We start from the raw sequence: 58,728 nt of genomic DNA on the forward strand, positions 1-58,728 counted from the left end.
TTGTTAGGGGAGCCCCGCCCAAAAAGTTTAAGAACACCTGCACAGAAAGCTGTCGGTGGCGGTATTAAACGTTGAAAGCAATTGTACAAACGTTGTGTATATTTTTGTATAAGCCAAATTTAACCAAAACCATTTAGCCAATCTATGCAACTGAATCAAGAAATAAAGGATTTATAAATATTTGTGTAAAATGACTGCTTGCAACCAAGTTCGTTGTTAAGCTTTATAAACCACGAAATTGGCTAGAACCCTGTCGACCCGATGTGAATATATTGAACTTAAAAGACTTGTGGAGTTTATGAGGCCAACAGCCGTCACAACCAAATCGAACACTGTTACATAGTGTATACCGCCTTCCAAAACACTTTGGAAGGAGCAAGGCAACAAAACCATATAAACGGTTTGATGTTCACAGAAGCGGAAATCACAAGTCTTATAAAGTTAAGCGTCACCTTTGCAAGCAAGGTGCCTCGGTAACACCTGTTTCATGGTCGTATAGCTCGTTTGTAGCGAGAAGGTGGATATCACGTTTTGGAGCGCCAACAATTCCAAACAGCTCGATTACGCAAATCGCAGTGAATGGGGCGAAACGTTATCCGCCGTGTTGCCAAAACACGCCCGTATTCGATACAGTCGTCGTGGTCGCTGTTTTCGATAATAGTGTCGCGCTTGCTTCCGACTTAGTACAGAATTGTGTAAAGCAGGGAACAAATCGATGCCTTCTATTTTGAACGATGTTAAAAGTTTTGCTAAACGAAGACAAGGCACGCGTGTAGAGAGTAATAATTTAGGTTTTATTTTTTATTAATCTTCTTGTTTAAATGTGCCTTTACCTCGCATATTCTGAAAACTAAAGGAGCAACCTATAGTCATTTTAACTACAGCTTATTTCAGACATTTCCACAGTTAAACTAAAAGATAGCTATAGGCCTACTGGAAATAGCTAGGGCTCGGCACCGAAAAGCTACGCCTGTCGCCAGTCTTAAGAATCCGTACCGAATTGGGTTATTTCAGCTCCACCCAGCTTGTATTGTTAAGCGGCCCGGAATAGCCAGCGCACCCCGAATCCGCTATTGGGTTTCGCGCCGATCTTTGGCGCGTTTTGGGCGAGCAACTCTGGTTACTCGGCCTCAAACACAAAAGAGGCGGTGTGTCGGATTTTGGAAACAAAAAAGTCCAATGGAATCATCAGCCGCTGCTGCTGGCATCTAGTAAAAAACTGAGTAATAAAAGCGAAAATGAGCGAAGCGAGAAGAACCGAGAGCCCTTCCTCTCTGCAGAGGACAAGCAGGGTCGACAAAGCCAATCACATGAACCGAATGCAGTCTCGCTCCTACATGAATCAGATTGAAGTGCTCGAGAACAACATCAAAAAGAAGCTGAAGGTAGGGTTGTCGAGCTATACGCGAGTTCGTCTACTTTTAGATCGGCGTACAATACAAAAAAGAGTGTGACTCTTTAATTTTCTCACTAATGATGAAACAATTGATGACCAGAAGGATATTTTAACTTTCTATGTATAAAAGGTTTAATTTCGCATGCCCGAATCTGTCTTTAAACGTTGGCTATAATGTACGTTATATTCAGGCGATTATTTAAAACAAATGTCTCAGTAAGTATAGGCACACTATATTGTTTTTGAGCATAGGAATATGATTAAAACTATGATGAATGGTGTCAGAAATTCTTGCCACAAACCATAGGTATATGTTGACGGAATATAAAACAAGTACGAGTAGATGTCTTCTTATTGGTAACTGCTAAATATACGCTGATTTTAATTTCACTAACAGATATAGGCTACACCTATCACTGATTTTTTTAGTGGTGCCATTGGATAATCCACTTAAAACGATAGATTCTAAAAAAACAAACACTTACCTTGCTTCCCAACAAACAATCACCTCTCGATAAACCACTGTCTCTTCACAGGTGATTGAAAAAGAAAAGCTACAGGTAACGCGCTACCTGCGCTTTCTCAGGAGCAGTTCCGGCGTCAGCCCGCTGTCCATGGCGCCGGAGGGGCGCCGCGATCGGCCCAAGGTGCGCCCGGCCACCGCGGGCGGCGGCGGCCAGCGGTTCCGCTTCGGGAACAGCGATGGCAACGCTAATCACAGCTACATGTCGGCCGAGCCCAGGCTCTGCTGGCCAGGCTTTGGCAGCAGCAGCCAAGAGGCGGCCGTGAGTGACGTGCGCGCTAAAACCGCCTGCATGAGCCGCTCGAGAATGATCGAGTACCATTCGACAATGTCCAGGTGACCGGCCGTGGGCCGTTTGATCATTTTGATCGTTTTCACACTAGAATTGTGATGAGGGTCTAGAAATGAAATTTAGAAAATATTAGGCTACCATCTTTTAAACTTATATTACCGATTTGAGAACACGATAAAAAAATTAACTTCGAACTCAAGTTGAATTTTATAAGTTGAATTTTCAATAGAAAGATGACAAAGATTCGTTGGCCGAGATTGAAGTGGAAAAATATTCTCAATGTTTTTTCCGTTGAAATTAAAAAAAAAAATTGGCAACCGATATTTTAAACCAAAGGTGGCCTATACATTTTCAATCGGGCATTCAATTAAAAGTCAACCATCTATGTTTAGACTTGGTTGAGTTATTAGTGGTATTTGAATAGCTTTAGATCTATATCCCATAATACGTTTTGTAAACAGCCTGATTTTTAAGATACTTACGTTTTGTAAACATCCTGATTTCTAAGATATTGAATTCGCGGGACCTAAATAACACTAATTCATTAGGTTAGTTGGTGCAACAAAATAACTGGTCTTCTCTTCAGAATACGCAAGATCGAGGAACCGCTCCGGAAGCGAGTGTCGTGGATAGACGGCGGCAACGGAGGAGACGACGGGATCAAGGGATACTCATCGGGCATCCGAGCCTTCTCACAGAACATCATGAAGGAGCGAGAAAGGAGTGGCAGCATCACATCACAGAGGAGGTCCTCCGGAACACAGTACGAGGATCAGAACGGCTCCGAGGTGGACGCGCATTCGGAGGTTTCCAGCGTCAAGTCCTCTGAAACTATGCTATCCTCTTCCGCACAAAGAGTACCCTCGTCCTCTTCCGCAAGAGGACGACAGGTGAAGACCCTCAAGCCGATCAACGTCATGTTCCCGTTTCCATTGGCGCCGGACGCCACGAAGCGCGGGAGTAGAAGTGCAAACGAGGGAGCAAGAGACAGGAGGAAGAGACTTTCTGCGTCCGTGATCCCAATCACAACCGGAAGAAAGTTCAGCTAGCGAAAGAACTCGTGTTAGTGACGTCCCATCTGGCTGTCGGGTTTCAGTATCATGTGCAGATTCCGTATAGCACGGGTCGGGTCTCTAACGAGCAGAAATATTTTACCAAAACTGTCAAGGTGATCCAACAAATAATGTCCTAATTTGACCTCGGAACCTAAGCAAAAGCTGGAATGTATTATCAATTGTTTGCCATATAACGCTCAAACGCTGCGACCCTCTGGTGGTTTTATATTCTGAACACTCAATTTACTGATAGTGATAAATATAATGCCAGGCGATAGCCATTCCAAATTAAAAAACCTTGATAAGCTCGATCGTTCTTTCACAACCGACCTCAGACAGATATTTCTCTGATCTTTAGAGCTAAATCTGCCAGGAAAGCGCGGCAAAATTTGACGAACAAAAACGTAAATTTTATCTTTGTCACACTTTGCAATCCTGGTCACACGAATACCCCAAATGCCAACCACATACAGTATGTTTTTCTCTTTTCTCTGCGAACCTTTTATTTATTTAAACAGTTTCTGCTTCGTACGTCGTACTATTACTGTAAGAACTGCTCGTAAGATGAAAATCACTGGCAAAGTTAATCACTTCTGTTTGGATAAGTTTTAGGTATTCAATCTCATCTATGTTTTGGATAAGTTTATGTGTTCCATTTAGATCTTCAACTTCCATATTTTTGTTTCAGAAGTGCGTTCCATTTTCAGTTAGCAGTGCCACATTGTGCACTTTTAGCAACTAATTGCAGTTTCTATTTTAGGGAATAAAGCGTAAGGTTGATATTACCGAAAGTTTTGGCACGCTACACCGTATAACGCATACACTACTAGTCAAAGTTAACAGCATTTAGCTACAAGCAACGCATTGCCGGCAAAAAAATCAAATCCAGAGGAGAGATTGAAACTTAAGATCTAATTATTGTTGAGTCCGATACTTCATTAACTTAGCCACGTTGAAAAAGAGGTATAACATGTGACAACAATACCGTCTATTGGCAGTGATTTTCAAATTGTGTCCACGGCACAACAGAGATTCTAAAAGTGCGTCTTACCTTTTTTATTGTAGTTTTGGTAAATAACCTATTCGTATTCAAATTAGGCTTGTAGCCCAGCATCCAGCATATAAGACTATAATGGACACAATCCATTATAACTGAAATATTATGGCATTTAACTACTATACCTCACCGTTTAGTTGGGTTAATCGTTAAATTTAAATTTTATGGTTTTGTAAAAAGTTCTCTGCGATTATTTTTCTCTTTTTTGGTGTACAGCCACTTGTTGATCCCGATGAAAACGCGATAACTCATAGGAATTTGCAGTAAACATAATAAAGTTTAAGTTGATTGACTTCGGTTATTTCTGTCTATTCCCCATCTCAGTACTTGTTCACAACTCACAATCACCCACTTACAATTAGGCAAAGCGCGCAACAACCAAGTTGAGTAGTATAACTGTTTAATTGCATTCCACGAACAAGAAGTAGATGATGAAGATTGGACAAAAAAAATACGACGGGAAATAGTGTTTCCAAAGAGGTGCCCAATTTTGGTCGAAAACAAGGGTAGTGGGTAAAATAAATTTACGCCGAAAAGAAAACGTAACGAGGGGGTCGGTAAAATGACGTCATATAGGGTTATAATAAAACAGGGCACACGATAAAAAAGTTTCACGTCAGAACGAATATCGAAAAAAGGCAGACGCGCGTAAATGAAAAAGAAAACAAACAAAACAGGAGAACAACACTTGATTGGTCGACGGCTCGTATATGAAAGGTCACGTGCGCGCGACGTTGGCTCGCGTTGGTCACGTGACGCGAAAACAGAATAAGGCTGCGAGACCAATATAATGACTGCCTGCTAATTTGACAACGTCGAAAAGAGAGCGAAAGGAATGAATAATACTGATTTAGGCGCGTGCCTTGCTTCTACACGTAAAAAAGAAAAGGCATATAATGAATTTGGTTTACACGATCGTTGGATTTTGTCGCAATGTCGTAAAATTTTGCAAAATTTGGTCGAAATTTGAGGTTGTGGTTAGTAATACCGACTTTTGACTTTTGTTCCACGAACAAGTTCAGGAAAACATTGGTTGCGCTACGATTGGCTGCCGCAAAAAGGGCGCGGTCCGAAAGGGGCGACGTCCAATTAAAAATAGAGTGACAATGCGTTTACATGTAAGCGTAAAACTAGGGTTTCTCTGTTCAAAGAAAGCTACTGCCACGAGTGTTCTTGCCGGTTAAGCAGCACAAGGCGGATAATACACACTAACATTTAAACTTTATTTTTTGATTTGGTAAAGAGATCAGTTATGCTGCGCGTTTGGGCGGGTCGCGAAATCGAAAAAGAAACAAAACGAAAATGTCGGCGATGGATAAAGCACGCTGACCGGCCACTGAAAATCAAAATGAGAATCGTAGTCGCAACACGCACGTGACGCGGTGTAACAAGCGGAACTTGGCGGAGAGAAAGGAGCGCGGACACCGCGGAAAAGTGGAACGGAGTGCGGAAAACAACAACAAGAACAACGGGGAGAAAGAACAGCATCTTGTAGAACACCGGGCGTTTCATTTTGGTCGCAAAACAACTCTCCACGTCATCAGCGATTGTGACGACAGAGAGGATTGTTACGTCATCAGGATTTCTGCTGCTTGCGCTTTGGTCGCTTGTGCGCGTGTCGCGCGTCGTTGGGTGTCGCGTGTCGCTGCAGCAGGGTGTTGTCGCGTCGCAAGAGGTGCACCTCCCTCTCCAGCTCAAGCTTGGACTCTTGCTCCTGGCAAAATGTGGTAAATTTAGTAAATAGGTTTGCAAATTATGGGTGGACAAAATGATAGCTGTAGTAAAAAGTATCCACACATTCTGCGGTTCATCGTTCTACTAAAAATTTTACTTCGTGTTTCGTTTATTTTTTGCCAGGCTCACCGCGCTTGTTAAGGCCCTTAATTATTTCCTGTTGGGTATGACAGGTAACAGCTGCAATATGCTATCACTGTGATTTGGCGAGTTTTTTTTATTCCATTTCTAAAATCAGTTTTAAAAACATGCTCCTTCGGTTTGTACAGTGAACGCTTTTAAATAAAAGTTCTAAAACCCGGTGATGGACAAAATATTTAGGTAAAATTTTAAACACCATGCTCTTAATGTACCTTAAACATCCAAGACAAAGGTTAGCACAAAACACTAAATCCCACCTTTTTCAGTTTGTCCTGTAGTAACCTCAGCTCCATTTCGATCCGCTCCAGGCGCTGCTCTGATTGGCTGGGCTGCCCGCCGGGAACGTCCATGCCGGATTGTGACATCATAACCGACTGGGCATAGTCGAGGGGCGGTTCCCCGAGGTCAAAAAGTGGGCGTGCCGTGGGCGTTGTCGGTTCGCGCTTGCGCAGTAGGTTGGTCGGGTCGCCTTGGTTACCGCGGAACTCGTGGTCGTACAGGTTTTCCTGTTGAAATTAAGTAATGTAGATGTGATAACAATTGCGATCGTAAAACATGCTATAGTCTTTGTTCAGACGAATTTAGTGAATGCAAAAGTAACACCAACGTTATAAAGCCTTATGAAACACTGGTCAATAAAAAATCATTTTTTTTTATTTCTTTTTTATAAGCTGATTCCAAATCTGTTGTCAGATTTCACACTACATAAAAAAGTTTTGGCTCTATCAGTATGTGCCATTTTTGCAAAATAGTACCCAATTTGACCTCCCTAGACTTCCAATAGTGTAATTTGTTTGGACATACATCGGCCAATAAGCTATATTATTCCCACTACAATATAAGCCTTTACTCTGGCAGGACGTTATAAATTGAATAATTAGAGCTTTCGATTAATTTTTAAAGAGAGGCGTTTGTTTAGTTTAAAAGCTCTACAAAAACTGTTAATTGGGTACAATATGCACGGATCTGTAATGTAACTTGACAAAAAATTTCAAAGCCGAAAAGGTCAAGTAGATCGACATCATCTTGATTACGACGTTTCGATACGAACTTGTATTATCTTCAACTAATGAGACTGAGAAGTAAATCAAAACATCACCTATAAAAGGTGGGACACAATTCTTATTATTCTGAATTGGTATATTATCAAAAAACTAGCACAAAACTTAGCTAAAGTCATGTGTTTATATGTCCTCCTGTAAGAGCTTCATAAATTAAAAGAAATCCATAACTGGGATTGACACAAATAAAACGAAAAACTTGTACAAAAAATGACTTACAACCGACATGGTCCGCTGGGCAGGATAGCCCACCCCGTTCCGGTTGATCGAGGAAGAATGTCGGAGATGTTCGTCGGCGCCAATATCGTTAAGGGTTCCCATGGAAACCGATCGCACGCTGGAGGCCTCGAACACTGAAAGCGAAAAAGAAGAAAATGTCACTCAGTTCCACCCGAAGTAAATAGGTGAAGGTATGGCGTTAAGTCATAAGCGATTAGTCGAAAATCAAATTTTTTCTTCTAAAATGAGTGTAAAAATGGATCTGTTTAAAACAGTTGGACTGGCTGTTCAAACGACGCCTTTATTGGTATTATAAAAAATAAGGTTTCTCAGTAGTGCTTGGCCCGGTGTCATTCACCCTGGTTAAAGGAGATAGGTATGGGAGGTCGAAACTTTAGGAGCAAACATATATTTACCAGAAGAGCTACTTTTATTAATATTATGCCTGGTAACACTAGTGTACATAAATAAGATTTTAGTTTGCAGTGGTTTAGATCTAATGGTTTCGTGCATCGGCGATTTTTTTGTTACGAGTGACGACGCAAAAGATCACACACGTTCATTTACACTTGATCGATAGTCGTGTACAATGTGAACGCAAAGGGGCAAAATGGTTGCATAGCGACCACAACAGTTTACGACTTGACGCAGCAGTTTCGCTCGCCGGGTGCAAAGAAGCAAGATGTTAGCAAAACCATGTGGTGTAAATAAGTCATTTTTAAATGACTCAAGTCCCGGTCAAGTCATTCGTAAAATAACTTAACTCCAAGTCAAACTTGTCCGTATATGAGTAATTACTCAGCTAAAAAATAACAAAAAACAGAAATATAGCAAGGTAATTGCTTTGGGCGCAAAAATTTAGATTAATAAATTTATTTTATAAAAAATGTTAAATGAAAATACTTAATTTCAACCAAATAAATTTGTCCAAAAAACTTAAGTCAAGTCATTTGAAATCAGTGTCTTAAGAAATCAGTGTCTCACTTGAGTCACGTCAATGCAACACTGGCAAAATCACAGCAGAGCACAACCGCGTGGTTGGTTAGGGTGAAGTTAGTGTGGAGCGTTAGTCGAACATGCACAAACAAATGCAATGGGCACGTTTTCTAGTTGAAAAATAGCTCAGCGCACGAAGCAAGTCACATGCGCAGTGGCGTCCGCAATTTATTTAACATCACTTAAATCGCCGGAAACTATACTTCAGGGGATTTCTTCAGCAAATATTTCTTTTGTAAAACAGGGTTTGTAATCTTACAGAGTGCTAAATCAAACGTGGGTCACACGCTAACTTCAATGCCTTGGCAACACAAAGATATTAGCTCATACCTTCATTTTAAGTTATATAAAGTGCAACATTTTGCGGAAAAATTCAGGAGGTATATAGGAGAGTAGTGTAAGCAAGACACGCTAGAAAAAAATGACATTTTAATAGAATAGCGCTAAAAAGAATCTAGTCTGCGGTGACATTTTTATACAATAGCGGTCTCATAATTGTTGCTCTCGCAGTTAGGGTCTGTTAAGCGCATGTTATAAAGTCTCGACGGCCGCAATTTTGCAAATATTTAAAACTTGCCGCCCCGTGTTGGCCCTGATCATTGTAACATGCTCGTATACCCTTCGATTCAATCGACCAGAAAATCCAGCCATTTTCTGTTCTAAAGCGTAACATGGCGAAATTGAATTGAAGCAAACAGTGCAAACGCAACCAACACGCCCACAACACCGACACGCTATGATGCCGCAAGCATCATCATAACGCGTATTCGCGACGTCACAAACCGTCATCGTCATCTTCCACGTCATCGTAATGGTCCACGTAGTCGCTGGTAAGGGCCGCTGCGAATATACCGGCCACAAAAGGTTGGTTTGCAAATCAGTAAATAACGGGGGAAGAAAATAGCTTAGTGTTACTAACAGGATAGTATACAGTTGAGGTTAATATGTAAATTCAAAAACTCAAAACACGATCGTTAGAACTCCCACAAATGTAGCATTCCATGTTATATACTTGTTGTACAAAAGTTCTGTTAAAATCATTTCTAGGCAATTCACTCTATGCAGACACTGTGTATTTCCGCTTTTTAGGTTTACACCAGGTGTGGCCAACCAGTTAAAGACTAACAGCCTTATTTCTTAAACTTACTGTGGTAACCGCAAAGAGCCACACCACACACGGGCGCATAAACCAATATCATCCTATTTATTTTTTACTTGCACACATATTTGCTGAATAATGGTACGTATAACACACCAACAATCATAAGTATCAAGTATACTACTAAACGCGAATTGATATTCACAATGAGGAACTCTTTAGATAAAATGGCTGGATTCTACAGAAGGTTAAATTGTTAAAGGATCTGGGTCGAGAGCGTCAACATTTTTGCCGTGGCAAAATTGGCGACTTATCCTAAATCGACGTAAATTCAGTGTTGTAAACAATTCGTTTTAAAATGACTTAAATCCCAGTCAAGCCATTTACAGAAGTCCAAGACAACATATTTTTATAATTATTAACAGGCAAAGTTCAAGTCGTTGACATAGCAAGTTACTTTCAAGTCAAGTCATTGGCAATTTAACAATAAATGTTAAACTTTTAAAAAAATTAGTAAATTTATTCCATTTCGCATATCAAACACCAAAAACAAAACGAATAGCAAGCAAATTGTTTAAAGTCTATAAATTGAGGAAAATAACCAATTTTTTGAGAAAAAATGATTTCAATTAAAACACTTCAGAATGAATCAAGAAATATGCTTTAATGACCGTCAAGGTCAAGTCATTAGTCCACACCCCCGCCCAAATCCAATGTAAACATATATGAGCCACATAAAAACCGGGTGAAAGAACTGGGATTGGCCAAACTTGGTTTAAACCGTCGCTCACGTAACGGATTACGTCACACAACATTCACCACCAAATCAACGGCCACACATTTTTGTTTTCGCACAAATTTGTTTTTGTTTGCGTACAATTTTTTTGTTCGCGCACAAAAATGTCAGTCTTACCCTCGGCTGCTTTGGCTGCGTCCAAAAGTCGGTCCCACGACGTAGCGTCAGGCAGGGGCAACATTGGGGAATTCCCGTTGGTGGGTTGGGTCTTTGCTGGGTGGGGTCGACGCCTGCCCCGGTCGAGCGGGGGAGGGGGCGCGAGGGAATCCACCGAACCTGAAACTAAAAAAACTTTTATAAGTATGTGAGTTTTATTCAATATCGAAAGTTCGCGAAGTATCAAAATATGTGTTATTAAAAAAAAAAACATTTAACAAATCGATATTTTTTTATCAATGTATCTTAACGATTTGAGAAAAAATAATCAAAAAACAATTAAAAGTGATTTCGAAAAAAAAAATCCCAGTAAATTTTAGTCCACATTTAACAGTAAATTTAATTATAGTGTAGAAAACATTTGGAAAAAAACTTGTTAGATTTTAAATGTTAAAGTCTAAAAACTCCTAATATAACATACCGTGGTGAGAGTAGAGAGTTCGTGGAGCATCTTTCATTTGTCGACTTTCCTGCCTAAACGCCCCAAATAGTATAATTAGCGTATGATGTTAGCTGTAAAAACACGACATCCTGCCAAATGTTACGAAGAGGCAGTTAACGTAGAAGAAAGGTTACCGGTATAGTAAAGATTATCCTTGCTAACAATTCGCTTTGGTTTAATTTGACAGCGAACAACATGACTCAACTAAATATACATTTCCCCTAACAATGTATTATTCGCTATGATTCAGATCAGGGGTTCATAAACTTTTTTTACCGCAGGCCCCTAATGTTATTTTTTGGCATTGGACCACGGTAAGCAAGAACTTTTTATGTCATATGTCATAAATTTACGTCAGAATACAAATAAACTTCATAAATCTGTTGATTTCGGTCGAAAAGTCTGTGCAAAACCGTTTTATTTTTAATTAAACAGTTTGCTTAGAAAAATTGATACTTTTCAAATAAACACTAAGATTTTAATTGGGCCTTCATTCATGGACCCCAGTTGAAATTGTCGGAGATTATTAACCTAACCAAAACTGGTGAATCAGCACAAACAAGACTCCCACCTTTTAAGCAGCAAGTTGTCCGGTCGTGCCCCGCACAAGCTCTCATCCGACACAGTTCGCTGGATGACGCGAAGCCTAAAAGCACGAAAGAAAATGCCAAATGTCATAGAGTACTTAAGCTTGAACGTGTCCAGTAAAGGAACTGTTTTTATATAGGCAATTGAACATCCGTGAAGTTTGACCGGGGTTCTTTAAACCAATTTTATCTAATTGTAAGGAATATTCAGCAGTTAAAGCCTATTGTTTATTATCAAAATGCAAAAAACACTTCTTATTAAACAAAAAAAATATTATGTCGAAACAAAACAAGTATCCTTCTTAATTCGTCCAACGAATTTAAACCGGTTCGGTAATTTATATTTATTAAACACGATTTTTAACAAAGACACCTAAATTTTTAGTTCCCGTGGTCCAGGATTTTTCCGATATGACTTTATAAAACTGAGGAAACCTGCTGTTTTCGATCCGACAAATGTAAAACTGAAATGACGCATAAATACATTCAAAGAGAAGGCGACATTAATGAAACTAAAGTTAAGTTTTTTTCTTAGTTACAAACTAATATCGACCCCCCAAAACTAGTCCACGAAGTCCATGGATCCAAGATTAAACACCATTGTATTAAACTATCTAAACGAGCATTTGAAAACAGACGAAACCAGTTAACATAGTGGTACTAAAACTTGAAGAATGGGTTATGCCCCTCCCAAGGGCTCCTAAAATTTGGTGCGCCCTCTATTCACGTTTCAAAAACAGTACGCCACGTAAAAAAATTAAGTTTAACTGTCAAATAAATAAATATTACTTCCGAAGACCCCTAAATTCACAGCCACAAAGGGTGCTGATCTCTCTTTGCATAGCTTCCATACGTTTACAGAAATACGGTACATAAAAATTAAAACGCAAAACTAAGAAAAACTGTTCAATTATTCTTTAGACTTTCCTGTCTTAGTCAAAGTAAGCCATTTATAAATTCTAGTCAGTTAAAAGAGAAATATATTTTGCCACAAAATAAGGCAGTCTTTTCAATCCAACAGATATTTCTCTTTTGAATGACTAGAACTTATAATTAACTGACCTTTGACCAAGACAAGAAAGTTTAATGAATATTTGCTCCCATTTGAAGTCATTGTCGTCATATAAGTGCAAGAACGTGGAGATATCTTCATAAAGTATTAAGGATCACGCGGTTACCTGGTAGGGGAGGCCCGGTGCGAATTGGTCAGGTGGTCTGACGAGAAATCAGACGACGACGTTCGCCGCTTGGGGGAAGTCCGCTGGCTGCCCAGGCGCGCCGGGGATTTACGGTGGGCCGAAGGGCGTTTGGCAGGCGACTGCTGAAATTAAGGCACTAAGTTAAAGACGACTTACGCCTATAGTTCGGCGTTTTTTTGTGGAATCTAGAATGAATTGTATTCAGCAGCCAAACCGAGTTTTTTTTTATAAATGCTGGTTCTATAAAATGGTTGATTGTAATTTAGCTTTCTTTGGCTTTATAAGGTCAGAGGTAAATGTAAACTTGGTAGACAAACCAGCTTGTTGAACGTCATTTCAACAGAAAAATTCTCAGTTGGAAAAGACTCTTTTTAATCCGCGAAAAAGTTTTTTTTTTCCATTTAAATACATTTTCCAAACCGTATAAATAAGACAAAGGCCATATTACGGATTTCAGTATTGGTAAAATTAGCTTAAGATATCTGATGCTTTTTTGCAACAAATCAATACGCATTTAACCAAGTAATCCTAAAATTTAGAGGTATGTGTCTCGAAAAAGGAATTTTCTTACGTGTTTTGACGGGCTCTCGGCTAGCAATCGTATCAGCGTGTTTTGGATATCGGTGGCGTGCGCTGTGCCGCCTCCAGTTGAAGTTTTGTGTGGATTGGAGACGGATTTCGAAGTTGACGACTTAACACGTGATGCGTGGTGAGGCGTTACCGATTTTCTGTAAAAGTAAACAGTTTTAAGAATATTCTTCGTTACTACTGAAATGGCCTATTTATGTTCAGTTTTTCTTAGTCAGGTATCTAAACAGTTAAGCTTCCGGGTCAGAGGTCACTGTAAATAAAGTTAAATTAAAAAAATATTTTTACAACCTTCTTATTCGAAATAGTTGTTTTTATGAACTCTAGGGCAGTGGTTCTCAAAGAGGGGGCTATCAAAAAATTTTGTAGGACATTGCTGATTTTTATTTGCGGAGCAAAACAAATTCTTGTGACATGTAATAGTTCTGGAGGGGCTGACATTTCTTTTGAAAACAAAAGTGAGACCTGCGTTTGAAAAAGTGTGTGAATAACTGTTCTTGAGTAATTACTAATTATATAACAAAAAAATCTTAGTTCTAATGTCTGCAAATTCACTTCAATAAGATGACTTCTTAAAAATCAGTTTAACCAGATTAAAAATACTAATGCTAGAAAATATTGGAAACAACAAACGAAGCCATATAGACTCTATTTTTATTTTTCGTAAGCTGTCGAAATAGCAAAGCAACCCTTGTAATAGTTATTAAGCCCGTTGGCATCGCTTTAATCGTGTTAAGTTTTAAATCAATCGAACCTTTTCGTCCTTGGACTGGCAGTGTTTGGGGTCACGTGGTTGTGGATGCTGGATTGCCCCAACTGGGGAACCACCGTTCTGCGGCTCGGCTGGTGGGGGTTTCGCCACTTGGTGGGGGTGTTGTGCAGGGTGGGGCCCACAGATTGCGAGTGGTGGATTGGAGGGTGGTGCATCTGTAACCTAATCGACACGCAATACAAAACAGAAGTGTAAAATGTTGCACTGAATATGTCATAATGCAATCACCTTGACCCTTGCAAGATAAATGTCGACCTTCAATCCTGATCAGTAACAGCAGAATACTCGTAATTAATCATTCGAATTAAGATATACTAACGATGCCTTTGCTGGCGAAATATTATATATATATATAATATATATCTTTTAAGATATTTTATTAGTGTCGGACTTGAACTGCTAGCTTTGAGTATCCAGTAGTATTAAATGGAAATATTTTATCTGCTCACCAAATGATTTTTATAGTTTTATTCGAAAGGCGTTACTGACTGTTGAGGTTAGTTTATATTTTAGTAGAGAAATGGAGCAAAACGAGTCCTGACAAGCTTGTGAAAAAAGGCGGGTGTATTTAAAAAAGCGACCAGTGGCAAGAGAAAAAGTACATTAATGTGGAGAGCAATTGTATGAAAGTTAATCATATCGTCAGTGGTCAATAACAATAAACTATAGATATATTATCTCTAGTACATCACTTTTTCTTTCCTTTTACTTTTGCAAATAAACAGGATGAGACGAAATCATTCAAAATGTATTTATCTTGGGTGAAAAAATGTTTTACAAAATCAAGTAAACGTTTACAAACCAAAGTCAAAATTATATATATATGCATTATATACATATATTGGTTGTAACTTTTTCGTGGTTTAGAGGAAATACAATGCGGCAACACTACCGTAGCATGTGAAGAAGCAGAGACCTTAGGGCACCAGGTTGCTAAAAAGCGATTTACCTTTCGTGTGTAGAAGGCGTTGTTGGCGCTGAGACCTGACCTTGGCCGAGACGGGCGTTCTTGTGCGCCTCTGTAAAAAAAACGGGTTGGGCTTGTTTCAATTTCCGCTCGATAAAAATAAGGCGTCAAACAGCTCAATAAGGCAAAAATTTATTTTAAAAAACGGGGACATAAATGTGCTGTTGCTGCCGGGCACAGCATACTAAATAGATTCTCTTTCCGGAATTTATTATTTGGTTTCGTGCATTTTGACAAGCTATACAGAAGACTCCATTAATTATATCTAAATTGAGGATGAGGTGTAAAACGCTATTTACCGTTGGTGTTAATTCTATAATATTATAGATAATTCCGCTTTAGATATTGCTGCTTTATAAATCTTATATAAGTTTTCCTATACAGGGGATATAACATTCCACCACGGAAATTCCGTGAGTAGAAAAGGGGAAATGCTGAGGAAAACTATTTTAACAACAATATAACCACAAAAATAAAGTTATATGTTGTTACCTGTACCGGCGATATAGACCCGCAACGACCTGTTAACCTCTGATGACGGCGTACAATCGACTGCGAAGGGTGAGTGGGGTTTTCCTTTTTCTTGTGGAAGGGAAGAACCTACGGATTTGAAAAGCGTAAATGCAGATGTGTTTCTGACGAAGTGTTACTTTTGCAACAACGTAAAAATGACAATAATTTACAAAGTCAGTGAGTAGCGATCTTAGACGGTTTCAGCAAATTGATTTCAGACAAACCAAACAATATGTAATATAACAAGGGCATCCTGTTTCACAAGATATATTTTAATTTACTCAGTTAAACTATTTCTGAAATTATTCGTTGAACGGCTTCCAGGATCACGTCCACAAGAAACATTAAAGTTCTACTCATAATTTATCTTTAGAAAAGTAAAGAAGGTAAAGGTTGTGTTTGGGTTGTTCCAGTTGGCCAAGAAGGAGGCTGGGAATTTCTGAACAAGTCAGTAGTGTTTGAGCCCAGGGCTCTGCCGCCACGGAGGTAGGGACCGAGTTAGAACTGCGCGAGGTAGGTTAACATTTTAACCTTTTTGTTCGTGGTATTGGTTATGGGCATTGAGTAAGTTTAATATATTGCTAAAGGTTTGCTGAGTAGGCTATATACCCCCCCCAAAAAAAATGTTTCTTCAAGAAAAATAAGCGGGGTCCGGTTCCTTACCTTACTCCAAATAGAATCGACACATAAACCAAAATATTTTAGTGAAGTTATGTATACCTTTTTAGACTATACCCAAAACACAAACTCACCCAGGGATAAGTTAGTTGGTTTCGGGTTCCAGTTGACCCGAATAATCGGTGTTTCCCCAGCAGGGACCGGCGTCCCGACGGTTGCGGGTGACGAGTTCTTCCTGGGCATGCTTCCGTAGCTAATCGAGTTGTTCGAGTTCTGGTTGAACGAGTAAGAGTGCTGGTGAAGGGACTCTTCCCAAGGCTCGTCGTACGACAGCGTCTGGTTGCTGATAGAAAATAATAAGTTTTAGACCAGGGGTCGGAAACCTTTTTAGCTAAGTGAGCCATAAAAGTCATATATTCATGGTTGTATTTCCACGAGAGCCATATAATACTTTTTTACATATAGTTATGGTTGAAAAAAAATGGTAAATTAAGCAGGACCGTTTATTTTGTTCTCATTTAAAAGACAGAACATAATATGCATCAAAATTCATTTCAATTTGTTAGTTAAAATCATGGATCAAGCATTGAATATGACTACTGAAATAGGCTTTTTTTATTAATCTTTTTTTTAATTTTTATACTTTTTTATATTTATAATATATAGACAATGCTTAGTATTGTGATATAATTTTTTTTTTCTTAAAATGTTTGTCATATATATGTTTATTTTGCCTTTGCGTTTTTTGTGCTAGTTTTTTGCTGTGTAGCTTCTCGTGCTAAAAACGCTTTAAACCGTATGTGTCAGCCACCGAGAATCGTTCTCCAATCGTTTATTTTATTCGCTCTGATTCGGCTGGTCACCGGGGCGTCAACCTTATAGAGTTTTAACAATTAGACAAGAGTTAAAGTCTCACCTCATGGTGGGAGTGTCGGTGGACACTCGGCTTAGGGTGCTTGACGAATTGTTATTGCTGTTTAAGCCGCTGTCTGTCGACAGGCTGCTCGAACACTGAAGCGCGGCACCGTTGCTTGACGGTCGCTTGTCTGTAATGAAGCAGGTAAATGCTGTTGGTTATACTGCGTATATCGCCAGGATGTAAAGTTTTAGATACGTCGCGAATTTGCAACGTTTTTTAACTTTTAATCTTCTCACTTTTAACATAAATTCCTATAGGCCAGTAAATGCAGTTAAATTATTTATTTATCAGTATTAATTTCATGCAACGAGGTAAGATATATAAACTGCTGTTACCAGGCATCGTAATGTTAATCAAAAAACAACTCTTCTGGTAATTGGAATAATATTACAAAGTACCAGAAGAGGTAAGATATGCGTCAAATGTTCGAAGAAATTCGACTCGCCAAGACGAGTAAAGCGCAATTACTCGTCGGGTACTCGGCTACTGGCTATCACATCATTTTTTGTCCCATTCAATGTAAAATATTCCAAAATATAAAAGTCTATTTGCGCTACAAGCGACAGAGGTCTTACTTCCCGACATATTGAGCGTACTTGGTTGACAAAAAAATAAAAAAACATGCAATATGTTTAATATTTGGGATCTGTTCACACAACTTCTAAGTATACTTTTGATCATTTCCTAATGCATGGAGATGTAGTAAAATTTCTTGTTTGCGAGAACATTTTTTATCGAATTCGGATCAAACTATTATATTTTATTATTGTGTACAAACAAAATAACAAGAATTGGAAGTGCATCGTACCTTCGACGTCGGCAAAATCGATGTCGGCCCCGCTCTGGCTGCTGAGGTTACTAAAGGTCGACTTGGTGCTCGACAGAGTATTGGACGCGCTTGAGTGACCGTTGCTATCGGCAACCGTCTGTAAAAGTAAAAAAACGCAGAGCGTAAGATAAGAACGAGACTTGATGAGCATAGAGGGTGAAATAAAACAATTTCATTTCTGTAACTTTCATCGTTAACTTAGAGTAACATCGCTAGCATGCCATTATTATGAACTACCAAACCAGAAAAAGACATCACTCAAATCTAGAAGATTACACCCGGAAAATAAAGCAACAACAACGTTTACCGAGAAAACATTGCTTACCACCTTTCGAGCCAATAAATTCTATATTTAATAGAAAGTGACAACCTCATCCACAATAAAGAAAGGTCACGAAATAAATAATTCAAGCAAGGTTATGCAAACACAAGTTCATAATATTTGCTTTGTAATATCTAGGTTCACGTATATTTGTTTGAACTACATAATCTTAATCAGGGTTTTTAACGGTATACTTTCACCACTACAGGTACACACACAGCTTCCAGGTGCTACAAAATGGAAGATTAAAATAGCGTGTAATTGTTTTTTTCTCTTTCCACGTAAATCGATCTAAAATTAAAAATCTGCGAAACAACAGAGAAATTATAACGAAAACCAATAGAGTTATGTAAATGTTCTCGAATTTGCACTATTTTTACCGAGGATAAAAAATTTACTTAATCTCAAAAAACGGTAATTCCTCAAATTACCAAAACACCTCGAATCAAACTACGCAATTCCTTTTAAATAAAATTGAACAAGTGAAAACGGGAAAAATCATTCCCAGCATTGTTGCTGTTTTACGACTTGCTGATAGAAACGTCGAAAAGCCAGAATGTCTCAAGGACCAAACTACAAACCAAAGGTAAACAAGCCTTACAAATGCAACCGAAACAGTGAAATTTTCGGCCGGTAAAACGAACAAAAGAACACCCTTTCAGAGCGTCGAAGAGCTTGAAAGGCAGGGGACCGGACAGCACCCGACAATCACTCCGTGCAGCAAAGAAATCGGCACGCAACAAACAGCAAAAAACAGCGACCTTAATTGTGGGACCCGATCTCGATTTCCTTCGGATAGGGTAAGTTTGCGTGAGACCCACCGCTGCGAGGCGCGTAGCGGCGGTAAAGAGCACCACCCGGCTTCCGTGCTCCTCGAGTTCCTTGTTTTGCCGGCTTCCGTGCTTGGACGACTTCTTTCCGCTTTTCCGCGTTTTGCCGCCGCCCGAGCTGTCGCGAAGTAGCAAGTCTGCGGAGAAGAGAGTTTGCGACGGGTTAGATCAGTGGTTCTCAATCGGGATGCCGCGGTTCCCTGGGGTGCCATTTCTAATGCCCAAGGGTGCCGGGAAATATTGGAGGATTTTTAAGAATGAGGAGGATTTTTAAGAACTGAGTTTTGCTCAACTCTTATAACTTTTTGTGTAGAGTGGAATGAATCCAATTAAAACGCACTACGTTGCGCAGAGATGATGTGTGTTGTTCCAGTTCCGTTTATTGTGACATTTTAGTGATTTACCTACGAAAAATCTTGTAGGGGCGCCGCAATCTATTTGTTATTTCTAAGGGGTGCCGCAAGCCGTGAAAGGTTGAGAACCAATGGGTTAGATGTTTATAACTGGCGCGGGGTTCAACGCAAATAAGCCCCAGTAACACAAAAAGGTGGAAATTGAAGCGTATTTCACAGGGTGAAGGCGATTTTAAAACTCATCGACTCGAATTTTAGCCAAAAGTAAATATAGAAGTAGATAGGTATAGGTTAGATAGCTGTTTTGGAATTATGCTAGATAGCTATAGTATACAATAATAAAACATACAACACAACGAAAGCCTTTAATTTTTTACAATCATGAAACAGAGGTTGAAAAAGTGCCCGTCACAGAATGAAAAAAGTAAAAGTTAGGGTGACAAAATAGATAATAATACACCAGACCTGATAACCTCGCAAACGCGATTAACGAAATGAGTTGGCTCAACTTGGTATGTTGTACAAGCAAGCCAGAAAAGAAAAAGTCGCTCTAACACTAAGCAACTTTGAATCAGGTTAATAATGACCACGACTGTATATTTTCGCTATTGATTACATGTGTTTTTTGTTCAGGTTTCGTAACTGCTCAACGTTACTTACCACCGGCTGTATGTGAAACGTCGTGGTGGACTTGGTGCTTTGGCGTGTTGCTAGTGTTGTAACTTTCGCTGCGCTGGTGTCTGAAATATACGACAAAACGACATTTGCTAAGGCCAGCTTCACAAAATACAAAGACAGTGACCTATTGACTGATTGCTTGCTAACTAAGTCTGATATTTGCAAGCATTATCAGCAAATGTTAGAACATATTACTCACATATATTCGCAGTCCAGAATTTACCAAATCTTTTCTCCCTTATTTAAGTTACTTATGTATTCGGAAAAAGGCTAATCAAAATTGGCCAGCTACTTTATTATTTGTTTTACATAGAAAAACATATTAAAAAGTCAAATCTGTTTGTATTGGAACGCAAAAAAAAAAAATTAAATTGCTCAGAACATAAGATGCGCCGCCCAGTGTCCGTTCCTTCCACTCACCCGACTCCGAGGCCGTCCACGGCGTCGGCGTAGATCGGATGAGAGGGCGAGCGGTGGACGGGTTCGCTCCTGGTCCGGTCGTGGAAGGATTGGAAGGTCATGCCCTCGGGGACCGGCTTAACGTCCAGGATCGGGGCAAGGTGGTACAACTCCATGCTGCATCTAGCGGGTGAAAGTCAAACGAATAAGATTTTTGTGTAAAAAGTGTTTTGAGAGACCGCGTAACGATTTCTTGTCTCTACTTAAGATTGATTTGCGATTGCAGCAAAGGTGCGGTTGGGAGGGAAACGTTCAGGGACAGAGACAAATATAGGGCCACTTTAATTCTCTGGAAAACATTTTGTGCGACTGGCATAGAGAGAAGTAACAAATTAAATTTAATAAATCATACCTTTCATGCTGCCACTATAAAAGTAGAAAGAAACGTTAAGGGTTAAGGACAGAAGATTCTAGAAACGCTTATGACTCTTTTTTTTCTATGGTGTATTTTGACAAAGATTCTGCGACTGAGGCAAGTAAGTTCATATTTGTTTTTTTGCAGTCATATGTGTATTTAGAGGACTTAGTAGTTGGTGTGGCTTGGTTTCACGATTTCTATCGCGCAACAGTTCACCTTGATTTTCAATTGTTGTTGCGAAAATTTATCTGAATCTATCATGATTTGTCATATTTTGTTTTAGTCTTCGATAAGTGCAAATTGATCCAATTTAATAACTACAGTTAATTGCGTAGCAAAGACTAAATCTGATTGGCCTTCATTCCTTTTTTGTTTTAGAAGATACGGCTAAAAATGCAAACTTCTACCAAAAACGCGCCAACACACACCAGACGGGCAAGATTAAAAAAAAAAACCTTAAGCATAAGCTGTGGTCAGCAGAACAAGATTATTTTTCGATGGAGATGCGATAAAAGCGACTCACTTTCTCGGTGTGCCGTCATCGTGGGGCGGGATGGCGACCACTTTGACCACCTTGGACGTGCGAAGCAGATCAAGCACCTCGTCGTGCGTCATCGTAGCCACGGCAACCTTGCAGATCTGCGCACAGGCGAAGCGCGCATAACACGTGTTATTTGGTAACGCAGTAAATGGGTAAACAATAGTACCCGAAAGAAGTTCTTTCAATACTTATTTATTTTATTCGACGTTACGGCTACCGATATAGCGCATACAATACGTAAAGTTTTGTAAACTTGAAATTGTTTTTATGAGGCATATATAAAAATAAACCACAAAAAATCTAAAATAACCGTAGCTTGTCTTTGAATTTGCGTCGAGGTATATTATCTCTTTTATGGCGTTTTGTGCAAATCGGGAAATGAGTGCATTTACGCTCATAAACTATTTCTATCGCAAGCAACATAAATATTCGAAAAGTGCTGCAACATTCCATTACCTAGAATTGATTTCACTAGGATTAGCGTAGGGTCAAAAAGGACGGCCATATTACACGTTACTTCCATTTTTTTTCGAAAAATACGGCGCTTATGCAATGAAACTTCTTGCCTAATACACCACTCATAACTCTTATAACCCCCAAAACAGCGAGATTACCTCGACTAGGCGACTGCTTTGCCTCAATCCGTCCTGAAATGCCTTCCCGTCGGAGAGTATTCCCTCATAGTTGACGTTGAATCCCAGCTCGCCCCGGTTGTTTCTGTGCAGCTGACGGTAGATGGTCTCCGAGCCTTTGGTGAAACGTTCCAGTCTGCAAGCACAATTGCTTCGGTAAGGAATGGCGCACCGTATACTGTTTTGTGGCGTATTACTAACCAAGGGGTTGTGGGTGCGAACTTGAGTGCAGGCGATTTGCTAGTTAAAACTAATTTATTTTTATGCGTGGGAATGAATTTACTCCGGGTGAAAAAAGAGTCCTAATTTTTGTTTTTGTAAGATGTGCGATACGCAAAACCACAATGTTAAAGATAAAATGCTCTGAGATTCTTACTTCAAACTATACGAGACGAATATTTTAGTTGCGAGTTTCAAATAGGTATTGGCTAAGCCGTGCTGTTCCAAATTATACGGGGTTAAATAGCTAACCATGGCACGATACAACCATATCGACAATTTCTGTTCTGCCAGTGAAACTAACGGAAAAAAGTGTTAACGACTTTCAACAGAAATTTGGTCGTGTCGAGTTTACCGCCAAAAAATTACTAAAAGAGTAATTATGTTCAAATTTTCAGAGGGTCTCAAAAAACCTTGTAAATGTGTTTCTCGTAAGAATGAACTTTTCCGACAAAATCGTCGGTCAAGCTGGGCTTCATAAACACCATACACAATCGACCAACCTGACGATAATTTCTTCGCGGGAGTAGACGTCGTCGGTCTGCACGGATAGGCGTTCGCCGCGCCCGTAGTAGACGTGCAGGTCGCGCTTGTAGCAGCCGCGCTCAGCAGGGTCGGCCACAGGCGGTGGAACCGTCCACCCAAGCACCGCCTGGCACGGAATACTGAAGATGAGCTGACGTGAGGCGATCTCGACCAGGGTAAGCACGCAGTCGCTCATGCCCATAAGGCAGGGAACCACTTCCGGTGAGCTGAAGAGGGCAAAATAAGAAGGTTTGAGTTTGGGTAGAACTATATTTTCTTGTTTTGTTTTTGCTATAATGCGTTGTTACTTGGTTACTTTTTCTTTAATTTTTGGTGTTTTATTGTATTTTTATTTTTTAATTTTTGCGCGATTTCATTGTGTCGATTAATACCATTGTAGCAAGAACCTCACAATCTTTTTGGATCAGGTCAAGTTGAAGGGCCTCAGGGCTAATTCAAAAGTAGGCTTATAGGGGTGATTAAGAGCATCAGGTAAAAATCGAAATTAATCAGGTAAAAATCGCAAACTATTGGAAAAATATAGATTTTGTGAAGCAGATTATACAGCATTGACCTGAGTTCCATTTACCAACAATAAAATCCTAAATAGAAACTTACACAACATAAAACAGGCGAAAACATGTCTTTAGGGTCAAATGCTCGTTGTATAATGCAATAAAAGTTTGTTTTCGACTTGCTGCCATGTTAAGATTAAATATATTCACTGGTTCCGAATCAAATCTTGTATTATTTTCATTCTATCCAAAATTCGACAAAATGCTGGTGGCCAGTTGGGGTGTGCTAAACATCTGAACGTCACACTATTTTAATCCACAAAGTTTCACATAAAAATAAAATCCAACCCCAAAATACAGTTAACGTACAATCAACAAAATTCCACCCAAACAATACAGTTTCAACCGCACCACTAATCAAGCATATAAACAACCGCCACCAACCCCCAAAAAACTCACTTGAAGTCTGTGACGCTGACGTGCCACGAGAGGGCGCCCCTGCTGAGCAGCTCGGGCGTGGGTCGCGACTTCTGCTTTTCGCGTCCCCCATCGCGAATGCGCCGCGAAGCGCCGAAGGGGAAACGGCCGAAGTTGGGCTTGCCCTCCCGACCGGCCTGGCTTGAATGGTTGCGGTGGAGGTCGCGTAAATACTCCTGGCGAGTGTTCATAGCCATCGCCTGTTGGTGGATAACAGAGGCTCGGTGTGAGTTTGAGTGTTGGGAGAGCGATTATGTTTACGCACAAATAGAGTTATCTCCACCAGGCAACATATTAAAAGATAAAAATCGCTCTACTGGTGTAAACGAGGTTAAAAACCTACGTTTCGGCAGCAGATACCAGCTGGCCTCCTTTAACCCTAAAGAGGTCAGCCGAATCTGCTGCCGAAACGTCGGTTTATAACTTCGTTTACACCAGAATAGCGATTTCTATCTATGTTTACGCAAAGTTTACATTTGAAAGCCATCTTGTATCCTGGACTGTTTCATAAAGTCCGAAACTGGTAAATGTCAATGAGGAAAACAAGAGTAATATAATTTTTTCAACTTCGAGTTCTGCATGTTTTTCTTGATTTTTTTATTAAAATCAAACCTGATTTAATACGAAGGTTTTGGGAATTTCATTCAAGCGACATGTTCTATATTTCTTAAATTAGATCTATTAAAACTATGAATCATGACAGTATTGGTTATTTCAATTTTAACAGTCTTGTTTTTTCAATTTTTTTTGAGAGTTAGGAATTTTTCTTTGAGAGTTTACCGGAATTCCTATCCGTTTATACAACGCGGTGTTAGTGAGTCGGTAAAAGATACGATGATATATGTTTTAACCTATAAACGGATTTAACGAGTTGAGTCACAAAATTGCACAATTTACATTTTACAGGGTAATTCCTGAATAACGAAAAACTCCACGAAAAAGAATTGCAAAAATCGCAAAGTTTTTTCAAAAAGCTGTAAAAAATACAACAGAGGAAATTTCATCGAGCAACGCCTTTCGATTCGTCGCAGGCAGGAGTAAAACAACAATGACAACGCCCAAAAACGTACCTTGAATTTGCCGGCCTTGTGTACCATGTTCTCGCCGTTGATGATCTTGGTGAGCAGGAACTCGCGGAACGAGGGCGACTTGGGGAACATGCAATTGGCCGGCATAGGCGGACCGAAGCGAGGGATGCTGCGCGAGCGAGTCACCGCCACCCTGGAAGAAGAGATCGCGGTTAGCTTTAAAATGAAGGCCCCTTGCGTCGTTTACACAACCGCTTTGCTGGCCAAGCACTCGGTTCTATGACATGTCGGTCAAAGCTGGCTCACGAGCAAAAATATGCCAACTTTTGGTTTCATTAACAACATAAATAACAACTTTTGCACCTAAATTTAATTGTGAAGCAGGTTTAAAATATAACTTTTATCATAAAGTTTTGTTTAATCAGCAAGCATAAACGAAATAGTCGAAAATACCCATATTTTTTACAGTTTTTTAATTGTAAAACTTTAAAATATGCCAACTTTCGGGGCAATGTCTTGAAAACACATTTAATTTTTTTAATTAAACATAATTCGGAAAAAATTAAAGAAAAAACTTGAATATCTCTAAAAGTCTAAAACAATGCCAAGAGCTCAGTATCAGGATATGCATAGTAATTAGACCTAATGCAATAATGTTGACAGACAACAGTAATGGGCACGCAAAGCGTAATTTTGGGTGGTCAGTCGTAGTTTGTGCGGACATTTAAAAAGCGTGACAGAATTATTGTCTGCTTATAAGGATATATTGCTTTGAGTTTATTTTGTCCATTTTAGTCAAGCAGACGGAAATTAAGAAAATAGGCCAGCTGCACTTAAAACGTCAAAAGGAAAACGCGTAAGAAACGCGGATTACCTTATATGTCGTAGGAAAAACAACACTTGTGTACAAGAAAAACTATCGTAAGGCGAAACTGGAGTTGTGATTTACAGTAAAACGTTATTAATTGGCAGAATGGAAACTAATAAACGAATATAAATCTAATAAACGGATCCGTTTTGTTACGTTAAGTACCTATAGCATGTCTGGCTTGTGCAGGGCTGGTGTGCGCGAATCACCAGGAAGACGTGCTGGAAGTGCGAGCGGATGTTCTTCGGGTTGAAGGGCTCCGATCCCGGCTCTTGGAAGACGATCGTCATGATGTCGTTGCCGATGTGGCGCTTCCGGAGGAGCTGGGTGGAGGAGGAAGAAAAATTGAAAGACCAATTACAAATAAAACTCCTAAAGGTGGTTTTGGAGGAATGTAGAATGGGATAACTGGTAAACTCGATTGTTGTAGAATGTAACTATAGGGCAGGGTTTCTTAACCAGGGTGCTCGTACCCCAAAAGGGTGCGAGAAGTGTTCCTAAGGGGTGCAGGGGTGCTGAATCAGACACAGAAAATGTATTACTGTCATTTATTTATTTTTTCAGTTAAATGTTAAACAGACTCACATTTTGGTATTGCGTTACTGTGTTTCAATTACTTGCATAAACATAAAAATACAATGGTTTTGTTGTTTAAGAAATTGTACAAAGGGGTACAATAATTGGCTGGTGATTTGAAAGGGGTGCAGCAAGAAAAAAAGGTAAGAACCACTGCAGTAGAGCTAGACAAAAAAGGCACAATGCACTTGAATACTTTAGTCGGGACACAATGGTGTGTTGGATTAGGTCTATAGAAATATTAGAATTATCAATACCACCTTTATTGTTTGGGATTGCTTTTTTTCCCTTGTTAGTACCGTACATAAAACGAGATTTCTATGCGTAGGCTTGAACTTGAATTTGGTTTAACGAAATTTGAACCAAACTAATTACTACTATTCAACGACGATGACGGAAAAACATAGAAGTTTCTTTGTTTTATTTTTGTTCTATGGGTAGTTTGTTCTATCGGGCGATTATGAAGGAGCAAAGTCAAATTAAACACATATATTCACAGGCCTTCTGGCCTACGCAAGCGGAAAGAGGGTATTCACCTGCTGTCGGTTGTTGGGGGTGTAGGGAAGCATCGTGGACACGTGGAACATGATCTTGTAGTCGCGGAACTGGGTAAACACCGACTCCGTTCCGGTCGAATCCGCTGAGGGTGAAAGAAAGAAAATACAACAAAACTATTTTATTTGCTTTATGACATTTAGGTAATTTAAAAATTTAACTTATGATCATCAGTTTGTTTAACTTTTTTTTGTGCAGAAGAACAAATTATTTTATCGCAGTAATCTATATTCTCTGCTGTTGTTATACAACTATAGACGACATTTTACGAGACCGTTAGATAAGTCTCTTCACTTAAAACAGCATTCAAAACCCTGGATATCATTGTATAGTAATAATTATTTTTTAAACGGAATTGCTTTTCGAATTGCCTGCGTATTCAGGTTTGATAATGGGGTATGTTAGTCCACCTTATTCATCCACACTCCAGGGCGATCTAAAAAACTCACTTTTAACGTCTAGCCCGCCACGGAACTCGCCGAAGCCGTTGAGCTTGACTGTATTTCCCAGCAGCTGCAAAAACTCGGTGAAGGCAGGGCTGGCGTGCTCGTTGTTGTACATCTCCTCCTCGGTGGACTGCTTGGCGCGGCAGTAGAGGACGCCAATCTTGTACGTCTTGTACACCTGGAGGCGATAGAAGAAACGAAATTGTGTGCAGTGCTTACACAGGGTGACTGTATTTCAATGTTGAAGTCTGTTGCGAATTGACACCAGGTGGTACAGCTGGCATTATAACATTACAGGATGGTCGTCGTGGTTAGGATTGGAAACAAGGGTCTTACTGGAGTTAAATCTCCTTAAAACAGTTGAGGCTAAGATCGCTTAGTTTTAAGGTGAAGCGACATACTTGTGTTTCGTTTGGTTTGTTGCCTTTACGTAATTAACTTCATTTTTCGTTTTGAGCTTTGAGTTTTCCTTAGCGTATTTTCCTTTACTTTTTTGTGTCTTAAAATCACTTTCTACGTATCTCTGAGATGCACGTCGTTTAGAACAGGTGTTACCCATCTTGCCTCGCCGCTTTTATTCCAAATAAAATCGTAAATTGCTGGTGTTGTATTAGAACTAGGACGCTTTAGGTTGCAATTTCATTAGTACTTTTGTAATTAGGGCAAGGTAGGAATACTAAACCAGAGGTTCTTAAATTGACGTCTATAGACCCCTTAATATAAGCGGACTACCTTCGGAGGTCCATGGATTGCTAGTTTTACCTTAAGCAGTACAATTTAAATTATCGAATTTTTTTATAAAGAAAATAGATTCACGAAACAACACTTTGCGCAGTCACTTTTAATGTATTTAAACTCGATTTTCAGTTTCATGCCATAGGTTTAAACAAAAAACAACAGGTTTCTTATGTCTTCCTGTTTATGAGGTCTTCTCCACAAAAATCCTGCCAAGCATTGTGTACGCAAACCACAGTATTTTTAGTTGAAAGTGTCTGTGTTGAAAAAATTAAACCTGCTCTCAGCAACCAGCTGAAGAGAAAGCATGACTTGCACTTTGAAAAACTTCCATGCAAAGTTTGTTTGGTGATGGCGCCTAGAGTCGAGAGTGTATTAGGCCTAAACCGAAACAGAGCCGGCACGACCCTTTGAAACTTCTTAACGTTACGAGCGCCTGCACAACCAAATAAGGATCAAATGTGACGCGTTAGCACTGTGTGACGTAATATCGCCTGATTCGCAAATGGTCAATGAGCCTAAACAAGGGATTTCCCAGTATTGGCAATTAGCATATCACATTTCATTTGCAACGTGTTTCACTCCCAGAAGATTTGCGACATATTGATGGCGAATCAGCACAATTGTGTTTTTTTTTATTTCTAGACTTAAAACAAATACTGACCTAACAGTCTTAAATATTTTAGAGCAACGATAATGATATATATTTAAATATAACACATGAAAGAAGGTTAAGCACTCATTTACGCGAATTAAATTGTGCAAATAATTTAAAAAATAAACGATTGTCGATTTAAATCGCAATATGTTAACTTGAAATATTTACAGCAATTTGTATGTTTCAAACAGGGATCCATAAGTCTTAAGAATGTGTCAGAGCTTAATCAGTCTTGGAAGAAAAAATAAGTTGTTTGAAAAAAAGACTTTAATTGTGTCTGAAAACAACTGAACGATTACTATCAGTTGTATTTAAAAAAAAGAAGCAAAGTATCGATTGCGCCAATAAAGAGTCCAAAAGGAGAATTTAGTGGTAGAGATCGATTGTTGTCAAACGAAATAGTGGGACAGTTAAGCAAGCCAAACAAACAACCCTATTTACCAAATAGTACACTGCTTGGTTATGCGCTCAGTGGAAGTAAATCGCCCACGCCAAATCGCGCCTCTTCCAAGGTGAACAAACCCAGGCGACACCAGTTTGTGTCTTGGTACTTTGTACTGAGTATTTTGGCGTACGATAGCGGCGGCAGCGACTTAATGAAACCGAAGGGAAAAGGCTCGGACGTCGAACGCCATTAATTATTCACGAGGCGCGAGGACCGCGGTCCCAATGATTCGCTAACTCGGCCGAGCGGAAGACAACAGACGGAAGGCGCCGCCATCACCACACGCCGCCGCTCGATGGACTGTTTGGGCGATTAAGCACACAGTTTCTCCTTCACGTTTCACCTCCAAAACGTCTAAACCAGGGGTTCTTAAACTTTTTTTACCGCGGACCCCTAAAATTTTTTTTTGGACCACAATAGGCAATTTTTTTTTGGAGTCTTAATGCATTCACTGCAATACCGTTTTATTTTTAATTAAACTGTTGTGTTTGATGAATTGATTACTTCTTAAATATACACTAATATTTCAATTAGGCTTGCATGGACCCCCTAAAGCTAGGTGACGGACACCTAAGGGGTCCATGGACCCCAGTTTAAGAAGAACCCCTGGTCTAAACCTTTGCCGGGTGAAATTCTTAAATTTGAATTTCGACCCACGACTGTTTTGTTTGTGATGACTGGAGACAAGGAACTCGAACTTGGTCATTTTGGGGCTTTTTAAAAATAATTTGTGAAGCGCTTTTCGTGATTTTATACCACATAGTTATTTAACACGGGCGATTTTAAGTCAGACTTACTGTTTTTCAAAAACTGTTGGCTAGGTGGGAAAACTGTATATACATATATGTATCATATATGAGATTCAGAGACTGTAGACAAATTTGCAAACAGCGCGAGATAAACACCAGATTTCGACAAGGACAAAAACAACTTAACCAAGAAATGTAGCCTGTGCCTTTAAAGTTCTCCTGTGAAATGATCTGAAACAAAACGCTTAGTATATTCTCCAACCAATTCGGTCTGGGGAAAACTGAACGCTTTTTAATAAACCCGTTCCCAACAGCCTTCACACATATTACGAGCAGATGGACGTTGTTCAATTTTCCATCACGAGGCGACGCTGGCTGTTTATTGATTTTGGGGACTTTTTGCGGGATACAACATGCAACAGGTTACAATACTTCGTAACAGTGATTCTCAACATTGTTTCCGGGCGACAAAAAACTTAAACCGTATGTGTGCTTTCAGGGTTTGATTTCAAATAGCACGCCGCTGCTACGTAAATATACGTCAGGCGTTATTGCCTGACTTCCGTGCTGTGTCAACGTCATCATTAACAATGCGCGTAATTTTCAGTGAGGTTAATTTAGGTAGAGCCTTATTGGGAAAGGCATTTTTCCGAGAATGTTTATAGCGTGTTTTCCCTTCCATTGATTAAAACTTTAACGACTTCACAGAATGCATTGGACAGCAAATGCTTTATGTTGGCCAAAGCCGCCTGATATTATTTTTACGTGAATCAATTAAGCCTCATTTAAAATTTTCAAAGATAAAAGTCATTTTAAAAAGTGTAACCTTGCTTATACATGTATAGGCCTGGCCTCAGTTGACCTTTTTGTTTTCTATATAGTTCGTAATAAATTCACCGTTTTAATTAGCCAGGGCATGGCATTAACACATTTTCTTATTTATTAATCAAAATTGAACATTGTATAGGATTACCGAAAAAGTCTATATGAAATTACAGGTTTGCGTGGCTTGTCGAACGAATTGGGTTACATGCAAAAACAGCACTTTACTTTAAATCAGTGTTTCTCAAGCTGTGGGTCGCAACCCAAAATTGGGTCACTGTTCAATTTGGTTGGGTCGCCGACTCCAGTGGTTCACATGGTTAGATTTATTAAGATTGGTTCTGGGCAAAATTTCTTTAAAATGTGAGAAAATTAAGGAACAAATACGAAGAATGTCTTATGATAATTAATATAGTTCGAACTTATGTTTTGTCTGCTTACAAGAAATTTAGCGAAGACAATTGGGTCGCCAAAGCTTCGTTGTTATACTTGCGCCTAATATTTGGGTCGCCGTGAAAAAAAGGCTAAGAAAAACTGCTTAAAAAAAAAAAAAAAAACAATTTAAAAATAACAGGTTTTACCACTTACGTTCTGTTCGTCGACTTTCACCAACTGCTCGTGAACCTTGGGTGTTGCCACGGCAACGCGCAGGCAGGAGAGGTTGACCTCTGGACACAGGTACTCCAGGACCTCTTTGGGAGGGATGCCTTTAGTGGTGGAGGCGTGCTTGGAGGAAGACTGGTGAATTGCCTCCTCCAGGATTGAGCCACGAAGAGTGCAGAGCTTGCGGGAGAAAGGAAGGTTTAATTTCGATGGAAGGTTGAATAAAGAAAGATGAATTTCGTACGAGGTTTTTAAAAGCGGAAAAATGCACCTAATTTTACACCTGTAGCAAAATAATGTGGGTAAAATTAAAAGGTATTCGAGGGAAAGATTATGCGCGACTAAACATGAAAATGCCAGATAAGCAAATACACTTTAAAGAGTCACCGCGCAATATTAAGCTAAGTTCTTAAATTTATACTTATAAACCATCTGTAAATCCATCAATTAAGACCCATCTGCACATAAGTAGTAAAGATTTCTATTTATCTAAAGTAATAGTTAACAATGAAAATCAAGACTGCTTTTAAATACTAAAACGGAAAATTTTACAATTTGATAAGAAAAAACAACAAAACCAAAAAGGACTTCTTCCCTGCAAAAGGTAAAAGCTTATACAAAGAAGCCAGTTTGGAAGATTGTAAGTGTGATTTTTCGTGGCAAGCTATTCAGAGCGGTGTCGCCAAAATCATTTAACGCCGCTACAGTACATTTCAAAGTTAGTAAATGAATGGCGTATACCTCGCTGGTGCGAACGATGACGCGGTACTGGTAGGCGGCCACTCCTGCCGAGTCCTCAATCTTCTCGCGACGCAAGCTGATCACAACCGGGCCGTACTTTTCGTCGATACCGAAGAAGTTCTGGTGCTCTGTGCGACAGAATAAAATCGTAGGATTAAAACTGGCGAAATATTCTTGGGCGCCAAAAGTCAATCAGCAGCGTGGATTTTGGCCAGGCAATTGACTATATCCGACAATCGAAAAAACGTAAACGCTGAGTAACTGTCAGTCGGTTAAATACGTTTTTTGTTTCTTTCAAGAAGAGCCTTTGGTGTAACAAATAAAGTAGATAAACAGGTGGTTTTTATTTTCAAAAAGAGCTTTGAAGACACTTTTAGCCTATAGGTTTTAGGTCCATATGAGTTTTTTTTTAAAGGCGTCCATAAGACGCAAACAGCAAAACTGAACCTATGGGACGAAAATAAAGCTCAACATCTCAACCAGCGTTCACCAAATTAGGGCAAATTCGCCTGGCGCGGGTTTAAAAAATAGGCTTACTTGTCGCGCGAGTAATTTTGACATTCAGGAAACTATCAGGAATCGAATCAGGACGCTCGCGACACGTTCGCTGTCACGGCCAACGCCAGCTGGTCGCTGATTGACGGCGCTTCGGGCGCGTGGGTATTGCAATCGGGACTCCTATCGCTTCCTCAGTGCCTTGTAAACAAATCGGAGCGACTGCTAATGCATTATTCCCCGCGTCGGCTTAAAAAACAATGGGAATGTGGCAGTTGCTGGCTAATTTGGTGCGGCAGCGCTAGGGTTTTGTTGTTTTTTTAAGTTGGGTAGCGTCGACTTCTGCACTTCTTATGCGAATTAGCGTTAATGCTATAAAGCGACCTTGACGCGATGTTTGTGTGACTCTGTTTTAGTGAGATCACTGTTGTAATGACGTACAAACGGTAACTAATATTACCTACAAATCGTTAAGTTTTACCTAAAAGCGAGGAAAAATGCCTAACTGGACACAACTGTATTCTAATATTCGTGGGACTTTTCCTGAACAGGTCAACATAACCAGAAATCGAAAAATCGGGCGGTGTTAGTTTGATTTAAATGAACGCAAAGTTGCCTGAACGACGACCGCACTGACAAATCACCAAAGGTATTAAAGTCGGGCAATTTTTCATCTTAATTTTCTGAAATAATTACAAAACGATTAAAAATTAAAAAAAAGCTATGGACGTGAACGTATTTTGAAGGGGTTAAAATAAGGAAAAAAACGGTGTCGAGTGATTTTAAAACGCCCGGACATAAACCGTACTTCAAAACGAGCACCAAAATAGGTTCATACAGAAACATAGGGTTAAAAAGTTATTTGAACAGGTTTGATACTTATATATATTTGGTTCCGATTAATGGAACTTTAACAGTTTAACATAAATTTCATGGCAATTATTTTTGAAATTATGGCAAACTATTTGGCCTATACAGTGGTCGTTACCTGGAACGTTAAAAAAATACTTTTGCAAAGCCAAAAAGGTCGAGTTGAACAGCATAATCTCGATTCAGACATTGGAATACGAACACAATGCGCCCCGCCTTTTATAATTGATGCTTTAATTTAGTTTTTAGTCACGTTAACTGAACAAAATACAAGCACGCATCTTAATCAAGATAATGCCGATCTATACTCGACCTTTTTGGCTTTGCAATTCATTATCAAGCCACATAGCAGATCCGAGCATAGCGCACCCCAAAATTAGTTTCGTTCGGTCAATAAAGCCACACACACACCTTTGTCGAAGAAGTACTGACGGTAGTAGCAGGCTCCCTCGTCTCGGTTCTCGATGCCGAAACTCACGCTGCCGGTTGGGGGTGATCCGGGGGGTAGGAGGGTCTCCTGGTTGCCCCCCTCGACTACCGAGAGGAACGAGTGGTTGGTGAGCACCTTGCGCGCCTGGATCGTTGTCTTTTCCTGGCTGTTGGCTCCGTTGCCCACCTTTTTTTTTAGACAGATATATATTTTTAAAATGTTTTTTTTTGAAGTTTCAGTTTTTTGTCTAGCTGTTGGCTTCTCGCCCGCCTTTTTAGACAGATATGTATTTTTAAAGAGTTTTTTCTTTCGAATTCTCATTTTTTTGGCTGTTGGCTCCCTGGCCCACCTTTTTGTTAGACAAATATATATTTAAAAAATGTTTTTTTCTTTGAAGTTTTAGTTTTTTTCCTGGCCTTTGGCTCCGTTGCCCAGCTTTTTTAGACAAATATACAGTTTACATACGTTTTTCGAAGTTTCATATGTTTTCAAATGATTTAAAATTATGTCTTCGCTCTTTCTTTTGGTTTAGTAAATGCAATCGTTGGTGGTTCACGCTATTGTCTTTGTTTCATAAATCGAACAGTTATCTGTTTTGATGTACAACATAAAACAAACCTAGTAAAAATAAAATAAATTTTACCCGTAATTAGCTTTTAAAACCTATATTTAAACGATTTAGACTGGTAAAAACATTTGTTTTTTATTATTTTTATGTGATTGTGTGCAAACTTTAAACTACGATTGAGTTACAATAACCTTGTTTTTTGTGTATAAAATATTTAAATAATAGTTTTCTTTACAAAATATTATTTAATAAAAACACTTAACGCATAGTATAACTTGACATTAGACAAACATCGACATTTTAACCCCAATTTGATTAGAAACCTAAGGTTTCGACGTGGTAGATATTACAAGACGTTAATTAAAGATTAGAAGTGATCATTCATTGGGTTCAAATATCTGCATTATTTTTCTTGCGGCTGTTGTTTTTAGTTCTACTGTAAAATCATAAAAAAAATGAAAGAATTCTCCCCACAAAGCAAGGCTGCTGAAAACGGGACAGGCAGGCAGGCAGGCCAGCCAGACAATCGCGGTCGGGTTACGTCACACTCGATGCATTGTCTCACCTGGATTGACACAGACGACGACGCGTTGTTGCCACTCGCCGCGATGCAGACCACCCGTTCCGGTTCGCCGCCGATCTCGTTACGGAAGAACGGGCAGCTGGGAATTTGAAAAATGCGATTTAGAGTTTTCGAATTTCGAGTTCGGGCCTGATTGGCTGGACAGAGTCGACAGAGGCAGATGCAGCATGTCGCTTTCAGGGAGGGTGAACCATTTTTTCAGATTTACAGGTTTTCTGAAGTATGGTTGCCTCTATGACTGTATGGCCTGTTGACGTTTTTGGACGAAAAAGATCGCGCTTTACAGAAATTCACAATTTGGCAAATATAAAGACCCGTTCTAAACACATCTCCGAAACAAAGAAATAAACATATCCTGTAACTGTAATGTAAAGAGTCTTTCAAGAAAATACCCCTAAAATAACCTTCTTCCCTTTCACTGACTTAAATAGCAACCCCAATGTTTCTGATTTAATTAGGCACCCCAATAACATGCTTTCGAAAGTGAGAAAATTATTTGTTTTAAATATTTACATTTCGGATGTTCTCTTTCGGGATACAATATTGTACAAACAACAAACAAGTATAGTTTAAAGCTTGTTAGCGTTTCAAAGCAAGGGTCGTTATGTTCATCATTAATTGTTAGTAGAATAACTGTAACCATATTATTTCCTAGAAAAATGAATTAATAGTGTCTACTGCATGCATAACATTTTTAAAGAAATGGCCAAGTATGTTTTAGGTTGCAGAAGTTTGCGAATTTGCTCAACTTTTGTCCTATTTTTATACATCTTTTACTCCAAAATATCTTTCTTACAACTTACTTGGACACGAGGTCGTTGAACTTGTTGTTTACGAGTCCCTCATCCTCAATGAAGTTGGACATGTCTTCCATGCTCCCGCTCACACTTGATCCCTTGCTGCCGAGACTGTCCGTGCTCACTGGAGGAGGAAGAAAAAAGAATCGTTTTATCTTTTACCAACTATTTTTTTCTGGTAAATTCCTTGATTGCTTTTTTAATAAAAAAAGACTGTAGGTTATTTGTGGCAATAGTATTCTGGTTCAACTAAGCGAGTTGTTTAGACGCAAATTTTGCTTAAATAATCAGGATTCTAAATTTCGAATTTAAAATGCATATATCGCATAAATTGAAAAATACAAGAACTTTTGTTGAACACATGTATTATAAACTAATTTTCAGTCAACGTTTAAAAATAGATAAACAAAATTGCGACTAAGTGTTTCGAAATTCATAATAAACAGGTGCCCTTTCGCTTTAAACTTCAACAGGCGGGCGATTTGGCAACAACAGCGCTCGATCAATTTTCAAAATCGCGATCAATGTTTTCCTGGCAGCCCTCCCAAGTTTAAAGGTTTTCGCTATACAGGTTCGGCTCCCCTGGGTCCAACCATCTGTTCGGCTTCTCTTTTCGCCGGGTTACATCCAATTTAGATAACAGACAGATATAAATAAAATCGTACGGAAAACATACGCTATTTTTTAATTACATTTTTACGACACTTTTGATGTTCGATGGGCTAAGACAGGGGTCGGGAACCTTTTTAGCTAAGGGAGCCATAAAAGTCAAATATCCTTGGTTGTATTTCCAAAAGAGCCATATGATACTTTTTAACATCTAGTTACACGTTGGCGAAAATTAGTACATTGAGCAGGGCCGTATATTTTATTTTCATTTAAAGGACAGAACATAATATGCACCAAAATTTAATTAGCTAGGTTTGCACAACAATGATTACGGAATTTCGTCGAAAGAATAGGGGCTTTTGGATATAAAGCGATTCGCGCAAAGTGCCGAAAATTCGCTACTATGTAGAATAAAAAAGGAAATATAAAGTTAGGATGGCCGCTGGCAATTTAATTAAGATCATGCTGAGAAATGATAGCTTAGATTTATCTGCAAGATTCTTTCATCAAAAGAGCCATATGACGTCGCAAAAAGAGCCATAGGTTCCCCAACCCTGGGCTAAGACTTGCTGGAAAAATCGCTGGAAATAGCGAAAAAACAAAAGTGACAGCAAAGGAAATCGCAATGGGCAATTGAAACCACGGGGCATCAATATTTAAACAGAAGTGTATATTTATTACACAGTCGCATTGGCCGCATCCTGCGCTTACGGTAACGATCGATTTCTTACTTCACCCTGTTTTTAGCAACGTTTTCAGTGGCAACTTATTCTCTAATCTAAACCGTATATTGGCAGTAAAAGCAACCAGTTATTTTCCCGGGGGAGGTGCGCTGCCCCCGACGTAATTAAAAGTAACGCGGATTCGCCAAAATATGCCGCCCCCAGGGAACTGGTTTGAACACCAGCACAGCATATTTTACAAACAGCAAGTATAGCAAAACATATGGCCGTAAAATGTGCAGAGGGATTGCTGTTCCATTTCCTAAAAATTAAATCCAGCTCTGTAGCCTACAATATTTTAAACACCAACAAATATTTCGCAATTCCTACCACGCTACCATGTCTTTATTTATTTCGTACATTAATAAGCGATCAAGTTAGCAGTAGAATATTCGTTTGTAGCTTATCCAATTGCGCTAACAGCAAAAATACCCAAAATTGCTAAACATTTAAAGATGAATTTATTGGACAGCTGTATAAAAAATTATAAAACATAGGACTGAACTTTCTTTTAGAAGCCTAATCAATTTTCAACTGAGATAATGTAATATGTGAAGTCACACAGGCATTCCAGTAATTGCGTGACAGTGCAATTTCGGGTAATTAAACGTCTGAAAAAAACTTCTCATGATTCGGTTTATTATTAATTAACGAACAGTCGATTACGCAATCGCAATACGCAATTTAACTCCTACTGGATTGAGCGTTGTACTAATATGGCATAAATTAATGCGCGAGCGATGGAGGGAGTATGAAAAGGGCTGTCATTAAGTCAGCAGCCACAATATAAAAATATTAGCTTGCAAAACAAAAATAGACAAATTCTCAGAGTTAACTGATCAAAGCGAACATAACACAACACATTAGCATAACTAATTAATATGGGCCATGTTTTTGTATTGCATCTTCAGTTACAAGTATTAGCCAATTCTTGTTAGAACCAATCTCAATAAATCAAACCATAAAAAAACTACTGTAGTGGGCGCAGAATTTTGCATCGCAAAACATGGGTTGAGAAACACTGCTATATAGCTGAAACGCTGTTTCGCAAAATTTACCCGAGTTTTAGATTATTTAGCCTTCTTTTTAGATCATTTTCACCGAGTTTACTACCTGCCAGGGCAGCCGCCTTGCTCGCTCCGGTGGTGGTGTTCTTGCGCTTGAGTCCTTCCATGGCGGTCAGCACGTCGCGGAAGCTGAAGAGCATGCTCTGCCAGTCGTAATGGGCGAAGTGGTGGCGACGCCGACGTTCTTCCTCGTAGCTCATTTCTGTGGACAAAGCGAAAGCACTTTTTTAGGCCTGTTTTCCTTTCCGTCATATTTATTTATGTTTTAAATGGATGTTGTCTATGGATTTACAGGCCGTGCGAAGAGTTGATAGTAAAGTAAAATTATTTTACCGGGTTTAAAACAAAATGTTTAGAAAATAACAACTTTATGAACACAGAGAACAACATCAAATAGCGCAAAATTTTATCACCGGGGTTAACCCTAACACAACACAACTACCACAGGTCCACAGCTTATTATAATCAGGTTTGAAACGAAAGGTTTTCTCGTGAGATTGCTTACGGCTCATTCTGTAAGGTTGGAAGTGGCCAAAGAAGTTTTGAGAACCACCGCTTTACACTAACGGGTGCATATCGACTTCGATAATATATTCCGGACGTCTCGATACGAACCTTGGCGCATGGCGTCCACCACATCCCTGGCGTTGTCGTCCCTCGCGATCCGACTGATCAGTGTCTTGTGGTCGGGAACGTCCGACTTGGAGCGCGATCCCTTGTCCTTGTGCTTGCGCGGGAGCCTCGGGCTGGCGTTGGCGCTGTTGATTGGACTCGCACCGCGCGAGTCGGACTTGTTCTGTAAACAAATATGAGTTTCGAGTTTAAAAGCGAAAAAAAAAACACTTCGAAAAAAGTTTGATATTAATAAATCTGGCTACATTTGCATAAGGGTCTACTATTCTTAATTTGTACCAGAACACTCGAAGAGTGATCAGGGCAAGGGAAGAGAGGACCGTGCTCTGTAAACAAATATTGTTGTCGAGAAAAAAAAAAACACTTTGAAAAAAAGGTTGATAATAAATATGTTCACATTTTTCCTTCGTTTTGATTTATACCGGAACACTCGAAGAGTAATCAGGACAAGAAAACAGGGGGGGGGGGGGGGGGGGTTATCGTCAAAACGTCAAGCACAATTCGATTTAGCCCGAATTCCAAGGCCAACAGCAGCGACAAAACAACAACTCCTCGTTTCAGTTTCACCGACCTTTTTCAGGTGCTTGGTGCTGGGCGGAAGGATGTGCGCGTCCCTGCGGTCGGCGGCGGCAAGGGCGATGTTCTGCCGCTCTCCGTCGTCCTCATCGCCCAGCGCCTGATCCAGGGTCGACGCGCTGCCGAAGGCTCGAGCCGCCGACGCCATCTTGGGTCTGGCGTGGTCGGCGGCGTCGAAGCTCGCTGAAAGATAGTCGGAGCTGCGCGAGGCTCGCTTTTCGCTTCGCGCGTCGCTGCTCGATCTCTGGCGGTCCAGCTTGCCGCGAAAGAGCGTCACCGTTTCGACCGACGGCGGCGGCATGGCGCTCTTGTCGCGCGCCTCGCTCGAGACGCCGTCGGCGCCGCTGTCCGAGTTCAGCGACGTGTTGGAGCGGTGTAGGTGGCTGTCGAGGCGAGGCAAGCCGTTTAATGCGCGAGGGTGTTCGGCCTGCTGCTTGTAGGGAAGTCTTCCAGCGCGTGTAAGTGAGGCCGAGCGCTCGTCGTCGTCTAGGGATGGGGCTTTAGTGGGAGATGGTCGAGTTTTCTCGGCGCGGAGGTGCGAATCCTCATTGCTGCCGACTTTCAGCTCGTTTATTTCGCACGACGCCGACTTGGAGCGCGACTTGATGCTGCCACTGCTTCCGCTGTGGTGCGAGCGTATATCGATAGCGGCCGAGGCGGCGTGTTGGTGGCCTTTGCTGGGCAGCGTGTAGGTCTTGTGATGTGGGTGCTGGTACAGGTCTGCGTCCAGCTCCTTGCTTGCCGGGCGCGAGCGGGGTTTGACCCACGTCTGGCCGTACTTGCTGTAGGCGTTCGAGCCCGGGTCCTTCCAGCCGTAGGCGCCCGAGCCGGATCCCGACGAGCGAGGGTGGTGCTTGTCAGGGCTTGACGACCTGCGGCGCGCCTCCTTCTGCGCTTGCTGGTGAGTGAGTAAGTCGCCGTTCGAGAGTCCGATCGAGTTGTAGAACTCCTTGGCACGGCGGGCCTTGTCTCGGATCCGGTCCAACTCGCCCGACTCGCCGGCCGGGGGGTTAGTGGGGGTCATAGGTCCCCCGCCCCTGGGATTAGTGCTTGGTTGGCCGCCTAACGTACGGTTTGTAGTTGCGATGTAGCGCGGGCGTTCGGCCATCTTTATTTTTAGTCGGGTTCTTGTTGTTCTTGTTTTCTTTTTCGTAGCTCGGTCGACGCGTTGTGCGTTACCGGGAATGTTGGTCCATCGTTGGGCGCTGGTCGTTGGTGCGTTTCGTCAGTTCAGCGCTTAGTTTTTCTTTTATTTTGGTCCCTATGCTGGTTATGTTTGGCCTAAGTCTGCAAGAGTAAAATTTAAAATAAAAATTTCGTGAATTGTGGGTTCAAGTCAAGGAATGCAAGTTGCATTGGAATAAAATTAATAAAATCCTAAGGAAAACAGTGAATAGAATAAAAATAGTAAATCCTCAAAACCAGAATTAGGGCTACTAAACTAAACTAGTAGAACATTTTTTTTTCAGGTCCAGTTAAAGCGGTTGCATCCATTAGATTCTAATCGGATAAATAATTAGAATAGTGCTAAAGCTACAACAACTGGGAGGCACAGGGCGATTTATTATTGTGCTCGTCAGCTTGCGGGAAAATCTGTCTCTTTTTCAGTTACTCCAAAAATCACATATAATCGTACCGCTTTTTTTAAGTAAACTAGTAAACTGAACATTTGTTTAGGTCCACACTCAACATTCAAAGATTCGATAACAGCAATAAGCCAGTTAAGTAGTCCTTAACCAAACCATCAAACAACAGTAGTAATAAATAAACACCTTAGGATCTGTAACTGGTGTCGAAAAGTCAAACATAAATAGAAGCAGATTAGTCGTTCACAACAGGCCAAGCCAAAGCAAGATGATCAGAGGTGGTTATTTAACTGTATTATACACAGCGCAAGGGGATAGATTGCAAATAAATCTCACAAAAAAAACAAACTTTTTTTAAAAAGCTAAATGAGTGGCAGTTTGTTGATTTGACCGTACCAGCAGGCAGTAGCAAAAAAGGAGTTACAAAAATAGGCATTTGCGCGTGAATGCTGGAGCGCGTCGGTATTCGGGTTCGCCGCTCAGCGATATTATGATAACAGTCGCGACCGAAAATAAACATGACGGCCAGATTTCGGGACGATACAGGGGCAAGTGTTTGTCTAGACTCCAGAGTCAAGCTAGGTAGGGAACGACCGGATAGCGCAAACAAAAGCGCCACAAAAAGACAATCCCTCGCGACCTGGCTTCGTTCCTTGCTGGTCCTTATGGGTTGATCTAGCCGTGGAAGAAAGCGCTATATTTACATTTAACCTAGGATTATGGGAGGGACGCATCTAAATAGTTTGAATATATTTCTTTGCACTCCCAAAAGTTTGCGTGTTTACCACATTTTCTTGTTACAAACGCAATCTAATCGAAAAACGCCATTTACCTGAAATTGAAAGTTAAGGCTTGGTTAAGTCAGGCTCGGGGTATGTTGTTTGATCCAAAATCGACGATATGAATAATAAAAAAACAGTTTACAAAATATATTTCCTGCATAATGATCTAGTGTTCAAATATCTACAAATGTGAATGAAGCGCGGTTCCAGTATTTACCAGTCGGCAACTGCTAAAATGAAGGCATCTGCTAAACTTTGTTTGAATCTTGCAGATTTTAAAAGCAAAAACCCAAGACACCCTAAACCTAAAGTGACTTCGCAGTGAGAGGGATAAATAAAAGGGAATTCGTGTCATAGGTTTACCAAAAGGAAAAATCGGCGAGATGCAAATCGTCGCGCAACAATTCGCGATAACAGCAACCGGTCATCAATTTTAAGGCTCAACAATTGACGTGCTGGTACTTTTACACACAACAGAGCGGGGGAAAGCATCTTCACAGTGCATTTCCTCATATAGTTAATTTCAGAGAAACGTCAATTCAGTACTAGAAGTCATTTAAATATTGCGCATAATGACATACTACAATTAGGCAAAAACGTTAAAGACGAATACACAAAGGCCCGTGACATCAGATAATGTTAATTTGGACAAGCTTAACAGAAATAATTTCAATTTCATCCTATTAGGACGAGCTCGGCGACAACAAAATGCCTTTTTAATTAATACGCCGCGGCATTAGCTAGGAATATGAAGCAAAAACAAAATTATCTGATGGGCGCATCAAATAGTTCTTAAAGGTACATTTCCATTCTGCTGACAAGACAAATTCGAATCAGTACTTTGAGCGGGGGCTTAGCTATCAGAACAACACACACCGCATGTCACTATATCCTTTCCTGATTAGAAGGGAGGTATTCGAAAAACGGCTGTGGCACTATAAAGTCAGGTGGTCATATCAAACAAGGTTCGTTTCGTCTGTTCAACAAACGGTTGAACCAGGGTCCTGCTAGGAATGTACACTTAGAAACAGTACCATCTGCTGGCTGTCTTTCACAGGACTTAATCTATCATAGAGCAGCTTGCGCTTGGACGTACATAAGCCGGCATTGCTGATAAAAAAAACAGGCAGATGACCCTTCGAAACATCCGTTAAAATAAACGTTTTGGAAAAATCGCTCGCGGGTGGCATCTCAAGACACTCTCAAATGAAGTTGTTATTGCATTGAAGTCGCTCAATTCACATTTTTTGAGTTGTTAAATTGCTGGTTCCTATATATAAGTTGTTAAAGGCGTTTGTCCCTTGAACTTATTGAGTAGAGACAGAAGGCTCAGGTGGCTGTGTTTTTATATTAGTGCAAATTCAATACGTTGCGTAAATTCATCGGACACGCAAACGATAAACTTAACCGGATTCCGTTTTCGAAAAGAAAATCGGCATTGTACACCTGACCAAGAAGCAAAACCTGCAACCAGCCGCGGAACAACAACAGCATTAAGAATGACTAGAAAGGCAAATTTGGGCCGACAAGTCCCCTCTGGCGTGCGTTGCCATGTATCTAACTCACGCCCGACCGCGATAAGGTCGTGTAATCTCGCCAAACCGCGAGCCACTTTGAGACGGGGTTACGTCACAAGTTTGGACCTCGGTTGCTGGCTTGGTTGCTGCTTTATTTTGCGGCGCCAAATTTCGACTGTTGTCCTCAAAATTGTGTAGAAATGAAGAGCGGGTCTTGGTTTTCCGTGCCTTTGCGAAGACAACTTGGAAAAAAAATCGCAGGCCGGATTATCATTTTTCAACAGTAACTTTAATTCTATTATTTTAAAAGTATGTTATTGAAGGATGATATACACATGAATGACTTGGCAGTGAGTCAACTGTGGGCGCATTAAAAGGGACCGGCTTACGCACAACAGACATCGCGGAAAAGCGGCTTGGGATGATTATTGGGAGGCAAAAACATCACAGATAGCTTATGATTAAGTGTACAGTGCTGAGTGATGATGTGCTCATTCACTGGCTTTCCTTTTTGACATCACTCGGCGCTTGTAGAACATACGAGCGGTTTACTAACTTAGGGTGTGCAAAGGGGTACCCAAGCACAAATCCAAGCCTTGGCTAGATACTGTTTGTCACAATTTGTAGCCTATGTCTGTCGGAATTCAGGAAAATCAGCAATACATGATTCATTTTTGTTGTTTCGATAAAAAATGTGACTATGACGTCACTCGTCGTGCCTTATTTTTGCGTTTCGTGGGAATAATGGCTATTTCGATTGTGTTTGTGTTTGGGGGATACGCATTTAAAGTTCTCCGAAACGTTTATAAGTAAAACCATATAGCTAAATCTAATTAATGTTAATGCCGCTTTTCCGTTTTGCCTCTTTTTATTGCCCACTTTGGAAGAGTTCTGCGAAGAGAACCTATGTTGTTTACGAGGAAGGGTACTCCTATTGGCAAAATAAGGGGCCGCTTTGATAAAGGCAACGGTTAGAACTCAGCATTGCGTCGGTTTTTAAAAAAATGTCTGGCCGAGGCGATTTCTCACGCGGACAAATCGACGTATTTACGTGAGTCACGATTCATTGGAGGAAACCGGCGAAGCGTAGTGAGATTTTTTTCGAACGTAAACATTACAGCGGCGAAAAATCGAGCGGCATTTGTCGATCGGCCCAGGTTGCATTTTCCAGGTTGGCGATTTTTTATGCTTGGACCCTGGAGAGCCGGTACCACACTAAATTTTACAGTTGGTAGCTCTTTTAGAACAACACATTAAACTAACATACAAAAAATATATCGTTAAATCACCTCTTACATCAAACGGATTGGCCTTACATTTGGAAATGAATGAATTAATGGCCATAATAAGCTAAAATGTCGGCGGGACATTTATATGGATAGTTGTTTTAAGGTACATCGGAACATCGTTATTTGGGTACACTATGCACGGATCTGTAATGTAATTTGATAATAAAATGCAAAGCCAAAAAGAACGAGTATATCGACATCATCTTAATTAAGACGTTTCGATACGAGCTTGTATGACACTAACTGAATATGATGTGACCTTTTTGGCTTTGCAATTTATTATCAAGTTACATCGTATTTAACATCGGATTCCTGAAACACCAAGGCATAACAAGGAATAGGCATCGATTACTAACAAATATAAACTAACCCAATTTTCTGCCATGTTATCAACAGCCTCAATTGATGACGACACTTATTTATATTTTCACACAAACCCACGCCCTATTGTGAGCAGTCGTGCGGTCGCACCTCCGCGGCTTGGAGGCTTTTCGGGGATTTACAGAGGATTTCCAACGCTCAGGATTTTCGCGCGGATCAGTTGGTTTGGCGAAAATTTCCAGTTTACTTTACGCTGCCATTTAAAGTCGGCGTGCTGCAATATTTCAAATGCATCGGAGCTTTGAGTGTTTACTCGGTAATCCACATAGTCTTGCACAGAAAATAACAAGGAATAAAACCTAAAAGATAAATTACACATTTGCTGTTTACGCTGCCTATTTACACCCAACTTGCAGAAGCAAAAGCGTAAATTTTCTACGGTTAAAAGCAACTAAGGAATCGTAAAGAGCACATCACACTGCTGCTGCAATATTTTGACGTCTTAAAGTGAACGGTTTAAACTTTCTAAAAAAATGTCCGACATGGGCGGTGGACAGCTTCTAACTAAACGCTAATGCCTTTCAAAACACCAACTTTTACTTGAAAACGATCAGTCATCGCTGACAGTCTGTCCAGTCTGGCAAAGCTACTATAAGGAAATAGGCCATAGCAGACACATCTAGTAATATGGTACACAATACAATCACATAAATCCTGAATACACTGTTATAAATACGGTCCATCTATTTAAAGACAAAGCCTTCGCAACTGCCAATAAAACGTAACGATAAAGAGTAGCAAATAAACTGATAATGCTATCACTGTAGCGCTGGATATGTGATAATGGAAATAACCTTGGCCCTCGCAAGATAAATGTCGACCTTAGTTTCTGATCAGTAACAGCAGAATACTTAAAGCTAGCAATTCAGGACAAACACTATTAAAAGATCCTTATATATAAATATATTTGGCCAGCAAAGCCATCTTTAAAATATCTCATTCAAATAGAATCTATTGTCACTGTATTTGGGAGCGAGCACGCCTGCATATGGCGCAATTAGAGAGAGGCGTGTGGCCCTAATCGCGATCCATCCCGGCATAGTGCGGGAGGGGGAGGGGGGCGTGTTTAATGAACTAAACATCGATTTCCGATCAGGCGTGTCGAGCTACGGGCGCACGTGCACTTAAGCTTCGATTACGAAAAAAGTTGAGCATGTGCTTTTTTTCGTTTGGCCATGAGGTTTCAACTTTGAACGTTTAAGATAATGTGCAAGATAAAACATAGTATTACGCCCATCGCAGGACCGAAACTGGTTAATATAGGATTGGTGCGTGAACCCATAGCTTGATGATTAGGTTTACAAAAATCTTTCAGAATTTAATCCTGTTACAAAAATGTGTCGTTTTCACCTAATTTAAGTGACCAAAACTCCAAAACCGCATGGACAAAAGCAGTCCTCGAAATGTTCGGAAGGCTGGTAAGTTTAATACGTGAGCTTATACAGACCAGCAGCAGCCTGGGTACCATACATCGACTTATGAGGTGCCTTTCTGGATCCTATACAAACCATATTAAGGCAGATACATTTAGCAACTGGATATGATCCAAAATTTCACTCAACTTACCCTGAACAAACTGCTGGCGGAGTGAAAATAGAAGAGACCTTTAATAAAAGTTTGTCTTTTACATTAACTGTACCACATGGGGTGATTTTGCTCGCAAAAGTTATGAGGAAAAAAGTCCACTTGAAAACACCGACAGATTGCATAATTAAACGTCGAACGGATTAGAACAGCAATCGTGCCAACAATCAGCAACGCGCATGAACAGAAAACGCCAAAGTCTGGCCGACATCTGGCCCACAAGCAAATAAACTCGACGGCGCGATTACAAAGAGCGCGGGAAGCAAACGGATAGTGTTACACATTTAAACGCGCGATCATTCAATGTAGTGCAGATGCCGGGAACGGCAAAAATGTTCGTCGCAATGCAATTACACGTGGTCGCACGCGCGCGAGACGGAATAAGAATAGTTGCGTTCAGTGAGACGCGACTCACGAGCGTTACGCAACCAATGACATTTAAAGAGATAATTAACTTTTTAGGAGCTAAAGCACTTTTCTGGACATTGCTTAAATAAGCTGCGTGCCGCCAACTCGGTTTCCAACTTTTAGTATTTCTCCTAATCGCAGGCCCAGGGTTGCAACCTGTCTGAGATTATTAAATCGTACTGCGATGAGACTATAGGTCTTTCATCGCGTACCCCAAACATATAACTCCGTCAACATTTTATCACTGTGGTTCTTCAAAGGTGGTGTCTGTCTATAGCTGTTGCCTACGTAATTTTCACATCATCCACGGTGGTGCTTAACTGCTTAACATGGTCATGGTGTAGGCATCCCACATTTACCGCATTCTGATCTGTAACTGTTTTGTTTCCTTGTTTCTGTGATCATTCTTTTTTCGAAAGGGTCTGGTAACGAGGACATCATCAACGGAATTTGACGGAGCACGTGGGAGATTTCTTTTACGACTACAGCTTGATCACTGGAAAATAATTGAAATCAATATCCTTTCGTTAGATTTATGTATGTTCACCTTTAAAAAACGATGGTCATTTAACCAAGTTGTTAAATATGACAAACCCACATTAAAACTAAACTCTTGGCACTTTTTACTTAATGTGCGTACGATTTTTCTTAGTACCAATAGTTATACCGTCTCATTAAAAAACGAATAAATTGCTTCAAGCGCAAAAAAGTAAAATACTTGGAAAATTGGGGACTAAATTGCTGACCAATGACCATAGTAAACAAATAGCTTAAATAATATTGATTAAATCTACATTTCTGTAAAAGATATAGCATTGTTAATACATAAACGTTTTTATCGCCAAATGTCTTCAAAACGGACTTTCTAGGTGTGCCTTTAACAATAAGCGATAACGCAGTAAGGAAACATTAGCACAGCGTGTCAAGTCATGAAGTCCCCGGTAGCGTTTACAAATTTCAAGGCAAAGCTTTTTCTTGTTGTTCGCGCGCGTTTGGCAGTGCTAAATGGACAAGCGCCAGGCGATGACATTGTCTGATGCTGAAACTGATACCAAACAATGTCAAAGATTTCAGTTTCTGAGAAGACTTTTTGAATGTGACTCGAAAATCGGGACTTTTCAAGGTATTCGACCAAAGTGATATCTTTCTGCGAAAGTCGTGCTGAACTTCGTGAAAAACAATTTTCTTACAAAGAGTAAGCTTTAATTACAAATTTGACAACTTGTACTAGCAGTTAAATCACTGCTATTTACGTCGTTATTGGGGGTAAGGTTAGTTCACAGTAATACACCGTCATTAAGGTCTATTTGTTCTACTTTTACTACCCAACCGTAATTAAAAACTCAAATCTATCATGCAGATTTACTATTGAAACTTCCGGCTTTTAACATGAACAGCATCTCCTCGTTTACCCATAGAAGGTTCGCTTAGTTCTGGCCTTCCCGGAAGCTTGGCAATTAAAACAGGTTGAACAAAATTTAACAAGGAATTATAGTTTAGCGACAAGCCTATGATGCCTGCCAACGCTTATTTAAAGCTGTTTTTGGCGAAATAATATAATAATCTTCGGAGCATAATGGTTGGAGTTTGTAGTAAGACGTAATAAGAATATCAAAGCCCACACAGTAGCATTTTGTGAACGTTTCGAATAACTCATTTTCGAAACGTTCACAAAAAACTACTTACTCCTGTACGGGCTTTAATATGATAATCGTTCTATCAGCATCTTTCAGTGCCAAACTCATCTGCCGAATCAAACAACTCCTAAATTCTTCGCAACAAAACAACCAGCTTGGTCGTGCTGGCAATCTACTGTACACAGAAGGCGATTGTTTACGCTAATCACCTGGCTAGCCCTTCGCCACCCGGTCGCAACATCGCGTTAATAAAGAGAACACACACAGGCTCGCGCAGAAAACTACAGTAAGCCGGCGCTCGGCCGAAGCGGTGGCTAACCACCCTATATAAGCGCGGTGACATCGAGCAAACACAATGCTGTCTCATACCGCCGAATCACAGCATAATCTTTGTCACATTGGCCCCTCAATTTAAAGCAGGTTGCACGTAAGGCTGCCACTAATTGTCCGTCATCCACACACACCTATAAAAACTCGTTTTAAGCTGTTTTCCCTAGACCGACTACCGTATCCTCAAAAAGGCAGTAAATTGTGTTTTAAAGTGCCTTTAAGCAGGCGACAAGCATAATATTTAACACCCTGGCCGCTCAATTTAAAGCAGGTTGCATGTAAGGCTGCCACTAATTGTCCGTCATCCATAGACACCTAAAACAACTCGTTTTAAACTATTTTCCCCCTTGACCGGCTACCGAATCCTTAAGGAAGTTAGTAAACTGCGTTTTAAAGGCCTTTACGCAGGCGACAAGCATAATTTTCGTCACCCTAGCGGCTCAACTTTTTTGCACGTAGGTAGGTCTGCCACTAATTGTCCGTCATCCGCAGACACCTTAAAAAAACTCGTTTTAAGCTATTTCCCCCCTGGCCTGGCTACCGTGTTCTGAAGAAAAGTAGTAAACTGCGTTTTAAAGTGCATTTAAGCTGGCGACAAGCATAATCGCGTTGGCACACGGCTAAAAATACCACCGGCTGTTGGTGTTCGCACTGATCGCGTCTGGGCCGTGCGCGGGCGCTGGCGCGTGTCCGTGACGTCATGGCTTCCGTTTTCTCATCACGCTTTGTGGGTGCTCGTTTGTGACGTCACGCGCCAATGTCGCGAGGCAGCTGGAGGCTGAAGAGAGTTAAGCAAGGAGAAGGACAACGCTAAGCCCACATGATTAAGGAGTTGTCTGATGGTTTGCCGGCTTGCTTGCAAGTTTACGGATATCGAGTTAAAAGACAATAAAAAGGGATATAAACTGCTGCTACCAGGTATAGTAATTTAAATCAAAAAACAGCATTTCTGGTAATTTTAATTCTTTACCGACGTTTCGGCAACCTATGCAAGTCATCTTCGCCAGAGTGAATGACACCAAACGCTAGTACAACACATGGAAAACACACACATGTTTTTTGATTTCTATTGAAAAGGGATGTGTAGGGTAGGCTTTCTGATGAAATATATTGTCGAAGCAAATGTGTACAGTAGAGTTTCTTGGTCGCAGAAAACCTTCCAGACCTACAGTTTAAAAATTCTTTTTTTAAAGGTTGCAATTCTAAATAGAGGTAAGGACATGAAAAAATTTGCGTCTAAACCTTGTTTAAAAAGCACTGTTTTTAACTTATACGTTTCCAGCTTTCCAATAGGCCCAACAACGAAATCAGATCCGTTTTCCTGAAAAATAGGCATATATTGCAGAGAAGTCTTAAACAAAACGACCTTATCAGCGGTCCCCGAAATAAAAATCGTCAGTATAGAGTAGTGGTCCCAACCGGGGTGCCGCGGCACTCTATGGTGCCATTTTAACACTCAAGGGTGTCGAGAGATATTTTTCTTTTATTGTAAAGTTACAGTTAATCACTCAGCAAAAATACGAGCAAGGGTGTCGCGAACTATTTCTAATTTCTGTAGGGTGCCGCAAGCCCAAAATGAGAAACGCTGGCATAGAGGTTTCTTTTTGTAAACGCCGATTGATTGTCTGCGCACCATACATCTTTACACGTAAGTAGTAATAGACAGGCTGAAAGACGGCGGAGCGAGTCGAGGCTTCGATGCATCGCAGCAACGCGACTCCCATCCCGGGAAGGAAACTTAAAGCCTTCGATTAGAGCGCGTCGGACGAGCTCGTCGTTTATCACCCGCCAATAAACACGCAGACAAACGGGACGGTCGAGCGCGTGGGGGTCGAAGGGGCTGCACCGCACCTGTGCACCCAGACGAGTTGTCGCGAAGCTGAAATTTTTTGGGTTACAGCACATCGCAGCTTGAGGTAGATGCACCAGAATACAGGACCCAATTAATTGCCCTGCTAATAGCTTTTACTTATAACTTAATACCCCTTTCTTTATTTTCGATGCAATTTGTCTAAAGAAATTATTTCAGTCTATGCAAACATAGCTTTAGGAGTATTTTTCATTCAAGATCAATTGACTCGATAACGGTGTCTGCATTGCTTATGACACAAAAACAGTTTGACAAGTCATCGCGGTGCATCTTTATGATTTAACGTTCATTCTTTAGCGAACATGCCAAACAGACAAAGGGAAAACGATAACCGCGAGCACAAACAGGTTATCTTTCTTTCTTGTTCCAAAAAATAAAAATGTCAGCACAATGTTTTACCGTCTGTGGGTATTTAATAAAACTTGCACATGAAACGCGAGGAAAACCACTGTCCCAAAAAGAGGATAAAACGCCAAATAGCGATTTCAGGTTTTAGGCAGGGCTGGGGAGCCGGAGCCGGAGCTGGAGCCCGGAGCCCGGAGCTAAGCATTTTCTCTGGAGCCGGAGCCGGAGCCGGAGCCATTGTTATTATTTTTGTGGAGCTGGAGCCGGAGCCGGAGCCATTTTTATTATTTTTGTGGAGCTGGAGCCGGAGCTGGAGCCCTTTTTATTATTTTTGTGTAGCTGGAGCCATTTTTCAATTTGGAGCCGGAGTCATTGGGTGTGTGTTTGATGGCTCCGGAGCTGGAGCCGGAGCCAAAGGATATGAGTTTTACTACTCCGGAGCTGGAGCCGGAGCCATTTAATAATTGCCTGATGGCTCCGGAGCTGGAGCCGGAGCTAATGCTATTTTACGGTGGCTCCCCAGCCCTGGTTTTAGGATTTAGGTACATAACATTTTGCTCGTTATTTTCCATACATTGTAATTCTGCACATCACCCAATCGTTTCGGCAGGTATTTCAAAGTACAAACAGTAGGTGTCTAATATAACCACAATACAGCAAGGACGGCAACAAACGGTGTGCATATACCACCTACGCGGGCGTGGGCGACAGGTGTTGGAGAGAAAAGTCCGGATGCGTTGCGGAATTGGAGGGCCGTGGGCGAAACATGGGGCTGATAGGTTTTTGGCGCAACAGAAAAAAAGCCGAGCAACCAGGAAGGGTGAGTGGTGACAAACCTGCTAGTCACGAAACGCCGGCCAACGCAGGTTAAATGCGCTAGCCAGCAGTTGTGGGTAAATAATTTCGGATAAGTTCGGATATTTTCTTGTTTTTTTGAACTCATGGCTTAGCAAAAGAGAAAGAAGCTTCGGTAGGCAGTATTAAATCATTTAAAATGATACCACATTTGTCAGTAAATTCGTGGATAAATTATTGTCCGATATCTACTTTTGCATTTTCTGAACCCATCGCTCATGGTTTAACAAATAAGAAAGCGGCTTCGGTATAGGCACTATTAATTTATTTAAAATGATACACATTTGTCATTCAATTGAAAAGATCCAAATTTTCTTCAGGTTTAATATTTTTTATCACATTTGCATCCTTAACTTTTTTCGGGTATTTTTTCGCAAAATTTTTGCACCGAATTAATTTCATCCGCCACTAAGACAATAAACTTTTTGGAAAGTTGTTTTAAGCATCCAATCGATTAAACGGCACCGGGACTTTTTGGCGTAAAGCCTAGATAAGCCGTTACTAGGAATGGAAGTCGCCTCTTAATCGAACAGTCGTGACCACAGCGAATTGTAAATAACGGCGTTTTAAGGGTCCGCAAAGTTGTTTGGGGCGTTTGCACGCCAACCCACTTACTTCTGCGTCACCAGACCATTCCATAAACCAACGGGGCTTTTGGGGGTGGAAATAGTTTTTCGCGAACAAAGATTTGGTCAGCGTAAGGTTTTTTTCACTTCAGTCGTAGGATTTTCTTCAGTCCGATTTTAGGCTAATATTTTGCATGCGATTTTGGGTGGTGATGTTATTTGCGTGTGGTTAGTCAGAGTGGGCGCTTAAACAACTCACATCTCGTAACGATAACACATCCGCTGCCGTGTAAAATTTTATATTTGCGTGGTATGCATTATGCTGTGCAAAACATACAGTGTTAGGCGGTACAGACCGCCAACTAAACAGTCGTTTATGCTGTGACACCTAAAATAACCCGTTTTTTGTTATTCGCCTCGACAAATGTGCACCTGGAAGAATTACACATAATTGCAGGGCGGGGGCCTTCAATGCAAAATTAATGCTCACGGATATCTATTCGATGTAGCATGCAGCTAATGGGCAATCGCGAGGCTCCGTGCGTGCAAATCGGATTAACCCGTTGTTCAAACCAACACGTCGGGGTGGAAATGGCGATTACTACCGGCCACAAAAGGCATTTTGGTCATTTCTTTCTCTCGTACTCTTCTTGACATTAGAGCTGTCGCGAACCAAACACCGATAGCCTTTAACAAGGTTGTCGACCGCCCAAGTGGCTGTGTAGGGCAGCAGAGCGCGCGCATTTCTGTAGCGTCACAATAGGCCTCTGATTGTGACGTATTGACAAACAAACAAACGAGCAAGCGCGGCCTCTTCTCTCTTGATTCGCCTCCCAAAACCAGCTGACCGAACGCAACGCTTGTTCGCGGCTTGTAACAGCTTGTAGTACGCTGCATTCCTGACCTGAGTATTTTTGTAGTTTACAAGGCCGCTACATCAACCTAACCACCATATCTCTATATTTAACGTGCCCGTTGCGGTGCAAAAAATAAATAAATGGGGTACGAAGAAATGGGAAGGTTGCTTCAAATAGGGTATAAAAACTTGGTACTAGATTTAAAAAGATACAAGACTGTGTTTCAAAAAGAAAGCCTAGCGCTTTCACAGTGGCTGGTCAGCCAGCCAGCGGCTTTCACAGCCGCCTGTTTGTGGATAAAGTTTTGAAATTTCTCAGTGAACACTTGCTTGAGCTGTACTCATGAAAACTACGCCGTTGGACTTGGTAATGCATTTAAATTATGCAACATTAGGTAGAGGCGAAAATGATCACACGAACAACAAAAACACGCATCGTAACAGCTAGTTCGCATTTACAAAACACTTACCTGGTATTTCTCAGAAAACATGACAAGATAAGGCGACACATAATAACGAATTTGTATCGCAATTTAGCGTTTCTATTGCTTTCATTTAATAAACACTAGGAGTGTTAGTTTTGAAAAGCAACAAGTTGTACTTTTATTAGACACTTAACTCAGAAGATAATGGTGCCTAACGAATACGGCGACACTATTCGAATATGTTTAGGCATTTTGACATAGATAAACATATAAACAAATTATGGATCTTTATTCACCTTTTTTAATGAAACTCTACAGATGATATCGATTGGTTGATTGATGATACAACATTAGCAACGGAATTAGGTGGGGCCAAGTAGGTCCTTATTGGGCGACGAAATTGTACGCGGCAACGTCACTTTCACACGTTTTCGGCGCGAGATGCGATTTTTATCAACAAACAGGTCAACGATAACGGGACTTATCAAACTTAAGCGTGTCATATTCTGTGCTGCCTAAGTATGATTGACAGGTTTCGTGATTCAATTCGATCTGTGTATTCGGGTTAGTAGGCTTGGTGTAGTCTAAAAAGCAGCGTGAAAAATAAAACATTTTTAAAAAATGCCGCACAATTTGTTCAGTCAACATGACCCCTTTGAAAGCGCATACATATACTCTTTTAATCATGCTGTTGTTTAGTGTCCAAAATTATGTAACTATTTTACATTATTAGTTGCTACTTACATTTTGAAAATTGTCCTTTGAATTTGTATTGATTAAAAAAAAGATGGATCAAAGATGGGTAAGCACGAAACTTAGTGTTTATTGAGTTGTTTTTTTAGCAAAAAGGGGTTACCACAGGCAGTTTTCAGTTAAGGTTTGGGCTTGGCTTTGGTTGCCCCTATGAAATTTCGAGAGATCGCTTTTATATACGTGTCTGTAAAACAGCCATTATTGACAGCTATATTATAAGATACGGTTGGAGAAATTTACAAGAACGTTACGGTCCTATAAAGCACATTAAAAATACATTGACCACATGTAATGCCGCGCAGAACAGGTTAAAACCACAACGCCTACCTCTTGATTTGCTCCGATCTAACGTCGCCTAAAACGCTTCCTGTTAATGGTCTGATATTTTAAACGTTATTAAGCCACCCCAACGACAGAAACATGACAATGCGCTAATCCTAAACACACGAGTTGAACCAAAATTTACCACAGCGTATGTTTAAACACGAGACAAACATAGTCATAATCAAACCTGAGCGTGGGAAAGTCAAGTTATCCGTCAATCTACGTATAAGTTCGGAGTCTTAGATAAACCGCACTCGCAGTGATGCCAGACTGTACTCTTGAGCAGATAACACCAGCTAAAACCTTTCAGTGTTGGAACGTTGATGTTGCATGAAAAAACATAATATAGTACAACAGATTTTCGTACGAATTTGACCAAAATACACATTCAGCTGGACATAATATTTCTTCACACCACTTCGTGTGCTTTAGTAATAAGATAACCCAACTGAATTAGTAACCAGACGTGCAATGATTTGGAACCTTTAAACAAGAGATATTGCGACCTTAAAATAAAGATATTCTGACATTTCATTGCACAGGAGGCTGGAGCCTTTTATAGCGGGAGGAGTAGGCAAAAATTGCAGCGAGTTGTTTTCACCCATAGAGAATAACCGTATAATATTTGTATAATATTTAAGATATATATGAAGTTTTGTGGTTGGTTTTGTAAAATAGGTAAGTACCAGGTGTATAACAATAACGATGGTATATGAACTGGATGAACCAGCATTTTCAGAACTGGAAAATACACAAACCAAGAACAAGTGGTCTGTCCTTAAACTGACGTTTGTCTAAAAAACAACGACAACAACATTTTGACTTAGGTAAATTCCAACATCAGCAACGACACACAATGGCGAATCGAGTGTCGTGCCCTGGAACGGTCATGACGCACAACAAACGCTGACAGTCGCAGCCTCAATGGCATGTATGCATATTTTGAACGGTTAGCTAGACAATAAATTCTACATATCGATGCAATGGCGATTCACCTGTACGCCGGTTTTAGCGCTGCGTTACTGAAACATACAGCTGTGCGCAATACTAAACAACATAGCCTATCTGTGCTAATCTTAATTTTTAAACAGGTTCCTAAACCGACAACTACAATAAAGATTGTTCATGTGTAACGATGAAATTTTTATTCAAACCGATGATCATTGCTGTATCACCAATATACTTATAGTAACTTAATAAATAGTTTTTTTTTTTCAATATGCTTCTCAAATAGGTTTGGCTTAAAGTTAATAGACTGATTTTCGGTCGACACGTACTAAATCTGTTGCATAATTTGGCTCCGTCTTTCTCTTCCTACAACTTCCTACACGCCAGCCTACACGTCTCTGGTACAGAGTGGCCAAAATGTACCGAACACTTGCTCGGTAACACGCGTGAGCCAAAAATATAGCCACATCACATGTTGCGAGACAAATCAAAAATAGACGCTGCATAGGAGAGCCAAACATTCGGGCGTCTAACAAGAGATGACGCAAGCAGACAATGCATATTGCGACATGAAAAAAATGCCACCATTTCAACCTGGTGTAAAGGCGAAAATAGAAAGGTATTTGAGACAATGTATAGCGTTTTGAGAATATAAAAACTTAATCGGCGTGTTGAAATTGGAAATAGGGAGTCCGCAAAAGAACGATGGTCGTCTTACAAAATCTACCCTCAATTCGAAAAACATTAATTAAATGAGTCGACCCTTTCTATTATAGTAGTTGACCCGTTCTATCATACATTTTTGGTGAGGTTTGTTTTGTAAAGTAGTATTTTCTACTTTTTAAATAATTTATAGAGGCCGTGGCTCCATAAACAAAGTAAACCGTGTCCACCATGTGAACAATTTAAAAAAGCTTGACGACAGTTTTAAGGTGATATTTTCGGGTGAGCTTTTACCCCATAAACGCTCGAAAACGAAACAACACTGCGACCAAGCAACACTGTGCACGTTCCTCGGCATTCACTGTAAGCGCAGGACAAGCTGCCAAATAGCAGTCCACCAATCCGCGCATTATTAATGAGGTGACGGTAGCGGTGTGTCGCAATACCGTTTGTCCGTAACCTATCTGCGTCTAGCACATACCTGCGTCCAGCATGAGCAAGTAAAAGCACCAGCGAGCCGTTAACATGTTGGGGGATACCAATTTTTTTTTTAAATAAAGCCATAGACATAAAGCGGGGTATCTAGATAGGATTTAACACAAAAGGCAAAACACGAAAGCCGCAGAATCCAACTTCCTTAAAATATATAGTTCTCGTGTGCGACAGTACCCCACAGTGGATATTTTTGCGAGCTTTACTTTTAAGCGCCCTTCGGCATTGCCAACATTGCGATCAGCATAAGCGACAACCCCGAAATTCCGGGCATTCGTATTTCGAGGCTGGTCGCAACAACCACAATCGTTCGTGGTGCGCATCTCGAGTGCTGCCTTCACGGCACGGGGCCCCTGAAAGGTCAAATATGAAATTTAGCGCTTTTAGTGCTAGAGCGCACGAACTGCGCTGTGGCGCTCGTAAAACGCCCTGAGATGCAGAAATTGCCCTGGCGTTTTTTTTCGACAGAGACAAGCGTTAACCGACCAACACCGGAGAGGCAGGCTTAGTATTTCCGTGCAACTAATGATGAGACATTACAATAAAACGGAAGTTTATTTAACAATAAACAAGCAATCAATCTAAGCAGAGTTCAAAACACAGTGTAAGGCATTAGTAAGGCATCAAACCTGTTGAATTTTTGAACACAACATACGGCATAATGCGTTTCATCACAGCGAATCTTTCTCAAATAACACACGACACCTAAATAACGCTCTAAACATGCCCAAACAGAGGGACACCGCTTGTTTAGGCAAGATAACTGCCGTAACGAACAAGTGCAGCGAGCTACCGATGTTCTGTTTGCAGACAACAGGCGTATGAGGAAAGACGGCAGACGTCATACCAGACATAATCTAATTTGCAAACCAGAAGCTTTTGCATTGTCTGACAAGGTTCATCTTTCTCTCACAAGTCTTGATAAAGCGTTTGTCTCGATCGTGTGTAGAGGCTCAAATGACCACGGCAAAAAACACACACAATGAAAAAAGTAAAAATCGCCATCCCTGATGTATATTTAAAAAACGCTGAGCTTTCCAGTCTTTCTAGATTAATCATGTAGGTAACATACCAAGCAACAAACAACACCATACAAAAACAATGTACCATTTATACGCCAGGCCAAATTAGGAGAACCAACACTCCACTGACAATCCAACATGACAAACGTTCCACACGTCATCAGTTCGAAACGGCAGATATAACGGACTACAGGTGCCTCAGTCCAATCGATGTTTTATTAGCAAAAGTACAAGTCGAGGTCTAGTTTTGCCCAATCCCGGTGTTTCAACGTTACATTTGATTCGTTTGCCAGAAGTTGTTGCACAAACTGTAGCGAAAAGTAATCGAGCAAAATTACTGTAGAAACAGGGTAGAACGGTGGAGCTGGCTTGGCATATTGACGCACACTGTCAATCACGCGTTCAACTCCAACGCTAATGGGTCACGGGACGCGCCAAACGAATAGCGTCGAGAACCTGCCACACACCACGTATGCAGTTGCGCACAACCAAACCGATGCAATGGGCTCCGCGCGTAATCTGTCGTGTCAACATAACTGCAATTACTCCTGAAAGAACCTTGCGACATTTATAAGTATTGCGTTGCGACGGGGGCGCTGAAATACGGAGGTCATACGTCGCACTGCTCCGCATCATAATGCGAATAACTCC

At 40.5% G+C, this 58,728-nt stretch overlaps 2 protein-coding genes across 2 annotated transcripts; one reads left to right on the forward strand and one right to left on the reverse strand.

The window, feature by feature from the left end:
• The first annotated feature begins 1,215 nt into the window (after positions 1 to 1,215).
• Positions 1,216 to 3,349, forward strand: LOC146139902 (uncharacterized). The gene is made up of 3 exons (XM_083392937.1): positions 1,216 to 1,385; positions 1,933 to 2,255; positions 2,798 to 3,349. Exons 1-3 carry the CDS (start codon positions 1,239 to 1,241, stop codon positions 3,258 to 3,260), a joined length of 933 nt encoding a protein of 310 aa, XP_083249063.1. The 5' UTR covers positions 1,216 to 1,238; the 3' UTR covers positions 3,261 to 3,349.
• Positions 3,350 to 4,719: 1,370 nt separating this feature from the next.
• On the reverse strand, positions 4,720 to 40,719 carry LOC146139903 (uncharacterized). Its single transcript, XM_083391504.1, has 34 exons — positions 39,440 to 40,719; positions 38,851 to 39,031; positions 38,282 to 38,437; positions 35,844 to 35,961; positions 35,023 to 35,119; positions 33,871 to 34,075; positions 32,095 to 32,222; positions 31,339 to 31,533; positions 27,345 to 27,519; positions 26,877 to 26,980; positions 25,930 to 26,087; positions 24,939 to 25,089; positions 23,851 to 24,068; positions 22,855 to 23,103; positions 22,115 to 22,268; positions 21,483 to 21,598; positions 20,563 to 20,724; positions 20,125 to 20,204; positions 19,103 to 19,248; positions 17,939 to 18,056; positions 17,128 to 17,257; positions 16,346 to 16,554; positions 15,573 to 15,680; positions 15,063 to 15,132; positions 14,096 to 14,275; positions 13,325 to 13,481; positions 12,733 to 12,875; positions 11,539 to 11,613; positions 10,947 to 10,999; positions 10,487 to 10,651; positions 9,258 to 9,314; positions 7,479 to 7,612; positions 6,456 to 6,704; positions 4,720 to 6,037 (listed from the first exon to the last, which is right to left on the reverse strand). The coding sequence occupies exons 1-34, from the start codon at positions 40,550 to 40,552 to the stop codon at positions 5,900 to 5,902; spliced, it is 5,892 nt and encodes a 1,963-aa protein (XP_083247630.1). The 5' UTR covers positions 40,553 to 40,719; the 3' UTR covers positions 4,720 to 5,899.
• Between the last annotated feature and the right edge of the window lie 18,009 nt (positions 40,720 to 58,728).

The sequence above is a fragment of the Ascidiella aspersa genome, chromosome 6 (genome assembly GCF_963924565.1).
Source record: "Ascidiella aspersa chromosome 6, kaAscAspe10.2, whole genome shotgun sequence".
Lineage (NCBI taxonomy): Eukaryota > Metazoa > Chordata > Ascidiacea > Phlebobranchia > Ascidiidae > Ascidiella > Ascidiella aspersa.

Bases quoted from the DNA above. Each gene is read 5' to 3' on its own strand.
- LOC146139902 (XM_083392937.1), top strand. From the start codon at position 1,239: ATGAGCGAAGCGAGAAGAACCGAGAGCCCTTCCTCTCTGCAGAGGACA. The intron at 1,386-1,932 runs GTAGGGTTGTCG...GTCTCTTCACAG, and splicing joins ACATCAAAAAGAAGCTGAAG to GTGATTGAAAAAGAAAAGCT. The intron at 2,256-2,797 runs GTGACCGGCCGT...TCTTCTCTTCAG, and splicing joins TACCATTCGACAATGTCCAG to AATACGCAAGATCGAGGAAC.
- LOC146139903 (XM_083391504.1), bottom strand. From the start codon at position 40,552: ATGGCCGAACGCCCGCGCTACATCGCAACTACAAACCGTACGTTAGGC. The intron at 35,120-35,843 runs GTAAGTTGTAAG...TCAAATTCCCAG, and splicing joins TTCAACGACCTCGTGTCCAA to CTGCCCGTTCTTCCGTAACG. The intron at 24,069-24,938 runs GTACGTTTTTGG...ATCCACCAACAG, and splicing joins ACAAGGCCGGCAAATTCAAG to GCGATGGCTATGAACACTCG.